A 53222-nucleotide genomic window follows, 5' to 3' on the forward strand; every position below is an offset into this window, starting at 1 on the left:
TAAATTTTTAAATGTTAATTATTCATAGAAAAGCATTACACCGATTAAAGAAAGAAGTCAGAGCTGCAAAGTAGGATGAAATGAGATAATATTAGTATTTATGAGATCTTAGGATTGATACAATAATTTTCCGGTCATGATCTGATGTAATGTAATGAGATGAATATAAGCGAATAGCAATAGTTATGCTTATGGTTTGTCAATTGATCAAGTGTATCAGAAAAGATACATTTGCAAATCGTTACATATTAGAGCATGGTAGTATATGTTTATTTCTACCTTGATGTGACCATTTTATTAGTTACTTTGTTGATAGTGAATTGGTGCTGTTTAGGGCTCCAATTGGCACCTTCAAATTTGGTAAGCAAGTCTAGAAGGATGTCCTTTAGGCAACTAGACCTTATAAAGCGTTTGGACTAAACACATACCATTGTAGATGTAGCTTAGATTTTTTAAGCTTCATATACGATGCTTGTCATGGTACAACATTAATAGTCAGAGATGGAAAATATTTTTGTACTATTCGATAATAGATTTCTTAGTCGTCCATTTGATTGTTTATAAGTCGAAATCTCCTACTGCACCCACTATGCACTCGTATTATGCACTTTGCTGCAGGTCCAGAAATCAATTGTAAAAACTACTTCCACCCGACTTGATATATGCCAATTTGTTGTGATGTTATAAAGGCACAGTTGTGAGATTCCGTGCAGTGGCTCGATTATGCTATACTTAGTGTGGACATCAGTAGGTATAGCACGCAACGATAGCACGCACAAGGAGGTGGAGGGCTCGATGGGCGGGAATCGTCGTTGGAACGGACGTCTGACAGAGGCGGGTGGGTCGAAGACAGCATGAGGGTGCTCGGTAGTGGGAGAGTGGAGGATGAGAGGGAGGGGGATGAAAGGGACACTGACCCGCGAATCTTGAGAGGTTTTGTCGGGTACTGAACAAATTAAGCCTTTTAATCCGTACTATCCAGCTTCGCTACTATGCCACTTTTGCTCGTCAGATATGCATATAGGGATTCTGTAAATCGCCTATGAACAGTACTTTCTAATTTAAGAAATCTAGTGCTTATTTTTATGATTTATTTAGCTATTATATTTCCAAAGCTTCGATGTCTTTTTGTATACTGCTATTAATTTCCAAATCATACCATAGCTGGTGAAACATGAAGTTACATCCAAGAATAGATTGAGCTGTAACCTCAACATGGATGTAATTTTTTACTTTTTAATCACAATTGGCAGTTCTTTATTATTAATCCATATTCTTTTTGTGTATTTAAATCAATGTGTAAGAGTTTATTGTTAAATTATTTTAATTGTATAATAATTATAATTTCATATTTCAGCTCTCACAGTTTCACTTTACAATAATTTTATCAGTTTGTGCGCTTCGCATTCTTATACAGGCATGTTATTGTTGATTGACAATACTTTCTTAGTGCATAAAGGAATTGCCAGCAAAAGTGAGACTGAAATTAGTTTTTTGTCTTTTTGTGAAGTTTTGGCAATTTAGTTCCTGACTCGTGTGTTCACTTTCTTATTATTGTGTACCCTTTAGCTAATTTGTACAGACAGGGCTTCTGTTTTTTGTGCATATCCAAGGATTTTAATTTTTCCGGCTGATGAATATTACATCAAAAATGTTAAATTTATGCCAAATTGATTCTTGATAACCAGTGAAGTAATTCTAATTTGTTTGTCTTATTACTCATCTAATATTTCCACTAGTGTCACCATTTTGACGTAGTTGTTTTGTGTATTGTTTTTATGATCTTATGCCTAGTTTAGCCCATAACCAAGTTATGCCTGTCCCATCCGTTGCTTGTTGCCTTTATGTTTAAAGCGTTATCTGGTATGATGGCAGAAAGTCAAAAGCGTTATTAAAACTAATTGTTCTAAATTACATCAAATGGAATTTTCAGTTGACTTCCTGTTCAGTAATGATTTTTCAGAAGGCATTGCAGTAGCTATAAGCAGAACAATGCTTACCCATACTGTTGTATGGTTGAACTGGTTGTGGAATGGATAGCATTTGAGCCTGGTGATACGTCTTCAAGTGATATGTTGTAGGAATTATTTCAGTTACATTTTTATATGTGGCATTTGATAGACAATATATATTGCATTTTGATAGCTGTGGTCCATGATATGTTTTGTTGTGTTGAATCATGGTTTGCCAAAGCTTAGATATGTGTATGTTGAATTTACTTATTATTTATGAGTATTAGCACAATCTTTATATAGCTTACATGCCAGTTGTTCCAAGAGCCATTTTGTGTGATTGTTGTAACATAAATGCAAGTAATTCATTTCTTGGCACCGTACATGGATGCATCTAAGTTAAGCATAAAGTTGCTTTGGCGTTTGCTACCCAGTTCATAGAAATTGAATAATTTGCAGAACAATCAGTTTGGCTAAATGATATAATTCGTTGATATTACAAATTGACCAGAAAATTTATAAAGCCAGAATCGAAATACTTATAAGTGTTAACATTGTGAATGCTTGGATGCATAATAGTAATAAAAAAATTATCTGCATATTGTCGACTTTCTGCTAATCAAATATTGGCTCAGTAAATGATTGCGTTGAGGATATTGGTGATGATCTCTATTGCATCTAACAGCAGATTGTAAATGTGCTTAATAATCTAGTCAAATAATGTATGGTATATATGTAGTAGTTGCTGTTCCTTTCACTTGTTTTAAATTTGTATTAATAGATTCGTTCATTGTTAAAATTCTTCTTATGTGTAAAACATTTCATGGATATAAAAGTGTTATTCGTTCGAAGAATATGCATTATGTCTTTTGCTCGGATGTTGAAGTGTCTAAAGTATTGTAACAAAAGTATGGTTGTGATAGGAGAGCGTATCTGTACTTTTAAAACCGATTAGTCCCCTTCCCTCATGCCCTTCCTCATATTTTGCATTGTAAGTCTTTTGATGAAAAAAAAAACAGTTTAAGATTTGATGTCAACTAGGTTGATTTAAAGAAAGAGAGCAGCGCTGACAAAAGATAATTCACAGCTGACACAAAATGAAACCTTATTTACACTATTTCGTAAAAGGAGGCAAGACAAAGGGAGCATGTCAAAGAACATAGAACTATGATGTAGATGACAGATGCTTTTTTCTAACGCGCTTGACGATATAACAGTATCCAATACAAGATAGAAAGTAAAAATTTAGAAAAAAAATATAAGGATGTGCATAGCGAATTGAGCAACATGAATAGCTTTTAAATACTAGGTCTATAATCCTTGGGGAATTACACTTGACATTTCCTAAGCAAAATGCGCTTTGTCTCTAATTATACGAAACAGTCAAATGAACACGTGTATAAAAGAACGACGTTGGACACATTGACAGACGTACAGAAACACTAAATATCCGATTTACAAAGTAACGGATTCCGACGTTTAGTCTATCATGTGAAATATCAGAACATAAGAGGCCGAAAAACAAAATCAGCTCGACCGTTGGAAGCCATGCATCCATTTGGGTTCAATGTGGTCCATATCCTTGTTATACACTTAGCTATTTCTGGTTCAAAGCTCATCTATTTGCAGGGTTCCTCAAGGATGCTTGGCAATAGGTCAGTGGTTTGGCATGTGTGTCCTGTATAAGACCATTACGTTTTGATTCTGACAACTTATTCAACCATAACCAAACGTGCGCGTAAGTGCTTTGGATAACGGTTTCCCAGAACCCATACACGAAAAGCCAGCCCCCACCACCACCAAGATACACAGGCACCTCAAACATCAACCAATTATTATTGAAGAAAGCGTCTCAATGCGAGGAGATGTGGACGGACGCATAGCGTTGAATATAAATAGCCAACGATCGAGCCAACCGCAGCTGATCATGTGCTTTATTCTATATTCTCGTTAACACTTGTAGTTATGCTGGGGGTTTCCGCTAAGAAGCATGACCACTAATATGCTATAGACAAGTCTTGACAAAATGTATACGATGATAATGATAATAAAGGATGATCTGGCCGTTTTGATGTACAGCCGTTCCAAGCTTCTACAATGCTCCTCAGATGTTCGGAAACAAAGTCTGTTTTCCGTGTTTCTCCTTTGAAGATTGATTTAGAGTATGCTATGTTGTGAATTTCATCCTTCGGTTCTCTTCTTACTGCGACTAAGCAGTCAGAGCCAAGACACATCGAAGTTCATAACTCTTCGATTTTCACCGGTCTGAATGAATAAAAGCATGTCGAGATCCAGAATAGAGGAAAACCAGATTCACCAACCAAAAAAACAAAATTTACTCTTATTCATCACAAGATCGAATGACCGTATTTAGGCAATCGATGACCCGATGGGCCACGAGGAAACCCTTCTGGCGGCGGGAAAATGTTTTTGTCTGGCCTGTACTCACACTTTATGAAAGAATCTTGAAACGTTGAGTGAGCAAAGCAATGAGTTTGAGGAGACCAACATAAAATATAGGCTAACGAACTGAATACGTAGCTGATAACAGACTTGATGCCAAACAACTGTCTCAATGCCACATATCAAGAGTAGTGTGTAAAAGAAGATATAAATGAATAATAATTGAATTCCAATGAAACAAATGCGACGATGGTTACCAAGTCGAAATAACGATTTAATAACGTACAAAAAAAATAGAAAATCGCGGGCCACATACTATGCTTGGCACTATTTCGTCGCACGGGAGTTTGTGCGTGCCATCGATAGATAGGAAGGGATAGATGGACAATTCAGTGCTTTGGTCGTGTGAGAGATGAGAGTAATGTAAATTAATCTGATCTTAAACCTAAGTTTACCTGTGGTGAACAGGCAGATACGAAGAAGGTAGTTGCTTGGAATTTATTTGTCAGACGAATGAGTGACCGTTGATTCACGTGTGAACGAGTTCGGGTCGTAGTTGTGAAAGCAGAATAGACAAAAAAACAAGACTTTTGTGGTACAGCGCCCCTCATTGAGATTAAGGTGCTTAATGCGGGTGCTGCAGTGTATGAGAAAAAAAAAAAAAAAAAACAACACAAAATGCTAGTCATTTTAACCACCCGCAGATAAAAAGATTTCTCCATTACTCCAGAAAAAATTGCTTACAGGTTGTCCTCCCTGTAAGTTAGTGTATCTTATACTGACTCATTCATCGTTGTTTGCTACCTTAATTTGTGGCACAAATTTTTTAGTTTACGCTGGATCTCGTCCGCTTGGACTATTATCATCTCACCGCGGGGCACGAAGACGTACTCCACCCGGGTAAAAATAGGGAAAGAAACCCAACCAAGAATAACATTAAGGAGTTATTATACGGAAGTGTCTATATCATATTCAGCAATCGTTAAACGTAAAATAAGTCACGACTAGCCAAGAACCCTCATGGTTGAAACTTTTAGAAGAGCTGACCTTTGTATAATTTGCATTATGAGGTTTATTGTGGCGTATTCTGTATATATCTACTCCTGGTTTGACCCTTTTCTTGTCTGCTTGTTCTCTTACATCAGGTGTCATTACATTTTGTATAAACTTCATTTTGATAAACAGCAAACGCAGATTCGGCAGGCATGGAAAAAGTTATGTAACATATTTGACCATTGCGATAAGTCCCAAAACCAAGCCGCCAGCGATTACGGTCGCCAGCAACACAACTATCCATAGCAAAGTGTGCATCCTAACTTTAAACTCCAATATCTGCATACCAGACATATTAAACAACTGTCCGACCAACTGTTAGCCACTGTAATTTCGGCATGTGGTTTTACAAGTTATGTAAAGGAAAAGTGCCTGTATAGTAGAACACACGTGCTGTGGTGTTGAGTGTCGTATTTTTGCGCGTGATTTTGAACGAACCCCATTGTAGTGTGAAATCATATAGGTTTAACTTTTGCATGTCGCTATATCTTTATTCTCTGAACTGATGCTTGAATTCCCTTGAAGATTTCCTATCTCACCAACTATCTCGCAGTTTTGCAACTGTCCGAATGTTGTGTCGTTTAAGTCGGGTGTGTTATTCAGATAAGCGGGCTGTGAAGTACAACATAGACTATATACATCACATCGTGATTGACCCGTCATGTCGAAAGCAGTTCACCGGACACACTCACGATCAAAACAAGTGGTTCGGCAATGCAATCCATCGTGGAGATTAAATCATTTGTATAGTTTGCACCGATACACACGGGAACCTACCTTCCGATCAGATAACATCCTGAATGCAGACCAGATAGCAGCCCATATATTCTTGATACGTTGATAAAACAACCGCAGACACCGCAGCGCACATTATTGTCTTCTCATCTAAACAAATACCACCTTAGATTTTCAGCCCTCTTTCAGTTTATGACATAACTTAATGAAGTACAGAATAAAATACTAATCGTGATTTGGTACAAGCGGTGGATTGGATTTTACAGTCGATAGTTCTGAACCACAGAAGTCTCCTAGTATGGCAAAATACGGAAAAAAACAATTTTTGATTACGACATAAGGAAAGCCCGATATCAGCGATAACATACACTTACATGACAATGGCAAAACTACTCATATCTAGAGATTTCTAGAACTGTGTAAACGAGTCAAATATAATCAGTATTAGCTACTACATTACTTAACTCAACTTGTGTACTTGTCTACCAGGTCAGGACTGGAGCAATGATGGTATACTCGTTACATTTCATTCTCATAACTGTTAGTCTATTTTCTCTAAGATGGTATTACAATTAATAAAAGCTACAAAGACATGACAGTATCTTCAATTCCACTTAAATATCACAAATGCACGAAATGTAAAAAACATGGAATGTGGTGATGAAACATTCCAAAAAACATAAGTATTCAATGACCTTTTTGGGGCACTCAAAAAGCCACAAAGCATCAAACAAAAGATAGTCTTGTTGAAATCAATCAATCTAGATTATTACATATTTTACATTTGACAGGGTGTCCTTATTACATGTTGCTTCTCTCTTGACAGGCACAACACCTTCAGAGCACAATTAGATGTAAGATTTATACAAGCTACCTGTTTATATAATCATTGAATAAGAATAGTTGTAATAAATCAAAAGTATACGATGTAAATGTTTACTTAATTTTCCAAAGCAAAAAACTGGTTTGTTCCCTGTTTTATTTATACTGAATTGCACTTCAACTTTTAGCGAGAATTATTACGGGGTGTTATAATTTTAATTTTTCCATGAGAGTTCGTATACATATTTTGCCCAGATAACTTAAGGAGAATAAGCTACCTTGCTGTCCAGAGTGGATATAAGATATGTTAAGCTTTTTTGTGAGGTGAAAAATTGGATGCACGACTGGAATGTCGTCTTGTATGCTATACTATTAAAAAAAAAAAATAATTGCTTAAAAGTAAGATTACACCGTGTTGTGTCAAAATGTAGCAATGAATTATAAAAGCTTAGTTGATGTGTAGCATCTTCTAAAACAAATAAACTGCTATCCCTTATACAACTTACCTTTCATAAACATATCATGTCCTGAGCTTGACTAAAGAAATTATAGTCACAACTTTTATTATTTATTTGTTATTTATTTTAAACTTTATGCTCACAAATGATCATAAATAGTGAATACGAGCATTCATATATACAAGACATACATAAGTGGTAACATCGATCGGTTCCAGAAATTGAAAAAGAAAGTGCCCAGGCAGTCGATTGTACGTACAGTATTTGCTGTGAATACGAGATGATAATGACATAATTGATTATTTCTGGAAGGGCTGCAAAACAAGTATTAGATTATGATATGCTCATATACAACCTCTATGGAGAAAGAAGTGTGTTCTTCCTTCATCGTCTGTCACCGATTTTCTGAACTTCATATCTGATGAGATCATATACATCTATAATTCTACTATGAATAGAGATGTATTTAAGACATGCAAATTGCATAGATTATTAATGTTGAAAATTTTTATATCAAAAAATGAAGACTGTTGCACAGATTAGGCATTTTTCAAAAACTTAATTGAACCATGTGCATATAAGTATGTACAAATGTCCAAGTTTAAAGACTTTTGTGGGTGTTTTGGAATACGGCAATTTTAATATTTCTTAAGATGCCTAATGCCTTAACATAACATTAGACTACTATTTCTGGCACTTTTGCCCACGAGTCATTGGGATGAGCGTCAAGGACATATCACCTTTGCATGCATGGGAATCTGTTATCGTGTTACCTCATAAACAATTAAAAACAATAATAAGTACCATTTCACCCACGTATTTCTAGTTCCAAATTAATTAAATTAATTATGGTTAGTAATCTTATAATTTGAATTATACTCCATCAATGAAATGATGCATACTTGACTAGTCTAGTGCATTGTACAGTTCTTTGGAGTAGTAAGCAATAATCTGAGGAGTCTTGAAATAGACTTGGATCTAAATAGATATGTTTTAGCAATCCTTGTAAGATGTGCTGTATCATTGTTGTGAATAGTGCTGTTTACCTTGCCTTTACATGTTTGTAGCCTGTGCTCGCATTTTGAAAAGTGTCTGCTCCAAGCGATGCATTCTGAAATTTCTTCTAACTGTAGCATCGCATGCATCAGTATTGCATGCAAAATCGGTATGGCTTCTTGTGTTGCTGGCAAAGCCCATTTCTTTTCAGCTGTTACTGCTGTCTGCTCAATCAGAACTTACTTTCATGATGTTGATCTCTGTATATATAAAGAAGAATATAAAATCGTGCTTTTACGAATTTTTGATATGTTCTACCTTTACAGAAATATTATGAACATTCTTATCATTGTTGAATATGCGACCATTTTCTTCCCATTACATTTAAAGTCCACTAATCAGTAAAGTATATTTTACCTTTGATTGTAAAATAAAGTAGTTAGAGTTCGTTCAAATTGTATTTTACTTCTTTGACTATTTATAACTTATTTTTGTCTAGAATCACATTAGTTGCAAATTAAAAGTTAAGATAGGAAAACATAATAATCAGTTAAATCAAAAGAGTGCCAAGTAGGTTAGTAATAATATAAAGTGCAAGCAGACGCCTTACAATGCAGCATGCGAAGAAAAGAAGGTGCTGCACGAGACGAAACCAAAACCAGGACAGCATAACCCTCAATTGGTGAGAATCGGGCTTCCGAACATTATACAGTTAGATATCATTAATTAAACATTTTATTCACAAGCTTGTTTGTTGTTGGTAAGACATGGTCTCTTCCAATAAAGTTTATATTTTGATGCATGAAGTAAAATGTGAAAAAATTGAGAAGAATATGTTGGTTAAATCTGTTTTCTAGAAACAAATATCTTGCATAGTACTTCGTCATCAAAAGACTCCATCTGACGTAGTAGAGTTGTCAATGGTGCTCAGACAAATTGTGCTCTCTTTTACAGGGTAGACACAATGATCGGTTCCTGACAAAAATAATTTTGAAATAGGAGCATTTCAAGTCGTATACAATATGCCATAATCAATAGGGAATTATTTTAAGTTTAAACTCATTCGTAAAAAGAGAATATGATATGTATGCACAACTGTGATATCTATCTTATAACTAAGTCTGTACACATTTCTCCGATTACCTGTCAGTGATTTTTTGAGAAACGACAATTGCTAATATATATATCATACGAGGAGAGATTATATATGAGAATTATTTTAGATTGCCGATGCCATTAGGATATTTACATTTACATAAACAGCTAAAGATTATAAAAATATGTTACTCACTAAATGTTATCATATTTACTTTACTCTTTTCCAACTGTATGTTGATATACATCACCAAACAGTATGTCTTTTATCACATGATTTGCAATAGTCTTACAGGCCACAATCAGGACACATAACAATTTGGGTGCACACCACAGAAGCTGAATTTTAATGTGGGAGGTCTAATTCTTCAAGGGCAAAAGAACCTGCTTAGCAGATTTCCAGCGTAGACTCGACGCTTTTTTTGTGATTTGCTGACTCCAGTTTCACTGCGCGTAGAATTGGAATAAACTAACTTTATTCATCTAGAATCTCGAAGAATATTCTGAAGTGTACTTTCCTCTGTGTTAGGTGCCGACCGTCGTTTTGCCCTCTGAGAGTTTCTCTTTCCATTTTCCTCACAATCCACGCGGAAACGTTCCTTCGTTTACAACCTGCCCGAATGTTGAACCGTATATCAGACTGGATACCATTCTGCCATGGCATCCTTCATTAGTACACCGGCTTCACCAAAATAAAAAAGAGAGAAAAAGCCACCGAGCTTGGAGAGCTCACACTAAGAGAGACGAATTAGTGGGGCGTTCTCTTTTTCATAGCTTTGACATTAAATTTTCTTAGGGTATATTATAAATGTTTAATATGTTATCATTTATTTATTCTTTTACTTCGGAAATAACCAAGATTGGTGTTTGTTTTTTTGTTGTTTGTTTTTTTTTAAGGAAAAAACATCGAAAGGACTACTCCTTCAATTTAAAATGCACTAGTCTTAAAAAAAAATCTGACTTACTTTTACCAGAAAAAACAAACCTATAAAGCTAGATAAATATAGATCATAGTGATACAATATTATTTTCCCCTTTTTCTTCAGTTCTGCGACCCGCTCTATACTTTTAGAAAGCATTCGGACTGGATTTGTATTTGGAACTCTTTGAAAGGAAAACAAAATGACACTGACTACGGTCCCTCCCGTATTCTCATCAAAAATGGTAATCAAACACGACTTTCAATTATTAAATTTCATCAAAGCTCTTAGTAAATTTTTTCTTATTGAATCATAAAGCATTTTCCGATATATAGCCATGTTGTGACTTCTGTAAACCATGCAAGACGAATATAGGATTCTGTCCATTTATAGATGGTGCGATGTTTAATCTTTTGCTGATTAATTCTTGCTTTGTTTAAACGTCTGCTGCATTTTTAAAAAGAATATGAATAATCTTTGTCTTCGGTTAATCTGACTAGTCGGTTTGCAAAGAAGAATCGACACGACGCCGAATTAATTCCATATAAGGGTATATCAAGTATACAATCTATTAAAATCCTTCATATACAACACATCCACAAGCCGATTTATTAATCTACGTAATTTCTTTTCACAAGGAAGAAAATATGTAGGCCGAAATCTGCCAGTGTCAGAAAATTTGTCGACAACTAATATATTAACAATGAAGATTGCAAAGGTTACAAAAACGTATACAAAAAATAATTTTAATTATTCAATTTAATAAATAATTTATAAACTTATTTAAATTATTATTTTATTAATTTATATATAAATTAATCCATGTAAATTATAATTTAATTTAGTTTATACTTATTTAAATGAATTTATAAATAATTCCATTTTTAAAATTATTTTTATTTAGTTAAAATTATTTAAATTTATTTAAATTAATAACTGAGGATAAAAGACAATACCCAAATACAACACATTTCGAAGAGCAAACAAAGAAGCCGGTTCCGAATTAGTTATGACGTAGACCATGAGTGGTGGGCACTTCTGAAGCTTTCAGAAACAGGCCTTGTGGACAGGTACTGGGTAACGCGAGAGTGGAGAATGTGATATAGATGGCCGAAGTGGGTTGTTTAGGTGATGATGATGATGATAGATATGGATGTGAGTTGTATTAGTGATGATATATATGATGTGCACTAAACGCACATTGAAGAATATTCAGACGCCACAAAAAGAAATCAGCTCTGGGCTGTTTACAGTCCAGAGATTTTTGGTCCTGTTGTGACGTGGTAGCGACTTGGAATCATGTGTGAAAGAATTTATGTTGGTGTTATATGGACATACATGGCAAGAAGTAGTACAATTACTGAACATTTGTGATATCATATATTTTTATATGCTTTTGGATTGTTATGGAAATGTAAATATACATAGGCATCAGGATCTGAAGAAATTCTTATATTATTCTCTTCTGGATATATATATAAGCACCATGCTTCGAAATCAAGAAGGAATCAGAAATGTGGGTAAGAAGTAGTTAATGTAAAAGAACTGATGACCAATTGGCATTACAATGCCATGGATTCTCTTTTATGAGGTTTAAACTAAATAGATTCCGTATCTTGATTTGCATAATTTTAATGAGTGCATCAAACTTATGTGTATAAACTTGTATTTTGTCAGGAATCATGTGTTACCTAGTGAAAAGATAAGGCACCATTTGTCTGGAACAGTGTTGTGACAAATGCACTACGTCAGATTGGTTTTTGTGCACGCAACATAATATGCGAGAATTATTATTTTTCTAGAAAAAAGAATTTACCGAAGCTTTTCTCAATTTCTTCATTAGTCATGATTCATCAATTATGGAGATTGTCTTAACCAAACAAAAAGCTTTGTGATAATGTTAATTAATAATACTTTACTGTGAATATGTTCAGAAAGCAGGACTTCACCAGTAGAGGTTAGTTCCTGGGTTTCTGTTGGTGGCAATCTTATTCTCGAGTGGATTGCTGTAAGGCTGTCTGCTTGCCAAGCTTCATATTTATTTATACCTATTGGCAATTTTTTGATTTAATTATACTTAGTCTTCTATTACTTTTAATTTGCACTAATATGAAAATGTCAAGAACAAATAATATATTAAATCAAGATAAAGACATGGAACTAATAAATTTATAACACGCTTAAGTAGCTTTAATTTTCAATTCCAGGTGCAAGAATAATTCTATTTACTTGGAAACTTAGTTCGGACTTAATTGTGCTGTGGAAAGAATAAAGTAGCTGCATGTTTCAACAATGAGATGTTGCTAATTTTCTGTAAGGCAGAACATTATCAATTTCTAAGAAGCATATATATTATTTCTTTCTTTATTATTAGCAGAGATCAGATCATAAAGTACAGTCTGTGAGTAAGCCAGAAGCGAATTAACGAATAAGAATGTTAATGCCAGAACACCAAGACAGGACGCCCATTTGCAGACTGAAATGTGATGTTCTAATGCAGAAGCTACAGTTGAAGGAGCAAGTTCCCAACAATTTTGCATGGCTTGGAGCGGAGGGCAACTTTCAAAATAGTCGGCAGGGACTACAGAAAACGTACAAACACTGGGAAACTGCTAGGTCTATTTGTCAGTAGTGACTCAGAACGAATGTAAAATACGTTGCTTAAAATAATCGGGCGTGTTTCGATTTGGTTTGGGGGGGGTTAGCCAATAAGTTCTAACATTTCAAGAAACTTCCTCAGGTATATTGCTTAATGACCCATGAGAGAACTGTATCAGTGCCACTAGACTGTATCAAGTAGTGCGACAGTTTCATTTTGATGGATGTAAATATAGTTTATTATAAGGGATTATAAGCCAATAATTCATTTACATTATTGGAAAACTATGGAATAGAATGACGTGGATTGTGAAAATGTATTTTATGTGTTTGTTTAAATTGCTTATTCGTAGGTAACCACAATTATAGAATTTCACATCAATCAGGTGTTATGTTTGAGACAGCTCAATGCCCATGACTTCCTGGGCAGAAGTGACCAATATGTAGTCTGGTATGTTGTATGGTTAAGGATTAGGCTTTAAGAAATATTTAAACACAGTTGCTGTATCTGCAAACAACAAACATCCCACAAAGAGTTTATTAACTTGATTGTACATAATATCTTTCACAATCGGTATGCAATTCAGTTTTTGAAATTATGCCAGAATCTGTGCACATCAGTTCCCGACGTTTTTTTTAAAGTAAGAATTTATCAACATTGTCTTAAATGCTAGCTAAATTTGGAGTTCAGTGTCTTTCAAAACATTATCTGTCTATTTTCATGAGGTATCGTCCGTAGAATATCCAATCATTTTCACAATAAATCGATGTTGAATAATACGATGATAGTGGAAGAACACTTTTTTTATCCATAATGCTATAATCACTTTTCTTGTCTTTTGCTTTTGTAGCCCTTCACATAAATCAATCATTCATCATTTCAGTTCATTCATATATCATCCTCGTAAATCATCTCTATCACTTTATTACTATGTAAGTGTAATAACTACTGCTGCTGCAGCCATTGTGGAGCCGTATACACGAAGACTGTTCGAATCTGGTGAAGTATATCTTTGTATTATATGCTTTAAGGAAAGAACCTTTCCACTTTTTCGTATTTTGTGACAAGGATCAAAGTTAAAAAATAACTAAAATAAATAATAAAGTTCTAAATTGAATGTTAAATAAATAAATAAAATAAATAAATAAAAGTATTGAGCTATTAACTTTCTTTAGTCAGTTTACTAGGGACAATTGATATGTTATTGAAATGTAAAGGTATTTAAGGGATGATAGCATGTTTATTTTGTTTTAAAGCATTAGCTACAAACAACATCAACAAAGGTTTATGAATTCATTGCTACATTTTGAACCAAGAACGTGTACCTTCTAATTCTGTTTTTAGCAATGTACTTTTTTTTTATAGTATACATAACAAGACACATTCCACACCGTAGTGCAGCAGTTCTTTCACCCAGAGAAACAAGCCTTTTAATATATTTATATGCACTCTGGAGCAAGCATGAGCTTATTCTTAAGTATATTGCTGTGGCACATATATGTCTAGAGATATCATATTTGAGAAAAGATGTGTAACTAACAGGTATACTGCCTTCTCGTAGCTCATTCTCCTAAAAGTTTGAAAGTGATGGTAGTAAAATAAAACGGGAAAGCAAACACATTTTTTGCTTTGAGGAAAATTAAGTGAAAAGAATTTTCACTCGTATATCATGTTATTTACTTACAATACATATTCTTTACTAAGGATGTTATATAAACAGGTATGCTTTGTTATAAATCTTGAGAAACTCTATTTTGTGTTCTGCAATGGTGGTTACCTGTCAAAGAGGGAGAATGGCACATAGAAAAGGACATAGTCAAATGTATAAATATGTATAAAGTATCTAGATTTTGATTGCTTTCAACAAGACTATCTGTTTGTTGTGCTATTGTGGATGTTTCATGGAGTGCCCAAAAAAAGTGTCATTGGGATAACCATATGTTTTTGGCACATGGTGTGCATTCACCACTATTTTCATGTTTTTCACATTTCTTGCATTTTGTGATCATTCAAAGTGACATTGCTACTATCCTGTCATGTCCCTTTTGTCCAGGTGTTGTAGAGTCGGTAATACATGTTATGTTCTATGATAAAGATACAGGGTAGTGAGAAAGAAATGTAAACACTATTACCATCTGCTTTCCAGTTATCCATGCTGGTAGAAATACTGACAAGTTTGTAGTTAATAATGTAACTAATAACTGAATATTTGACTCTATACAGTTCGTCTAGAACTCTAGATTATGATGTATGTTTTTGCATTGTATTGTATTGTGTATTGTTTGGATTCGGCTTGAATATGCGGAAGGCCTTTTCCATAAATAAAATCATAAATTGTTTCTTTCCCCGTATTTTGCATCTAGCAGGAGAGACTTCTGAGGTCAGACAACACTATCACTGGTAAATCCACCGCTTGACCAAGCACGAATAGCTATTTTACTGTACTTCATTAAAGTGTATGTTCAATAAATTGAAAAGGCTGAAAAACGAGAGTGTGGTATTGTAAATGAGAGAACAAATGTTACGCACGCGCGTGTGTGTGTGTCTGCGCGCGTTTTGTTTACAACGTATCATAGAAAGTAGTAGGCTCTGGCTATGCTCGGGTTCGTGCATCTGGAGAGTATGTGTCGGGAAGGTAGCAGTTCCGTTGGTGTACGGTGCCAACTACAGTGTATACAAATCGATGAACCCACGATTGCGATTGCACCGTGAACGCAAACGTGTGTGTGTTGATCGTGAGTGTGTTCGCGTGAACTGCTTTTCGACATGATCGGGGTCAGTCACGATGGTGCGGACTGTCATCAGTAGTTGTATGTGTAGATCACTTCCAACAGCGCCCTCTTATTGCTGTACATAAACACACACCGACTACACGAGCACAACATTGACAAGTTTTCGCAAACTGGCAAGAGGGTTGTGCAGATTAGGGAAATCTTCAAAGGAGTGAGAATCAAGCAGGCAATGTTCGAGAAGAATTAAAGAAGTAGCACAATGCCACTAAAAGTTAAACCAGTTATATGTACTTTCACACTACAATGGGTGTTCGTCAGAAAAATCACGCCACAAAAGACGACCACCTAACACTACATGCATCTGTATCTTTCTATTGATTACAGCGGGCAACTTTCCACTTTCATAACTTGTAAAAACTCATCTGCAATCGAATATCAAAGGGGCGTACAGTTTCGACCTCAAAGTGGTATCACGGATTTAGATAGAGCAACAGCTGCGATAGTTGTGCGCGCACCGTGAACGTTGGCGCTTGTTTGGGGATGACTGGCAATGGGCAAACCAATGTTACAAGACTTTCCCTAGCTTGGCCGAATCTTGCGTTTGCCGGGAGTTATTCAGAAAAGAAAGGTTAAACAAAATGGTAAATTACACCTAATGAATAAGAGACAATGCAGACAGAGAAAAGGGGGCAAAGACAGAGTAGATGAGATACAGGAACAACAGACACACAATAAACCCTAAATGCAAACTTGATACAAGAGGTCAGCTTCCGTTCTAAAAGTAAGGTCAGACATGAAGGTCTTGGTTACCTCTGGGACTCTAACGTTTAACTTCTAATAATATAGAACTTTTTCGTAAATATATCATTTCTTAATATGTATTGGATGTGTCTTTTCCCGCTACGAGACGGGCGGTCCCCGCGGGAGGAGAGGATGGAATCAGTCCAAGCGACGAGAGCCGTCCCGTGACACTTAAGACACCTATGACCACAAAATAACAGTGTTAGCAAAACAGAAACTTATGTGAATGAGCAGCTAGTAGAGATAAGCAGCTTACTTTAAGTGGAGGACAACCTTGTAGCATTGGAGTAATTGTAGAAATTCTGGCTTTCCTTCGTCGCGTGCGTTATCTAATGTACCTAGCGTTGTGTTGGTGTGGGTTGTTTTGTTTTGTTTTTGTTTTTTTTTTCTCATCTACTGCACACCCGCACTTAGCCGACCTTAAATCTACAAAAGTCGCTGCATTGTACCCAACAAAAGTGTGTTTTCTTTGGTGCATTCTTCTGCTATGTCACAACTACGGACAACACGAATCTCGTTCACTACAGTGATCAACGTTCAGCTCATTCGCACGACCAGGACATAAAGTGCAACAAGCTAGCATTCTTGTGGACAGACATGTTCCCACAGGTAAATAGGTTTAAAGACAGATTTATTTACATTACTCTCTCTCTCTCTCACACACACACACACACGCAACTGCTATTTCGATTCTAATCCACCTACCTAGCCTACTGAATTCTAGCACCAAACTCCCGGGGCGGGTGAAGAGTTGCCACACATAAGTATGCCCGCGCGATTTTCTATTTTTATGTACCTATAAATCTGTTATTTGACTTGTGTTAAACAATCGTCGATTTGTTTTCATTGGAAGACTAATTGATTATTCATTCATATCTTCTTTTACACAATACTCTGGTATCGTCGGGGACATTGAGACAGTTCTTGCGCAAGTCTTGCATCATTCCTGCTGAGTGGCATGTTTAGCCCTATATTTTATGTTGGTTCTTCCTCAACCCTCATTGTCTTTGTCCTCACTCAAGGGTTTTCCAGAGGATGTTCTTCACTAAAGTCTTGTGGCTGGTTACGTGGCCAGACAATAGACGATTTTCCCGTCGCCAGAAGGGGTTCTCGTTGGCCCATCGTGATTCGCACATCTTCATTAGTCTTGTGATGAATAGAAGAAATTCGGAACTGTTTTCTCAAGGACTGGATCTCGAATGCTTTTATTCGCTTTACAGATCGGTGAAAATGGTAAAAGAGATTATGAATTTCGAGGATGTCTTTAGCATCCGTACTGGCTTCAAAGGTCAGCAGTAAGAAGACCGAAGTGATGAGAATCCACAACAAGCAGGAACTCCCAATCCAACTTCAATGAGAGAACATCCTGGAAACAGACTGCTTCACGTATCTGAGGAACATTGTCAACAGAGATGTTGGAACGGACGATGACATCAAAAAGGCCAGACATGCCTCTTTATTATTATCATCATCGTCATAATTATTGTAAACTTGTATAGCGCCATATTGTGGTCCTATGGCTCATGGCGCTTTGCGGGGGGAAAAAAACCCCAACATAACATACAAAATCGTTAACTACAGAATGACAGACGAGATTAAAGATATTTAGCCACAAGATGCGCCAGCGTGCGCATATCAACAGCCTACGCCCCATCCCGAGCATTCTCCTTCCGCAGTAAGACCCGCATCTTCAACACAATTGTGAAGGCAGTCCTACTGTATGGTTCTGAAACATGGAGAGCGACATAGGCCATCTACGCCATATAAAGGGAATAAGATGGACTGAAAAGATCTCCAACAGCATCCTGTGCAAAAGAACTAACCATAATGCCACTAGTCAAGACATCAAAAAGCGCAAATGGGGCTGAACAGGACACCCTGCAAACCACCTGACACCATTGCCAAGCAGGCACTTGACTGGAACCCTCAGGGAAAGAGGAGAGTTGGGAGACCGAAGCATACTTGGAAAAGAACAGTAGAAAGTGAGACAAAGGATATCGGAACCACATGAACCCAAATGAGGCATGCTGCCCCAAACCGGGTCCGATGGCAAGGTGTTGTTGCGGCACTATGTTCCTCGAGTAGTAACATGGACTAGACTAAACTTCGGCATCCGTACTATGTAGCAAACTGTATGATAGTGCTTCTGTAAGTCATGTTCAATGTGTCAATCGCTGCTGTCTGTTGTGATCCACGTGTTTCATTTGACGGTTTCGGTCAAGAAAAGACCAAATGCTCATATGTTGCGTAGGGAAAGTAAGCTGTATGATGTCACCGAGGGGGATATAGACGCCAAGTATGTAATTAAAGCCAAGTTCAGTTGCTAAATATTCCGTCGTTATGCAACACACCTATATATGTTTTACGAATTTGTGCTCTACTGTGTTATTGGATGCTGTATTATATACTGTCAAAGCGGCGCTAGAATAAAAGCTGGAGTCATAGCCACATAAGGTTCATGGTTCTTTATCATCCTCTGTTGTCTTGCCCGTCCTTCTTAAGCCGGAAATAGTGTAAGTATAACGGTTTTCAATTTTGTCAGCTGTTTGAATTATCTTTTTGTCAGCGCTGCTCGGTCTTTCTTTTAAATCACACCTTAAGATCTGACATCAAGATCAGTTCTAAAACTGTTTTTTTTTTCATCAGAAAGAAATTATCAATCAAAAAGATGAGGAAGAGAAGGAGGAGGAGGAGGGGGAAACTGAGTCTGTTTTAAAGTTACAGATAAAGGCTGCGACCTCTTTCCACCATCCATACTTTTTTGTTACACATTTACTTTGAGACACATTCAAAACAGGCAAAAGACATCAACTGCATATTTCTTCTGAAAACTGACATACACTTTTTAATCCCATGAAATGTTTTTATGTCCACATTGAAGAAGAAATTTTACAATGAGCGAAATATATTCATACAAATTTAAAACAAACGAAAAGAGAAAACAGCACACTTACTCCCATATATACATGACAGTATTGACTTGATGTATATGAATCACATTTTACAATCTGCTGTTAGACTGCAATGGAAATCATTCAGCACTACTCTGCTCCAAAGCCAATGCAGTTACTGAAGCGCCAATATTTGTATGTATAGCCAGAAGTCACAATATGCAAGATGATTCATTATGTCTTATCTGACTAAATTTAAAGTGCATCCTAAGCTATGCACAAATGTAAACCACAAATAATAAATGTTATTTTCTTTTCATTCTACTTTTATAAATTTTCTGGTCAATTTGATTCATATCAAAGAATTAATATCAAATTTAGCCAAAACTGGATTGTTCTGGCAAATTTATTCAATTTCTATTGAACTGGGTATGTGATCAACGGCCCCAAGAGGCCCCAAACTGTTTTCTTATGCTTTAACTGTCATTGCATCCCATGTGACTCGTGTTCCTGCACACAGAGGTAAACAATGATATGTAACCTTGCATTTTTATAGTTACAAACAATCACACAAATATGCTTTGGAACAGACTGCACTGTAAGATTCAATATGATAAAGATTGTGCTAATACTCATAAATAATAATAAATTCAAATAGCACCATATCCTAGCCTTTGGGCAAACTCATAATTGACACACACACACAAGCAGACATGGACGCACAGCATAAAATGCAAATTATATTGTCTACAAAATGCCACATGGGATAAAATGTAGCCAGAAATTATTCGCAGCATACATAATTCAGCTTGAGAAAGACTGTGATTCATCCAGGCTGCAAATGCTATGATCCACATTCCAAACCACAGTTTCAACCATAGCAAGATCTATGAGGTAAAGGCCATTGTTCTGCTTATAGGTCTGACTGCAAAATGCCTTCTTGAAAAATCATACTGAAATCCAGGAAGTCAATGCAAATTCATTGATGTAACAATTTTTAGGACACATTAGTTGTTAATAAGCACACTTATATAGCACCTTTCTCCATCATCAGCCAGACTTAAAGCGCTTTACATGCATAAAGGCACACAAGCACACGGATTTGGGACAGGCATAACTTTTCGTTTATTGGCTGTAAACCTAGGGGGCATAAGATCATATTAAAACAATCACACAATAACAATCTAACAGGTGCAACAAATGGTGACAATATGGCAAAATATATAGATGAGTACATAAGACAAAACAATATATGTATAGAATTTACTTCAACCGTGGTTATGCAATTTGAATCAATTTGCATAAATTTATAAGCATATTTTTGGATGTAATATTCATCAGCCGACGAAATTTAAATTCATTTGGATAATGCACAAAATAAACAGGAAGCAGCACTGTCTGTGACAAAGTTAGCAAAGGGTGAGCACAATAATAAGCATAAGTGAACACAACAAGAGGTCAAGAGCAAAACTAAAATCTGCCAAAAGCCTGTTCACAAGAAAGGACACAGAAAATACTAATTTTCAGTCTTACTTTTGGCCTTTGGCAATTCCTTTAATGCAACTTCCAGAGAATTAGTATTTGTCCAATCTGTAACAGATTAACCACTGCTTGTATAAGAACTGCGAAGGCAACAAACTGATGAAATTCAGTGTTGTAAAGTCTGAAACCTAGTGAAAGTCTGAAACCTAGTGAAATGTAGACTTAATTATTATACCCAAGTTCAAAATAATTTTACAATAACTCTTACACATTGATTGTATGACACAGAAAGAAGAGAATGAGTGGATTTAAATAATAAAAAACATGCCATGATCTGTGAGTTTAAAAGTATAAAAAATATTAAACATCTCAATATTGTATGGCAGGGTTACAGCTACTAATCAAATACTTGAATGTAATACATTTCATGTTTTCACCAGCTTTGGCTATGATTTGGAAATTAACATAGCAGTGATACAGAGAAAGCACTAATCTCAAGCTTTTGGAAAATATAATAGTAAATAAGAACTAATAAAAAAAATAAGAACTAGTATTCCTTACATTAGAAAAGGTACTTCCATTAGGGATTTACAGTCAAATCTCCCTACTATGCCACCTACCGGGACCGAGCAAAAGTGGCATAGTAGCGAGAGTGGTATAGTAGCGAGGGTTCGTAAAAATGGCTTTATTTGTTCAAGTTACCCGTCAGTCCAAAGCTCTCAAGAATCGTCTGCTGGCACTAGCTTTCTCCTCTCATTCTCCCCCTCACCTCTTCATCCTCCACCCCTCCCAACCATATCCGAGCACCTGCATCCTGTCGCTAGTCGACCCCCTCCCGCTCTCCCTCTGTCACGTGACTGTCACCCGGCCAGCGACCACCACCCCTATCGCCAGCCTCCACCCTCCCTGTGTGCGTGCTATGCGTGCGTGCTATCCACCTAACTGCGATGTCCCACACTACCATAGAGTATAATAATCGAGCACTGCGCGGAATTTCACAACTTGTGCCTTTTAACAGTCACAAAAAAGTGGCATAGTAGCGAGAGTCTGGGGTGGCATAGTAAATTTTTTTTTACATTGAATTTATAGTGGGGACCGAGCAAAAGTGGCATAATACCGAGAGTGGCATAGTAGCGGGGTGGCATAGTAGGGAGATTTGACTGTATATAACTAATCAATGGCACTGACTAAAGAAAATCTATTACCCGAATAGTGAGCACAAATATTTTCCATCATCGTGGACTGCTCATTACTTGTTGGTACCATGAAAATACATCGATTCATAAGGATATCTAAAAATTAATCTCAAGGCCTACACATTACAATGGGTATGTGTTTTAGTATCCCCAAAAGCGCTTTTATAGGACGTCATTAGCTCTGCCCTAAGGACCATCCTTCTAGCTACATCTTGCTTTTACCCTTTGAGGTGCCCAGCATTGGTAGCCCTAAACAGCACAATTCCATAGGTCACTAGACACAGGTAAGCTACATAAAATGGTGTCAACCATAGGGGTAGAATAAACATATAAACTACTGACCATTGCTCTAATACTGTACTTTCATATTGTAATACTTCTTGCATTTGGATCAACATTTTTGCTCAATTGACACCAACCATAAAGCATACTATTTGGCTGATTCTGCTTATCTGTCATCATCATACAATACATTCAGGCATCACCTGACTCGGGAATAATCTAAGATTATTGTATCAATCCCTGAAGATTCTCATAACACTTTACTAACAAGTTATTATCTTTCTCATTCTTTCATGCCTACTTTAGCAGCTTGTACTTCTTTTTCTTTAATCAGTGGTAATGCATCCTTTCTATGAACTATATACATCTTAATATAGAATTATGTCATTAATACGCCAAAAACTTTAAAGAGTAGGATGTAAGATAAGTAGAATAGAAAAGTGCTTCAACGCATGCAATTAATGTAGTATAATAGCTGCTGTACATGCTTGAGATAAAATAAACCTACCCTTCAGCCTTTTGCTGCAGAACACATTAAAAGCCGTGGTTCTTTTGAAAACTGGTTCCATTGTCTACACAAAAAAGAAATATTTGTCTGAAATGTATAGCTATGTATATCTCAATGTTACAAGGTATTGTCATTTTTGTTTTATTGGAATGAGTTAAACCTGATATGATGATAGCTCTTAATCATACCTCATCAGTCTAACACTTTAGAACACAGGTTTTTGCTTGGCACATTACTATTACTATTACACATTACTATATATTTGTAGTGAATTTAGCATGACAATCACATTCACTACAGTTATAATGTATAGCAGTCCTGTCAAAAGGTCTCGCAAGAATTGAATAAAACTAACTTTCTAATACATACTGCTATCTCGAAGAATATCCTGGAAGGTGTCACGTTCCTCCTGTGTCTGGGTGCTTACACGTCCATTTTGCCCCTGTCGAAGAGTTCTCTTTACCGCATCCAACTTCTCACATCCACCGCGAAAAATCGTTCCTTACGTTTACGAACCTGCCCGAGTTTACGCACAAGGAGGGTATATCCAGCTGGATACCACTTTCTTGGCCGTGGCATGCTTCATTAAGTGCACACGTCTTCACAAAATTAAAAAAACAAAAAGAAAAAAAGCACCGAGACTAATGGAGGAGCTCACAATAGGGAGACACGAATTAGTGGGGTTCTCGTTTTCATTAGCTTTGACATTAATTCTTCTTGGTGATATTATAAATGTTTTATCTATTTGTATCATTTTATTTCTTAATTTTACTTTTCGAAATAATCAGTTTTTGGTTTTGCTTATTTTTCTTTTGTTATAAGGAGAGAACATCGAAATGACTCCTCCCTTCAATAAAATGACTAGTTAAAAAAAATACTTGCTAACTTTGTACCAGGAAAAAAAATCACGCCTTAAAAGACTAAGGATAAAAATATAGTATTATAGTGCATACAATATATAATTTTCCCCCTTTTCCTTCTGCTTTTGTGATCCGTCTCTATACTTTAAAGAAAGCATTCTGGACTTGTTTTGGAACTCTTTGGAAAAGGAAAACAAATGACACTGACTGACGTCCCCCCACCCCTACTCCTCATCAAAATGATAACAACACAGACTTTCACATATTAAAAAAGTCCACAAAGCTCTTTAGACAATTTTTTTTCTCTTTATTGTAAATATAACCACTTTTCCCAGTGCTATAGCATGTGTTGTTGACCCTTCGTTAAACCATGCAAACACGTATAGGAATTCTGTCAATTTCGTGTTTGCCGATGTGTTTAATCCTTTTGCTGATTAATTCTGCTTTTGTAAAACGTCTGATGCATTTTTAAAAAGAATTAAAAATCGTATCTTTTGTCGTTCGGTCCTTGAATACCAACACATTTCAGCAAGAGCAACAAAGAAGCCGTTTGTTCCGATTAGTTGATGACGTCAGACCATGATGTCGTGGCTCACTTCTGAAAGCTTTCAGACAAGGGTCTGTGACAGGTACTGGGTAACTGCCGAGAGCTGGAGGATGAGTATAGCACTGAGCGCGGGAACGGCTGGGTGTATTAGGTGCATCATCATCATCATCATCATCATCATCATCATCATCATCATCATCATCATCATCATCATCATCATCAACAGCAGCAGCAGCAGCAGCAGCAGCAGCAGCAGCAGCAGCAATCCCTTCACTGTCACTAGCCGTACCAGGAAGAGACTCATCACACCGTAGGACACACCTGACGATACCTTTATGGTGGACCTACCTCTGGTGGCATCTGTCGCATACCGCATGAGACAACAGCGGCGACTACCGACCATCCAGGCCGACCGTGTGTCTAATGGAGCAACTCTCTCAGAATGCGAAGTTTCCAGTGTTTCACGTCTTTCTGGCATGTTTGTTTGTTTGTTTGTTTGTTTGTTTGTTTGTTTGTTTGTTTGTTTGTTTGTTTGTTTGTTTCTCTGTTTGTTTGTTTGTTTCTTATCATCGTTCTTCTTCTACATATCCTTGGGAGAAGTTTTTTGTGGGGGGAAAGGGGTTTTGTGTCTGAGGACCTGGCCAAACGATGCTAATTTTTGTTGTTTCTAACGATGGCGAGTAGTGTTTTGCGGGAACACACAAGGTGGACACAAGGTGGACACTGGGACCTCGGTGAGAGCTCCAGAGCACACTCCTTGAGCGCTTAGCTTGGACTTGCTGCATCCATCTCTCTGTGTCGGCGAGCAGTGTCCCCTCTGATCATCTAGCACGACTAGGATGACAAAGGACTGTAAGCTTGCATCAGGTGTTTCTGTTCCATGTTGTATTCAGTCTGGCCATCGCTGCTGTCGTCGCTGCTGTCGTAGCTGTGATTCTGGGACAAGTGTCCATGGTACAGAGGTCATCTCTAGAGATCGCAGTGCATGAAGTTTTTAACATTTTCCAGGTGCCAATGTACAAGTTCAGGTAACGGAAGTGGGGAAATGTGCTACTGTCTACTTTATTACACAAAACAATATTTCTTATTAAATGACAGGAAATTTTTCTTCTTTAAATGCATTAGTGTGCAAGTTGAGGGATATACTCAACACAAACATTTCAAAATACAAAATGCGCCTTGCTTACACGTTGTTTATCTCAGTCTGACATCACCTTGATGACGACACAGCATCACAACTGTCTTCTCCTCGTCACACACTTATCTGACTCAACGACATCCCAGTAGTCGAGTGTTCATAGCAAGGCACCGCCACGTGCACAACCCTGTACATCGTCAATCGTCAAGTATGAAGCTGGAGTTAAGGCTACAATCTTGGGGTCTAGCTGTCCTCTTAGTACTGGTGCTGAGGCTTCCACCAGGTAAGACCACAGACAGACGACTAGAAATAGAGAAACAGTCGTTAGATACCGCCTGTTCCAACACATAAACTGCAACTATTCAGCCTCTCACCTAAGGTTCATTTTGTTAAACTAGTCACATAATGAAACATTTAATATTTGTGAAGATTATCCTTCGACTTTAGTGACTTAGTAACTCACAGCAACGGAGATGTTGATGGGATATGCATTAAACCACATAAAGGTGAACTACTAGAGAGAAAACTAAGATGTGATGACGGGACATCAGTAGGTCCTGCTGTGGCTTTGTTCATGTCCGACATCAGACAGGATTTAATAATACGATGTACGACAAAATATGATTTTTTCTCGTCAACTGAATCAAGAACTACTTTGATGTCGTTGTTCTTAATTTCGCATTATTTATTTATTGCATATTTAACAAACTGGTTTGACACTGTTTGCATGAAATTTGTTTTTCATCACAAAAGCTGTATAAAGTACTTTCCAAAATTCGTAAATTTATTTCCAGAAGAAATTTCTTTTTTGGTATTTTACCGAGGTACAGATTAAAAGGTAATAAATTAATGTTTTAGTAGTTGATATATTTGTTTGCTTATAATTTGGTATTCTCATTATCTAGATTCTAGAGAATTTTTTAGAAGTGTAAATTTTCTAGCATTTACTATATTTATATCAAATGTGAGAAGTTCAAACAGACTTTGTATGTACTTTTGCTGCTAGAGGTGGACGCAGTCTGCGAGGTGGGGTGGACAGAGTTCGACCACAACTGCTACAACTACGTGTCGACTAAAGCAACCTTCCCCGAGGCTATGGTGATGCACATGCTTCATGTTGTGACTGATTGTGTTGAGCAACAGGAGCGAGAAAGATACAAACTTTATTGAAACAACCTGTAATTAATCGTCAAAAGAACGGAAGATAAAACTAGAATTCATTACTTTCTTGCTGAACCAATATTGTAGCTGCTCTCATTCAGTATGAACTAATAGTCTCGTTATAATAAATATCTTAATTTATGTCTCGAGCTGTCGACTTTCTCACAATATAACAAAAATTGCCCATTGCTACCTCCACTACCACTACGGTTACACAATCGTTGAAGAGAATAATATTTCTTTTTCGATAAGAGATGCAGTCATCTGACATTTTGAGATAATAGATGTTCATGTCACAGGTGAACAAATCTTGGTACAAAGATGTTTGCGGACTGTGTAGCACACAGGACTGTCCTGTCGGTCTCTGTAACAGACTCACATTGCCAGGTTCGGGCTTGGGTATTCGGGGTGTGGGGTGCGGGGACAGAAGCTCGGGTACGATAGGTGTCAAGCCTCCTGTACACTTTGATGAAACCTGTACTCTTCACATCTTTATAGTGACTTCGGAGAAACACTGTTGTCTTACAGGCATGACTTTTCAGACAATAAATCATAATGTTTAAAGTGTTGAAACCTGTTTATTTGAATAGAGTATGACAACATATTATTGGTGCAGGGTCTCTGCATTCGAGAAGGATATGATCTTCTTGAAATCAACTCTGCTTCGGAAGCTTCGTTCATTCAGAAATTTGTTAAGGCCAACAACAGTAAGCAAAATAATGTCTCAGCAGTAAATGAATAAGTACAAGAAAGAGTCTTAAAGCTGTTAGAAAACTCATAACTCGTCTTTATGCCTTTTCACTATTCAGTCCATCCTTTAAGTCTAGTACTGCGTTGTGTGAGAAGCTTCGTGATGTGTTGTGAGTTTACTGACATCTTGTGCTGTCTTCACGACAGTCCTCAGTAGTTAGTCTGACATCCCAGGCCTTCCCTCCTCTGTGGCCCGGTGTCACTCGAGCTGATGAACCCCATGTCTGGATACAAACTCAACTTCTTTGTAACTGGAAGCTGCTGCAGGTTTTCTTTTCTTTGTTTTTCCTTTGAGCACTCTTTTGATACAGAGATATAGAAGATCCTTCGTGACTGAGACCTGCTATAGGTGTTGTTACAAGTCCTTCTAAACCAATTTATTTACACCAGCTGAGAACATTCTAAAGTAGCTAAACTAAAATATTGTTTAGGGAAAATTTAACGACAGTTATCAAAAGCATTTTTGCAATAAGCATAAACTGATAATAAAGAAAATGTTTCACAGGTACCAGTGCGTGGATCGGAGTGAATGACCTGGTTGTAGAGGGTCAGTGGGTATCCAGCTCTGAACTCACACCACTGAAATACAATAATTGGGGACCTAATCAGCCTGATAATTATGAAAATGAGGAGGACTGTGCAGAATTTTATCCAAACCTAGATTGGAACGACTACAGTTGTCGAAAAAGAAATGACTTTATCTGTGAAGGACAGTAAGTATTTTAATTAAAACGTTTAAGCTTGGTTACTTTACCAAACCTAACTTTTAATTATAAAATGTTACTAAGACTCTTCACTCAGCTGTCCATGCATGATAGTTTCTAATGAACACTATCTTCATTAGCATCGGTAATGTAAACATAAAATGGTTCTAAATCAAACTCAGATGTACTTGTCTTCTTTTACAGCGAACTGGAGTACTAGAGTTGAAGTGAAGAATTAATGTAAGTTTCTTTGTACACAGGAAACTGTGCCTGTCTTTGTCCAGAATGAATCAGTCTCACACCTTCTTCATTAAAAGCTGCTCTGCATTCTTCCTACAAGAAACTCATTTGCCGTAGACTGCACAGGTCTTCTGTAACGACTAACTGAGCAACGACTTTCACACGACAATCATAGAGAACTGACACACTGTCTATAGGGTGACGACACACACCTGTCTATAGTGTGGCGACACACACCTGTCTATAGGGTGACGACACACACCTGTCTATAGGGTGAGGACACACACCTGTCTATAGGAAGGCGACACACACCTGTCTACACGGTGACGACACACCTGTCTATAGGGTGACGACACACACCTGTCTATAGGGTGACGACACACACCTGTCTACAGGGTGGAGACATGCACCTGTCTATAGGGTGACGACACACACCTGTCTATAGGAGGGTGACACACACCTGTCTATAGGAGGGCGACACACCTGTCTATAGGGTGGCGACACCTGTCTACAGGGTGACGACACACACCTGTCTATAGGGTGACGACACACACCTGTCTATAGGGTGACGACACACACCTGTCTACAGGGTGGAGACATGCACCTGTCTATAGGGTGACGACACACACCTAGCTATAGGGTGGCGACACACACCTGTCTATAGGGTGGCGACACACCTGTCTATAGGGTGACGACACACACCTGTCTACAGGGTGGAGACATGTACCAGTCTATAGGGTGACGACACACACCTGTCTATTTGGTGGCGACACACCTTTCTATAGGGTGACGACACACCTGTCTATAGGGTGACGACACACCTGTCTATAGGGTGACGACACACCTGTCTCTAGGGTGAAGACACACACCTGTCTCTAGGGTGACGACACACACCTGTCTATAGGATGACGACACACACCTGTCTATAGGATGACGACACACACCTGTCTATAGGGTAACGACACACACCTGTCTATAGGGTGACGACACACACCTGTCTATAGGATGACGACACACCTGTCTATAGGGTAACGACACACACCTGTCTATAGGGTGGCGACATAGAGCTGACAGATTATCAGTTATCACCACAATAAATAAAAGATCCCATCAGCCACTCCCTTTCTCTCTCTTGACTATTGCTGAAGTCTATCAAAGTGTCAGACCATTTTACCAATTACAGCAAATTTGATTAAACGTTTGAACAAACAGGTTCTCATTTGAGTTTTACTTTCTGTTTAACGATGTTCACTTCAGACGTTGGCATGGAATGCTCCTGTCAATTCATCTACAAACATCAAACTTTTACAAATATTACGACAATGAACATGTAGCATGTTATCATACTAAAAACCACGAACCAAAATTAAATTAAAATAATAAAAGTAGCAAACAGTTCGACAAACCAAACATCGTTTATGTAATTGCACTTTTCTCTTTTCTACAGACACGTTTGACAGGAGATATGGAAACACTGACTGCAAATAGTCTTCTGAAACAGATTGGTAGAAGTGAGTCATTCATTACCTGTTAGAATCTGACACTTGATGTGAAAAATAAAAGTTTGAAAACATTATCAAAGGACTGTTTATTTACGATCTTCACAAGGGTGTGAACAGGGTGTCTGTAAGATGACAGGCCACAGCACCAGCTGCACCCCACTGGCCCTGACATTCAGTATTACACACTAACCACAGGTACATGTGACGAATGGTCATCAGTGATGACGACCTGGGGGACCTTTCCACCACTGCCTGTCCTCCACACTCGAGATCACAGTAGTGGTCAGGTATACAAGCACGTGCATGAAAACTAAAGGAGAAGAAGGAGAAGAAGGAGAAACCCGTTCATTATTGAGCTTTCCAGCGAAGTTTAATACCAGACTTGTATAATAGTCTTTTCTCAAACTTCTTCCTTCAAATGATCCACAAGAATTCGATAGACAATGACAATGACAACGACAACGACAACGACAATGACAATGACAATGACAATGACAATGACAATGACAATGACAATGACAATGACAATGACAATGACAATGACAATGACAATGACAATGACAACGACAATGACAATTCTTTATTTACGAGGGGTAAAATAAGCAACAGAGCGCTTTTTTCCATTTAGCCCTCGCCCTTTACAGGAAAGGAAATTAACTACATAAATGAAGTAATAAATCATTATATAAGAAAAATTGTAGTAAACGTAAAGAATGGTGGATATGTACAAGGTGACGGTTAACAAAATATATGCATATATTTGCAAGGGAGCTGTTGCAATCCTAAAAACAAAACACTCCCTTTATCCTCGGACTGTCTGGCTCGTGAATTATGTGAAACTGAGTCTTTTCTGCTTAAAGCAACATTGTATTCGTTTAAAACTCTTCTGTGGCCGTAATGCTTCCTTTTACCAGTCCTAGTCTCTGTTGCTAATTCATTCTCACTGTTTCACATTTACTCTGTCATAAAATAATCTTCACAGGCTTGAATAGTTCTCCCGATATATTTTCTCATCTGAAAGTAAAGAGATTTTATGTTAATCAGCTTGTCCCTGTCGTCTGCAACATTACAGTGACACAAAAAAGTGAAACAGCGAAAAATATTAATTTAAGAAAGAAATGTAATTATAGTGAACTTCAGACAGCACCTCCCCCAAGAAACCTCCCAGGTAGTCTGTCGGTCTCAAGACGGGATGAAGGAGGAGAGTTGGGTGTGGTGGCAGTAACCCCATCCTGTAAAACAACCCCTGCTACAGAAACTACAACTACAACACTACCTCGCCAGATGTAGATGTGGTCCCATGCTCCACTGGGGGCTGAAAGGAATACTAAGAAGAAGAACCTCCGACAAAGAGCCGATTACTCTCTCCATGCCCGGAAGAGGGGCTTGCTATTCCCTCCCTTTGTCCGGCCTGCTGGCAACAAAATCGAATTGTTTCCGCTACGTACACTGCAGCCTCACAATCTGAGGGCAAAGGTCAGCGGAAGTCCCCGGTTCTCAACCTCTGACCGATCTCCAGTGGAGATGGCAGCGAGACATTCTGGCCCCTGTCCCTCCCGACAGCCTAGCGCCACCAGAGGGCGACCGCTGTGCGATGACGTCACCCACCCCACGGCTACCCCTTCTCGTCCGCCGCTCGACAGGTGTAGCAGGCACCAAGGTGATAGACCTCCTCGTACTTGTGATAAGAATATCAGAAAATGATTGAAGGAACAAAGTGATTAATCTCTGTTCCAAGCGAGCATTGCGACACATACAACTACAAGAACTTGCTCAAGATAAAAGCTGTTTTGTTATTGTCACTGTCTTAAAAATAATTCTAAATCTTCAGCCGTCAAGGTAGGGGATCCAACATTAAAATAACAGTTTTCTTCCTGACTGCCTCTCCTCTGAAAGCCCCTCAAGATTTAGTGCAGAAATGTATCACAGGTAAAACAAAAACAAACTAAAATAAAACCTGAACAAAAACACATTCGTTTCTTAAAATCTACCAATCCTTTATGCTTTCAAATGTACATTAGTACAATTTTTATATTCCCTTCTAACAGTTTACATACAGCTAAATCATTACTCTTGCTTGTAAGTTCGAGTCTTTTTGAGTTTCACTATAGCAACTATTTGATGATTCTGTTCCTTCAAAGACAAAAAGCAGTTATAAGACCCACACATCTACACTTTCGTCCACATTATCCCATTTCCTATTTAAGTTATTAAAAGAATAACAGATGTTGACACTGATACATAGTCTTTGAGGAAATAACAGGTTTGTGACATTAATACATAGCTTGAACGAAACTGAGCAGCAGGATGCTGCAGACAGTCAGACCAACTCACTGTGGTGGTAAACTAGAGGTAAGACAGGAAAGACCAGAACCTGGAAGTTTCCTGTAAGAAAGAACTGCTTTCTTGCCAGATGATTGGATGGTGATCGGACTGATCCCCCCAACACTGTAATCACCACATCACCACCCGCTCCACGCCTGCTCAACTGAACGATCCCGTGGTTTGGAGGTGTAGCTCAGCACGGTACCCCGGGTGCATCACCAGTGGGCTGTCAGTCACGTGATGTCACCAAAACATTTACATAAGCCCAGGCACACTAACTGCACAGTAGCTCCACCTATCTTATGTTTCATTCGTGATTTGAACTTTGTTGTCCACGTCAGTGATTGCGTGAACGATTGCTGCAGATAAAGTCACGTGAGCGTCACACGTAGTCGTTGTTATCGTCGTCATCAGACGCAGCAGACATCTTTCTGCACCCAACAGTCGAGACGCCGCTGTAGTACAACTACTCGCAATGAAGTCCTCTACACTCGTTGTCATCATCATCGCTGGCATGGTGCTGACAGGTGAGACTGGCGGTGTGGATGTCTTCAGTTCAACTATTCTTGACTAACAAACTTCTTGTTGTTGTTGCTGCTCTTGGCTTTCGGAGAAAGAAGTCAACTGCCTGAAGGCGATTCCTTGTGGTGTGGGGGTTGGTTGGGAATCGAGGGGAGTATGGAGGATCAAGGATGAGAGGGACTAGGGGAGGTGAGGAAGAAGGTTCGCCGTTGTTTACTGTTGCCGATGTTGTTTACTATTGCTGGTGTTGTTTACTGCTGCTGCCCTCTTTTCGTGTTGTGACTGGTAGTTCTAGGTTGCCAACAGGCCTGCCACGTGTGAAGTGATGGTGAGCTGCACTGACTGTCCCCTCCCTTGTGCTGCCTCCTTGCAGACCTCTTTAGGTTTAGTGAATATATTAGTTTCTATGGTTGAATGACCTTCCGTTTGTTGTAGTTCCTTTTACTGTTTTTTTTCCTTCCTTAATGCCTGTGTGACCTCCTCTCGCTAATTGTATACTACTCTGATGATCTTATGTTTATGTTTGCTACCCGTTTCCCTCTGCGGGCTGACGCCGACCTCCTCACCAAGTGAGACAACATCCAGAGTCATTCAGCTAGTGGCCCCCTTGATCATCAACATGTAGTCGTAGTCGTTGTTTTAATTAAGTAAAGTCTTCTAGTGATGTTCATTGCAGGAGGTGTACTTGTAGAGAAAATGTAGTGACCACTAGCTGGGGGCAGCTCTAGACCACTGAGCTATCGGGGGATAGGACAATGTACCCTACTTACCATCCTTATCATCCTCATACTTACCATCCTCGTAAGATGTGCATCGATTCCATCCCTCTTCACTTAACACTGGCTTTTGACAACCTGTAAAGCTCTCTTAACTATCTGGAATGTGAGAAGATGTCATGTAGACATACTGGAGGCACCACGTCAGCTGTAGTGTGTATTAACAACGTCTTCTACCACGTGACGTCAGCGTTGGTGGCAGTCGTTGATTGATAACCGGATGAACTACTCTCCATAATGTGTCCTCAGTGTCAAGAAGCTGCTTTGTATCCCATCAAACGACACCGGAGCTCATTTCACATACCTTAGCATCCTTCATCAGGAAGCTTACTGACAAAGACAGAAGAGTTAAGTGGTGATGGTCGTCTCTGTTCTTGTTTTCTCTGTCATGCCTGCTGCGTGTACACTCGTTATAAGCGAGTTCTGCCACAAGAATAAATGTCACGGGTTAATAATTGTGCCGCTAGTATTTATACATATTGACTAGAATTTGTGATTAAATGGAATGTTTTGGGGCGTTTGAAGTGATCCCTGGACCTGTCTCCTCCACAGTGGCTGCCGATTGCAAGCGTGGCTGGGAGAGCTTCCAGGGCAGCTGCTACATCTTCATTACAGAGGACCTCTCTTACTATGATGCTTTGGTGATGTTCACATTGCCAATCATACAATCATACAATCATACAATCACACACCATAATGTTTATATCTTCCACTGTCATACCAGCTTGTAAGTTATTGCAGATTAATATTTTTGTGGATGGCAGTTTATAATGTGTCTGCTGTTGTGCCTCAATTCATAGCTTTGTGTTCTAATTAACACCACTGGGTATACTCTACACTTTCCTCCAATACCACTTTTCAATATTTCAATATTTTTATATCAAATTGTCGCCATACCCTTTGTAGACAATCTGCAATGCGGAGGGATATGACCTTCTTGAAGTCACATCTGAGGCAGAAAACACGCACATGAAGAACTTGGTTACAGCACGTAAGGGTAAGAAAATAACTTTATATTGAAATTTTATTTCGTAGAACATTATTTTATAATTTTCTTTTAAATAGACAGAAATTAAGTTCTGAAATAAGCCTTTTGATTCTAAAGTAGCACTTTCTGCTGTGTTTAAAATGACAATACTTTCTCATTTTCTCATAAAGCCAACACACACATATCACACACTCACAACATACAGGTGCAGGAACACACACACACACACACATACACACTTATATCATACACGTACAAACGATATTTAAGGCCTCTACTTTCTAGTGTATAACTAACCTCTCTACAGTAATTTATCTACTTCATCTCGTACGGTGAATTTGCCAGTGATAATACATTTCTTCCACGCCCAATTTCATCCTTTTCCTTCTATCCTTTATTAGCCTGTATATCAGACATTAAAACCTGAGTGATTGAGTACAAGGTACAGTAAAACACCGACATAATTATGCTTATTATCGCCACAGGTCTGCTCATTCTAAGCAATCTTTTAAACAGCTTAAAATATCTTTATTGTTAGCTGAATATTTTTTCAATTAAATAATAAAATATAGTGGCATTGTTTATCTCATAAATTTGAAAAATATAAATTTTTTACAAACTTATTAGAAAGATATGAGACTCCATGTAGTCCCTCGACAGCATCTTGTGATGTCCACCCGGGATGCTCTTTACCCGAGTGTCGACCAGTCTCCGCGTACACCGTTCTCAGAGCAAAGCCAGTTATTTGTCCCTTAGACTCCATACCCACAGACATTCTCCTTGAAATAGTAGAATGGATGAAATAAAACTTGTCACTTTAATCCTTCACAGCTGTAAGATCAAGACAAAGAAGTCGTCATTGCCCTCCCACCGATGTGTTACAGTTGCCGCAGTGTGGCTAGGAATGAACAACCTTTTCAACCAGGGTCAGTGGGTGTATTCCAGCAATGGGTCGCCCCTCACCTACACCAAGCTGACCAAACCCAAGACGCAACAGGAGCGCTGCATGCAGCTTGCCGCAGACGGCACCTGGAGCAACGAATTCTGTGGAAAGGCCAACTTCTTCATCTGCGAAGTGCAGTAAGTAACTGACGAACGTTGACATGGCGGCGGTGACGTAGTACGAGGGCTTCACGGTGACAGTGAAGAGGTCAGGTAACGGTGAAGAGGTCAGGTGACGGTGAAGAGGTCAGGTGACAGTGAAGAGGTCAGGTAACGGTGAAGAGGTCAGGTGACAGTGAAGAGGTCAGGTGACGGTGAAGAGGTCAGGTGACGGTGAAGAGGTCAGGGGACCACGTCTGGTTGTGCTTCGTGGCTTTATTTATGTCTTGTCAAAACTGACATTCTTCCAACTTGACTCACCTGCTCACCTGTGGAGCCTGAGTAGTGGAAGTCTCCATTGTAATGCCTTAAACGTTCTGTTCACCTTTTATAATTTTGATAAAATGTTAACTTACAAAAATAGAATTTATGACTTAGATGGTAAGACATTGTCACTGTTTATGAAGTCAAACACTAATGATTGCATGATAATTATTTCGTATAAGGTAGTACACCTACCATAGCTTGGGCCATACGATTGTAAGACATTGTGTTTATGTTTACGGTGTGAGGTTGTGATTATCATTGTGTGTGATCCAGTATTGTAAGACAGTCGCTGCTAATGTCATAAAATTGTCCTACAGTATTGTTCATATAATGCTTATAATGCAACAATGTGAGAAAATCTTTGTTTATGGTGTAAGCCTACAGAAAATGAATATTTATGAAGACTACAAACATGAAGTCAACTAAAAGATGTTTTGTTCTCTCCTACAATAGGGAATAGGGCCACCATGGAGTGATCTGAGTGGTCTACAGGCACAGTGTGTATATTTTAATATATCTGCTACTTTCTTCTTTAGGTTTTATCTACACTAAAAGTATTTTTTTCTAGCTCAACAGCTTTTACCACGAACCTTGTTAACTGTACAAATTTTATCCAGGCTACATACAGGTTTTTTTAATCCACGATATGAAAGACGGAAACAAAATAGTATAATACAGAGTGGCATTGGACTAGCGCATAGATACGAATATACATTAGCATATTCTTCATATGATATTTCCAATACACCAACTAGCTTCAGTGCCATTTAGCTAAAATACCGCACACACGGGGATGGATGCTGGTCTAGTCTTCAGAAGGACTGAATCTTCTGAGTTCCTGTGTTGTCTGCACTATAGTCTTTGTGAGTGATGTGCCGATATCATTCTCCAGTCTAATGAGGCCCCCCCCCCCAGGTCCCAACTACTTGTAATATCTAATTGCAGATGTGATGTAAGTAATAATAAACACAGTCCCAAGTAGTCGCCCGTTGGTTCACTCGCGATGTGATGACCGCAGTGAACCAAGTGTCCACAAGTCTCCCAACTTCTCCCACATTTGCTTACAATATTTTTCTTTCGAGTTCTTGGTCTCTCTGGAAATTTGAATCTCCACATCTATCCATAGGGTAGAACCTGACTCGTAGTTTGAATTCACTATCCATGTTCTTATGCCGCGGTTGTTGAGTTGTGAAGGGGAAAATATTGTTCTTCTTCTAAGGCTAAAAAGATTTCCTGCCTGGAGTAAAATAAAGGATTAAAATACGAACTTAATCGCAGGTCAAAAGATAAAAATAGGTAAAGACAGAATATGTTTGTTAAATAGCAGACAAAATAATTTATGGATAAATCTTAGTTAGATGGTAGGAAACCTGTAAAACTAAGTTTTTCTGTAGAATCCGAAAAGAACATCTCAGCAGTTGGCCACAGACCTTCCGGAGTAAGTGGACCTAAGAAGACAAAGTCTCCCTGGATGAAGCTTTAACTCGCCTTCCTGATGAACATTTAAAATGGAAGTTCCATTAGCAACTAATTTACTGTTCTTAACAGTTCAAATATTCAATTCTTTGACCCAAACTAATATTTGTTGGGTGGTAACTTCACAAGTAGAAGTAGCTTTCCAGGACAATGAGCTGGCAATAATGATATATTTACATTGATGTATGATAATGTAGGTGTGTCTGGGATGGTCATGGTGTAAGAATGCATGATTTGTGCTTTAATTTTTCTATGAAGACTTTTTTCCATAGTCATTTTGTAAGTAGCAGCTTTTTGTTTACTTGTTACTAATGTTTATTTTTTATCTGAGATGATTTTCCAAGTATAATTGACCCCTGGGGTGAATAATCATTGTCATGGTATACTTTAGTTTATTTCTCTCAATTTGGCAAAACTTTTGTTTGAAATCTTATTCACAACAGTTGTGTGTCGTTTCAGATTGGATCTTCCACGAAAATGTACACAGAAAACAGTATTAATTAGAAATACACGCGTTGTTGATGTGAATGTTTTGAAATAAATGTTTTAAAATAAACTTCTTTGCGAAATTTCTTTTAGTGAATCTTTTAACTGTCACTGGAAATGCGCCTCATCCTTAAACATCACTCGTAACAACAGTTCTCATAATGTTTGTCCTTTTTCACACCTTCCCCCCTTGTCCCATAATTTCTACTTCACTCCTCGTCTTTTTTTTTTTAACATAATCACGATATTCTTAGTCCTTGTTTCTTGGTTTTTCTTTGTATTTTTTATATTTTCAAATTATTCATCGCTGCTGTTGTTTATTTTCCATAGTTTATATTATTTTTGGTTCTTCTGTCATTCTTCTGTTGTCCATGTCTCGTTCCTGTTGATGCGCACTAAGAGCAGACTTTATAGGATTGTATGTGCTATAAAACATTTTGCGATTATTATTCTTATCCTCCTCCTCCTCCTCCTGCTCCTCCTGCTCCTGCTCCTCCTCCTCCTCCTCCTGCTCCTCCTCCTCCTCCTCCTCCTCCTCCTCCTCCTCATCATCATCATCATCATCATCATCATCATCCAGCTACAAACAACCAGACACATTTAATGCAGATAGTGTTTATTTTAGCGAGAAAATGTAGTTTCAAGTTGACAGTCGGGTTCACACCACTACCTGTACTTTCTGTCATCACAACCAATCATCCTGTGTGTGGACTGGGGTCAGTGGCACCAGCTAAACGCACCTGCAAGACGAACATTTGTGTCAGGCTGATGTTGTTTGCTTTAACACAACTGCAGCCAACAGTCATACACTAAAAATACAGAACATTACAATGATGAGTGTTACAGTAACAACTATTAAAATAATAAATAAATGGTGGTAGGTCTCGGTGCGCGCACATACAGAGAGAGAAAGTGCAGAAGGCGACTCACCAGGAGAAAAGTACCAGGTGAACACCACAAACAGGTGTGACATCCAGAGACAGGTGTCTGAACAGAGATTCTGACCCATGGGGAGTACCACCATCAATGGTACAGAGGATGATTACAATGATAATTACTTTGATATCCTTGTGGGTCGTTTGTACAGGCGGCTGAGCAGATTTTACAGGTGGTCATAGGACTTTGATTTCTTTCCCCTCATTCAATTAATTTAATTCTAGCATACTTATTTATTTGCTGAGGTGGATACACAAGAACTTTACTAGAAAATCTACTTATTGTCATTCACATGGCTTAGTGATGCTGACCTCTGAGAAAAGACTCTAACATCATGCTACTCAAACTACTGAAATACCATCTTGCTAACAGCTGTTAGGAATAAAATGGCTGGCACCAAGAAAGACTTACTCCTCTCGCAGACTGACGGTATCCTGTGGGAGCTTCTGTGGTCATTCCAGCGACCGTTAGAGTACATCTGACCACAGGTCTCGCGCCCTCGGTAGTTGTTGGGTTCTCCACGCGCCCAGTTGGCGTAGGGCAAGGGTCTGCCACTGGACGTCAGCACCCAGCGTCCATTGCGCAACTTGTTGATTCCCATCCAGACTGCGGCCATCGACAGGTCAAATAGTGGACAGCTGTTAGTAGTTTTATGAATATTTAATGTATAACAGATAGTTTTATATTCCAAGCCGACAACACAGTTATTTATACAACAAAATATGTGTAAAGTAATGTTTAAGCCATCAAAACTAATTTTACAATGAAGTAAAAGATTGAAACTGTTCCGTAGCGAGCTGAGACATCTTAGTGTCAGGTTCAGATTGTATTTGTTGTGCCGGGGCCTTATCAATAAAGTCCTTTCCCCAAGGCATATTCTGGACCTCAAGAACTGTTTCACAAGTTATAAAGGTTTGCTCAGAGCTCTCTATCACTGCTTCATGTTTGTTCATCCCTAGAACACCTTCGCCACCGTTTTAACTATTGTTTTAAAGGTAAGACAACATCTGTTTGTCCTGACACTGATTCAGAACTCCAGAAAGAAGACCCTTGTCCCTGAGTTCCCCAAGCAGCCCCGAGAAACTCCTTACTAACGACTTACAACTGTACAACTACGGCCTCTAGCAAGATTGTTCTCTGTGTTATGTCACTCACCACTGCTTCTTCCTATCAAACTCTGCACAAAATTATTTTCCGAACGAGATGTGATTTCAACGAGGTAGCCTCCAATAGCCCTGCAGCGGTTCTGAAAAAGAACAATGAGAAATAGAGTGTATATAGTTTGTGACATTCTATACAATCCGATTGTATCATAGTTTATGGAAAAATGATATTTTATAGACTGCAAGTGACGTGCACGTCCCGCTGTGACAATGGCTTCCTGCTACCTAGTGACACGTCAGCCAACTGCGACCAGACGACTGTTCAGTGTTGTCTGCTGTCACACAAACATCAACCCCATTCAAACTATCCCAGCCTTCAGTGCGCTCCACCTTCCAGCAGAAGGTTAAAGGTTAAGCGCTCGAGACTTATTCAACCTGTAAACTCCTTCACCAGCCACCGGATGGACCTGGTTGAGCAGCCAAGGTAAACACAACAGAAATACAGTTATAATCCGACTTTCACACTGTATCCTAACCACGGCGAACCGCTTACATTCACTGCCGCTACGTCACTAGGGGGAGGATACTACCCGTGCGTCACTGGATTGTGGAGACTAGACCCGTGCGTCACTGGGTTGTGGAGACTAGAACGTGCGTCACTAGGCTGTGAGGGGCTTTACTCTACGTCACTAGGAGAGCAACCGTTCTACCTCAGTAGAATATTTCTAGAATTAAAAACGTTCCGTTACAGCAATAATAACTCTTTGATGATGTCAACACTGTAAACACACTTTGTTTAAACACAATTTGACTGTGGCGCCACCTTCCCATTTACTGGATTTTGAAAACTCTCTCGCGCAGCTAGGAACATTCAAACAGCAAACTTACGGCTGCGTCTGGCCAGGTGAGTGATTGTGAAATGTAGGTGTAGCAAGAATTGCCATAAGGAACCCATGAGGGGGGACACCGAAAACAATCTGCAGATATCAACAAGATAGATATTTTATAATCCCAGTCTAACTTCAGTTTAATATATCAGATCCTTCTTGTTTTTGGATTTTTTGTTTGTTTTTGCTATGTGTGAGAACAGTAAGACGATGTCTTGGACAATATACTTAATACAGGGAAAAAAAGGAAACGAAATGTAAAAAAATAAGAAAAGTAAGAAAAAGAGTGAAAGTCAGAAGAATGTCATTAGACAATGTTACAAAATGTCACGTGATGAGAGATGTAGTACAGATGTAGTTCGGTCCTTGAAACACCAACAGAGAGAGAGGGGAGACAACTACTCACGGCACACGCCCCCAAGAGCCAGCAGCAGGAGGAGTGTTGCTGAAGACATGTTTACCTGTGTAGGTGCTGACAGGTGTGTCACCCACATTTATACTCTTTCCTCACAGTGAACCTTCACACTTCCATGGTCAGTGAAAGCTAATCCGTGCAGTATAGCTGACGTCAGCAGCACACCAACAGGTAGGGGAGATAACAGGAGAAGCACCAGCTCATGTTACTACAGTTGTCCTCTACTCCCCACGACGTCCACTTGGCAGAGCGGGCACTCGTGATAGTCACGTGACACCACATCACGTGCTTCTCGCCCACTGCAGGCTGCTACTGGAGGCCATCACAGTTACATGCTGTTGCTGAACAATCGTTGTCGCCCTTATCCTCATCACTTCACACTTAATTCAATACATTTCACACTGTAAAGACTTTAGAAAATGCACTCATTGAACTAACATGTTATGCCCTCCCAAAGGTAAACTGTAAAGCGGGAGGACTTTTACTTTCAACAGAACCTCACAGCTTTATCTGTCGCCTCCCGTGGCGGGTATTGTTGTTTACTTGTCTGTCTCTCAGGATGACAACACTTTACAGTTACAGACATCGGCTTGGTATATGAAATGTAAGCATTAAAATAAACTACATGAGGGAGGGTATAATTACACTGCAACAATGGGGGCAAGAGGTCAGTCGTGGTCACCACCGGCGTCGCAGTCAGAACCCACCCACTCCCACAGTTAGAAGTGAAGGTCGTCCCAAGAAACTTTTTTATAGTCTTAGAGGGCCGAACATGTGGCTTCAGATCATTTTCTAAAGATTCAAAGATTAAATTTACAGGACATTGATGAAGAGGAAGACGATGATAAATTTCAGCAAAGGGAGTGAGTGGGACAATCAAATACTTTACTGAGGTCTGTAAGTTGAGTGGAAGATACAGAAGGAAAGTGTGTACTCAGTCCTTTCTGTCGTCTGTGGCTGGCCCTGTGGTCTTCTCCCACTCGTGCTGCTCTCTTTTTCATTTACTATAGTGTTTTTACTGGGACGAAACCATCTAAGATTTCATAAACTTGCATCACAGGACATCGTTTGAAGGTCGCTGATGCTGAAGATGTTTCGCTAGTAAGTGTTGTGAGGAACCCTGGTTGTTAGAGGGCGCTCCAGATCATAAAACTTATTACTTCGGACAAAGCAGGGCGCCATTCTCAGAAGACACAAGTTTTCGTTTTTCCCTAGAGTTCAGTGGCCCAGGGTGGTTTGTTTTGTTCACAAAGACACTTTGTCGAAGAGTTCAAAAACAAAGTGCAAAAAAATAACTTATTAATGAAGATACAGCTACGGGCTGGGGTTACAAGTAAAAGTCTTCTGGCAAGAGACTGTTTTTTATCGCTGAAATTGTCTCAGGAGGCCGAAAATGTTGTTTGAGTACATTGTCTAAAGATTCCAAGGAGCCTGAAATACATGAAAGTCAGTATAAGTTGGTGACGACGACGACGACGACTGCTCAGCAAAGGTTACGTGGCGATGTGACGTCACCTAGCAGCAGCCTACAGTGGGTGAGCAGATGTCCAGCAGCTGCCACGTCCACAAATCGTAATGACCCTCATCAATGCTCATCCTTGTGTAAGGACAGCATGGTGAGTAGAGGACAAGTGTAGTAACATGAGCTGGGGCCACGTGACATTGTACTATCGTGACGTGTACACCCACCAGCTATACTGCACGGATTAGCTTTCACTGACCATGGAAGTGTGAAGGTTCACTGTGAGGAAAGAGTATAAATGTGGGTGATTCCACCTGTCAGCACCTACACAGGTAAACATGTCTTCAGCAACACTCCTCCTGCTGCTGGCTCTTGGGGGCGTGTGCCGTGAGTAGTTGTCTCCCCTCTCTCTCTGTTGGGTTCTCTTCCCAATAGCATTGTTCTGACGTTTCATTACTTATCTCACTTTTATTATTTATCAACTTCCTGTTTTATTTTCTGTATTTTTGTAAATTATGTAAATCTTAGAATCAGACATCATGTTCCTGTTCTCAAGCATAAGAAAAACAAAAACATAGAAGGCAACAGAAAATAAAACAAGAAGGTTCTGACATTGAGAACAGAAATAGCATTGGGATATTAAAATGTTCAACTATCTTGTTGATGTCTGCAGATTGTTTTCGGTGTCCCACCTCATGGGTTCAGTATGGCGATTCTTGCTACACCTACATTTCACAGCCACTCACCTGGGTAGACGCAGCTGTAAGTTTGTTTGAATGTTCCTAGCTGCGCGAGAGGATCTTTGTATGAGAGCGTGCGTGGTATCTTATATAGGAATATGTTTAAACAAAGTGTGTACACACCGTTAATATTCTCAAAAATTATTATAACTGTGAAGGAACTTTTCTCGTATTATAAATAGTTTATTATATTTGTAGCATAAAGTGTGTCAACAAATAATTTTAAAAAGCTACTTGTCTTATAGCTGTGTAGCAAGGTAAAGCAGTTTTCAACTCCTAGTGACGTGTCGGTGGTCTCCACATCCTAGTGACGTGTGGGTGGTCTCCACAGTTTAGTGACGTGTGGGTCTCCACAGTTTAGTGACGTGTGGTGGTCTCCACATCCTAGTGATGTGTGGGTGGTCTCCACAGTTTAGTGACGTGTGGGTGGTCTCCACATCCTAGTGACGTGTCGGTGGTCTCCACAGCTTAGTGACGTGTGGGTAGTCTCCACAGTTTAGTGACGTGTGGGTAGTCTCCACATCCTAGTGACGTGTCGATGGTCTCCACAGTTAAGTGACGTGCGGGTAACTCCTTATTTTACAGAGTCTCTGCAGGGCTCTGGGAGGCTACCTCACTGAAATCACCTCCGCTGCTGAAAACAATTTTGTGCGGAATTTGATTGGAAGGAACAGTGGTGAGTGACACAAGGCGGTGCTGTGAGTGTCTAAACCACTCCCCTACCCTCACACATGTGGAGAACTCGTCTCCATGGCAACACAAGCAGCTTGACTTTCACACCAATTTTTGCATAAAGTTGTTATCTTAACACTGATGTGTACAGAAATAAATGACAATATCACACATCAAAACATTTTTAACGGCGGCTTTATTGGCTTCTCGATGACATCATCAATGATAACTTGAAAAGCCGACAAAGTTACTTCCGCTAGATTTTGATCATCTGACACGTACTGTACCCATGTAAAAATTATGAACCTTTCGCCCTGACCTCTGACCTGTTGATGCCCGCAGCCTGGATGGGAATCAACGACATCTTGCGCAATGGACGCTGGGTGCTGACGTCCAGTGGCAGACCCTTGCCCTACGCCAACTGGGCGCGTGGAGAACCCAACAACCACGGAGGGTCCGAGACCTGTGGTCAGATGTTCCCCAACGGTCGCTGGAATGACCACAGAATGTCTCACGCGATCCCGTCAGTCTGCGAGAGGAGTAAGTCTTTCTTGGTGCCAGCCATTTTATTTCTAACAGCTGTTAGCAAGATGATATTTCAGTAGTATGAGTAGCACATGACTGTAATATAGGCGTGAGACGAGAGTTGAGATGGCAGTCAGCGAGACTGAGACACATGAGTGGTTCTTCTCTGTTTGTCTCTGACCTCGGCTGTCAGCTGCTTGGTGATTCATGTGACTGTGATGCCAGGAAACTGTGAATAAAGTGTGTTGCTGTCTTGTAATACTAGCAAAGACACTGATGTCGTCAGACATTAAAGACACAGTAAACAGCAGTTTGCTCGCTGTATGATATCTCAAACATTTTAGAGGAGTTTAAACATCACATGTCAGAAAACTTGTAGAAAGTGAGTTGCAAATATTTTCTGTGTTAAAATGTCCGTCAGAACTACACTGGGGTCTGCACGACTGACCCCCAGTTACATGTCTGTAGAAAAGATATCATCATCGTTATTATCCTTGGTGCCATGGTGGCAGTCATCATGACAGTCGTAGTCCAGTGAGAGAGGTTGGGATCTCAGTTCCACACGTCTGTCTCTGTTGTGGTCTCTTTACCTGTCTCTCATCGCTCGTAGCTTTGTCCTCATCACTAAACATTTTACATGTTATGTCTTTGTGTGCGTGCGTGCGTGAGTGTGTCTGTGTGTGTGCGTGCGTGTGTGCGTGTGTTGGTGCAACGCGCTGTAAGACCACCTTAATGATAACTTTAAAAAAACTTATTATTGTTATGTTTATTGATGCCACTAGGTTTTCTTTATTTGATTGTATCAACTTCAATTCAATTGCAGGAACGTTCCGCTGGTTCTAAAGACCCGGATGTAACACTCGGCGCTAGAGAGGCTCCCTGGTTGCCTCTGCTGACATCGGCAATAAATACAATGAGCTAAACCGTTTTAGATGAACTGGAAAATATATGTTTGGGACAAAATAAATCCTATGTGCATCAAATTTGTGTTTCTTTGTAGTTGGATGATGATAATAACGTATAATGATTGTGATAATGAGCTGATAATGATTGGATAATGAATGGCTGCCATATTGATCAGAGGAGATCGCTACGGTAAAAATGTGTTTGGATAATATTATCGTTATTGCTATCGCCACTATGGAGGTTGTAAAGGGAGAAGCTGACGAACCCATGATGGCTCCTATACAAGTTTAACAAGTTACCTGTTGCCCAGACACACCTGTCTACTATTGTTGTACAAACTTCATAATCAAATTGTAAAGCAGCGAAATAATCAAAGAAGCCTTAAAACATTCCTAAACATAAGATCGATCAGATATCAACTCGTAAATATGCTACGTAGTTAATTCTCCATTACACATATGTTCAGACTTCCAGTGGGGAACAGCAACTGGTGACAAGGACTCAGCCTGGTGTTCAAACAGAATAACAAAAGATCACACATACGGTGAAGCCGAGTCCGCATCCGAACACACACACACACACACACACACACACACACACACACACACACACACACACACACACACACACACACACACACACACACACACACACACACACACACACACACACACACACACACACACACACACACACACACACACACACACACACACACACACACACACACACACACACACACACACACACACACACACACACACACAAACGCACACACACACACACACACACACACACACACACAAACGCACACACATTCCCTCGAATCACCTCCCTTTCTTCTATCCTCAATGCTGTCCACCCGATGATCCACCAGAATTTGACAGCAGAATAAAGAAAGCGATTTCTAAACATTTTTAACTGTACGAGAAGACATACACATTGTATACATCCCACTCGTGTATGTTATTGTCAAGTATTCTCCGTTGGTGTTTATGTTTGTGTTTACGGAGGTTCCCACTGTGTGTGTAGTGTGTCCGTTGCATACAGATAACTCTAGAATAAAGTGGATAATATAACACAATAATACAACACTTCTAACAGCAACACTCAATGACCAGACCTTGAGGTCAGGTGGCTGCAAGGTGCACGGAAGTGAGGCTGTGCCGCGATGATGAGTGATGATGAGCTCTGTTCATCGTCGGTCAGATGCAGGCTGTGGTGCCCACAAGTGTTTTATTACCGGATGCCACGCCCTTTGAGCTTTGGATTCTCAGAAAACACTAAATTGTGTTATGCCGAGTAGAAAAAAACACACGAGAGTACATGTATGTGTAAATGTCTGGTAAGGAAACTCTCTCTGAACCATTTAATGACAACGACTTTGTGTAACTAGCTGTTGATGACAACCGTCATGTCTCTCACAGTTGTTTGGTTTTTACAGAGACACACACATCCTAAAAATTACAGTAGTAATAATAATAGTAACAATAATAATAATAAGAACAACAACAACAACAACAACAACAACAAACGCATTATAAAAGCCCTTTAACTCCTTACGACGGCCTCAAGGGAGGATAAGTCAGGTCAAGCTGAGGGAAGGGACATGAGGACCTGGGATGTTCACGCACCAGTGTGGCAGTCACAACACGCACCCAGGAGCTCATACAATACCATCGGACATTATGGGATAGGCATCTGTCAGCTGATCAGCTGATCAGAATAAGAGTAGACAGCAAGAGGGAGGACAGACTCTGGTACAGTAGGCAGGTGAGGAATCACAGTCTGCAGACATCGTCGAAGCTGTTATCTGCTCTTTGTGAATTTCCAGAAGGCTCGTCGTCATTTTCTGTCTGCCAGGACCCACAATGCCATCTTTGCCTGCCAGGACCCACAATGCCATCTTTGTCTGCCAGGACCCACAATGCCATCTTTGCCTGCCAGGACCCACAATGCCATCTTTGTCTGCCAGGACCCACAATGCCATCTTTGTCCGACTCGTGACAGTGATGGCGGCAGAAGCAGGTTGGACAGGGTGTGGCTCAGCAACAGCACGAGGTTGACTACCGACTACAGACTATACAGCTTCTCTGTAGTTCTAGCCTGCTGTACTCCTGTGACACATGGTTGTGCATGTTGATACAGAGAGGAAACTAATACATCGTCCTCGATATTGTGGCGGTGGTAGGGATGGTGCTGGTGGTCGGGATGGAGGTCTCTCCGGAACATAATTTTTGTGCAACAGCTGGTGCTGGCGATAACAAAGCGGAAGATTCTAAATGAAGGATCGGAAGGATTTACCGGTCTTCGCCAGCATCACGTGACGCTTGAGCTGCAACGGAGGGTTGTGTCGGCGGTGTAGACTACAAACGGTCACGACGACGACAGGCGGTGGTACTGAGGACCATGTCTCGACTATCATTGCTTCTTCTTCTGTCGCTCTGCGCCACGTCATGTAAGTACTCGTATTCCTTCTTTTAGTGGCAGTGGACATCCCACAATCCTATTGACAACAGTATCAGTATTGTCAATCTTTGTTTACACCAACATACTACCATCAGCAGCATCTCTCCAGGCAACTCACTAACAACTGATTGTATGAGGATTCTAGAAACCACATTCATGATGCTAAAGTTGTTATTTAGATAACCGTGCACTCAAGATGTTGTAGATAGGATGCTGTCTGGCAGTAGTGGGTTGTCCTTCTCCCGAGTGCTAATGTTTCTCTGCCTGCAGCCTGTACATGTCCGCCCTCGTGGACTGCGTGGAGATCCTCCTGCTACGTCTTCATCAGCCAACGTCTGCAGTGGCTGGAGGCAGCAGTAAGTCCAGCTTTTAGCCAAAGTAAATTTTGTTAAATGTTTTTTTATGCATAAGGTAATGTTTGTCACATTTAAATAAATTGTTAAAGCGTGTTTAAGTGACAACATGTGTTAATAAATAATTTCAATAAAATGTATTCAAGTGGCAGTAATTAGTATGAAAAATAACAATACAAGCAGAAGCTTGTTTCAGCTGTTTGACAAGCGTCCATCGTGTTGTCGATGTTTTCATTGCTGTTATTCTTCAGAGCCTGTGCATGGTGTTTGGCGGTCATCTTGCGGAAATCAACTCGAGAGACGAAAACATCTTTGTCAGAAACATGATCAGTTCCCATAACGGTGAGGAATCACCTCATTGCTCACACCTCACATTGTAGTTGCTCGTTGCTCACAAGATTTTGGTCATGAAAAGTAAAAATATGATATTGCTGTGAAAATTGACATGAATAAGACAGCTTTTACAGGAAAATTCTATAAAAATTATTTGATTATCCGATACAAAGTCTTCTTCTCGTGGCTCGGAATCAACGACATCGCCCGGGACGGCCAGTGGGTGCTGTCGTCGTCAGGTCAGCCGCTGACGTACTGGAACTGGGTGGCGGGGGAGCCCAACAACGCCCACGGCGTGACGGAGGCGTGCGGCGGCATGTACCGAGATGGACGATGGAACGACGATGAGTGCGTGCGGTCTCGAACCTTCACGTCCGTCTGCGAGCGACGTAAGTCACGTGACACCAGTCTCCTTAGAACGAAGTCAGTTCTCGTCGCTGTGAATGTCATCGCATGTCAGCATATGTTCATAATTAGTACACGTCGTTGTCTGCAATTTCAACTTTTCATCATCTTGCAATTTATATATATATGAATTTTATTTTACTTTTTTCAATCCCTTCCATGTCTATGTACGCCCTTTTCAGCAGCTGTAGATTAAAGGAGAACTCGAGTTTGTGAAGACCTTCAGGTCATAATACTCTAAAAGGTTTCTAGATGGAGGGATGCACGGTAGGGGGCGCAGTTTATTAGTGCATTGGGGAGTGTGTTTTCTACATTATTATAATGAGCTTTACCCCCTACAGCCAATAATTATGTTTGCATGTGATAAGTCTGATGGTGTATGTTATATTCACTCTCTACCACCATGAAATTGTAATCCCTTGAGCTCATTTCCCAAAATGACTTTTTACAGCCCAAGAAAGCACTGACACCCAGTGATGCCAGACTCCTGAACACAGACAGTGGTACTCGAGTTGGATAGTTGAGATAAAAACCAATCTCTCTCTACCCTAGAGTGAGGAGGAGTTGGTGTTGATGCCCAGCCAGCCACTGTATCATGGCAAGACAGCCATTAGTCCTCGAGTAACACTTCTGAAGCAAAATAAAATATTATTATTGGCCTACAGTTGTCTCCTCTCTTACCTCGTGGTGTGTGATTATTGTGATGTGTCACGTGTCTCAGTAACTTGACGATAAGTTTTATCTCTTTCTAATGGTGTATGTCCATACACCACCAACACTTGACACGTATATACAACTGAAAAGACGGAAGGAAAATACAGATTAAATGAAGAGAGATCTCAGAAAATCTACGACACAACAATAAATACTTCCGTAGTGCGGCTGACTGTCAGAACTATGAGCACTGCGTCCTTGAGAGAGAGAGAGAGAAAGAAAAGAAAGAACCTTTATTTGAGCTCGTGGACCTGTCCAATGATATAACTCCATAACATGATATAACAGACTACAATTAACATTACATCATGTGACATAACAAGCTTTATACACGCACCTAGTCACGTCACGTAGTCCTTCCAGACCATGGCCTCGTCTTGAACTCTTGCTCCAAGTGTTGTAGTTTCCTCTTTTCATTAGGATAACAAAAACTAATTAAAAATATTATACCTTTAAACTAAATGTCAGAAAATATCACACATTCATGATGTACACTTTGTGTGGGAGGGAAAAAACTCGGACTATCACGAATGAAAGAAGTGAGTTTGTGCTCAATACACTCCACACACATCTACTTCTACTCATCCACTCTAAGTATTGTTCATTCTATGTTGTCTACATTTGTCAGTCACTCTGTGCCACCTGTACACCCGTGTAGTCAGTCCACAGACACAGCGGCCACAGTGAGCATCAGCAGGGAAAACACACAACACTGAATCTTGTGTCTATACACAGGACACAAACTGTAAAACTGATGTTAATGTAGCGAGGGTCGTTTGTCATCTACAAAACGATAAAAAATAGTCGACAGATGTTTCCGTTAGGAAGCTGTGAGAGTGTGAAACACAGACATGGTGATGACACGTACGTGGCTACACACAGCTGTAAACACACTTGTTCCTCTCACCGGATCACCACGTGTGACAGTGAAAGAGTGTGTGAGAGTATGAGAGTGAGTGTGTGAGAGTGAGTGTGTGAGAGTGAGTGAGAGTGTATGAGAGTGAGTGAGAGTGGGTGAGAGTGTGAGAGTGAGTGTGAGAGTGATTGAGAGTGGGTGAGATTGAGTGAGAGTGTGTGAAAGTGTGTGAGAGTGAGTGAGAGTGTGTGAGTGTGTGTGAGAGTGAGTGAGAGTGAGTGTGTGACTGTGTGAGAGTGAGTGAGTGTGTGAGTGAGAGTGAGTGAGAGTGTGTGAGAGTGTGTGAAAGTGTGTGAGAGTGAGTGAGAGTGAGTGAGAGTGTGTCAGAGTGAGTGAGAGTGAGTGAGTGTCTGTGAGTGTGTGAGTGTGTGTGAGAGTGTGAGACACGACCCTCGTCAGGCCCCGAGTCTGAGAAGTTCCCACAGACAACTACTACAGTAAGAGATGGTCATCTACCAGTGACAGTCACGCCATAAATAAAGGAGCAAGAAGCTAGCACAGACCTCGACCCTACGACCTTAAGCTGCACAGTCGAACAAAGACAGAATATAATACAATGTTGATGAGAAAGTTGTAGAATATCTAGTCTACCTTCCATTGTAACGGTGACAGTCAACAATCTTCAAGTAGGATAACATATGCACATCAAAGTGTAAACATCGTCCACTTGATGATCAGCTTGTCAAGGACAGATCATTCTCACCTGCGAAGCAGAAGGACGCCAACAAAGGGAGGAGTTCTCGGCCCATGGTGTGAAAGAGGCGAAGGTGACAATTATTATTTCTCGCGCTCCTGGATCAATGACAGATGGATATGACATAACAGGAAACATAAAACGGAAAAAATATGTCACTGCTCTTAAGCCGCTCATTATCGTCAAGTGACCGTGTACAAGGAACCTGGTAGAAGATCTTTACAAATATTTTACAACTAACAAAAAAAAAAATAAAAAAGCTGAAATCAGTAAATGTTCAAATACAACAAACACAGCAAATTTCGTAATGAGAAATTTCGAAATAAAAAAGTCGATGCCAGGTATGTTCACCAAAGTCTGGTACCATCTAGGACTGAACACACCATACAGCAGTGAACTAACATCTTCAAAAATACGATCCACAGAGACTGAAGTCAAGCCCTGCCCTAGACACCCTGGCAACTACCAGACAACAGTCACGTGATGCCACCATCAGTGGCACTACATCCAGCAGTGGCCGTGGTAGGAAGTCGCCATGGGTAGAGTTGTAGTCGTCCTTCATCTAACACGATGATGTCTAACGATGTTACAGACCTTCACCCTGTGGCAGGCGCTACACCAGCAGGCCACTCAGCCCTCCACCACTGCTGATTGATCGTTGAGAGAACACGTGACACGACATCTATGTGAATGTTTATTGCACGATACCAGCCTCACATCTTTTAAACGGCGAGCTCTGTACTCGTGGATGGACAAGCTGTGTGAGTGTGTATGTGACTAAAACTAATCATACTCACGAGAGTGAATAATATATTTCATTATCTAAATATTTCATTATCTAAATATTTCATTATTTTAACTAAAATAATACCCCGACTCTCATTTCTTCTATCTCTGTTTAAGTGCTGTGTGTTTGTGTTACTGTATTTCCAGAAGGGATGAATGGATTTTGTTTGTGTTCTTTAAATCTTTGTGTTTTCACCTGTTTCTGCCTGACAAATAAAATCCTTTGCACACAGAGCTACATGAGACACTCCATTAAGCAATTCACTAAGAGACAAACAAAGGTAATCTTTCACTTCCTTCCCAGTCCGAGCCAACTCCTGATCCTAGTCCACGGCACTAACCACGTGACCACGAGAATGGCAGACACGACAAACAACATCCTTCTGTAGTAAGAACTGCGGGTAGAACTACAGTCGGTGAGATGTCATCACCGTGGACATCTTTACAGATGTCACCTCACCTGCCACGACTTAACATGTTGAGACCGCAGGATTAGTATTTACACCAACAACAACTTCTCTCTTTCCCTCCATCATTTTTATCTTGCCTTTTTTAAAACAAACTTCTAGCATTGTATGTCAGCCGTGGCAAAGGCCTTTCGCTCAAGATAACCTCCTTTCCACACCATGCGTCACTGCGATTGAAATCTTTCTTGGCCGCTGGCCACATTCACCGGTCACAAGGCTGCGGCGGGAGGTGAAGGGATGAAAGATCGCTATTTTCACGTCCACCACTTCAGTGCAATAAATTTAGCCTCCAGCTATTGATTGCACGGCAAACAGATAATAGTCTCGGCCAAACGGCTAATACCAAGCACAGAAAAAAGAAAAAAAAACAAATAATCAAGTTTAAGGTGGAAAGTTCGCAGATGGCACATTTCGTTTTGCTAAGTGAAGACCGAGTCATTATCTTATTATCAGTTCTACAATTATTGACTCACTTCAGCCCTGACCTGGTGTCCTTGACCAGGTAAGAAAGATATGAACCTCCTGTACATCTTGAGCTGGTCATCATCTGTTTACTCCCTGCTTCCAGCAAATAAATGATGTGACCTTCTGCTACTAATATCTTGAAATCAGAGCTGTAAACTTTGACTTGGCTTATTGACTATGAAGTGACACCCAGGTACACAACTCTA

The 53222-nt window shown here is 39.6% G+C and overlaps 5 protein-coding genes and 1 long non-coding RNA gene across 7 annotated transcripts; 4 read left to right on the plus strand and 2 right to left on the minus strand.

The window, feature by feature from the left end:
• Window positions 1-19598: 19598 nt before the first annotated feature.
• On the minus strand, window positions 19599-23550 carry LOC112567165. The gene is made up of 4 exons (XR_003099765.1): window positions 23295-23550; window positions 22926-22989; window positions 20991-21047; window positions 19599-19967 (listed from the first exon to the last, which is right to left on the minus strand). It is a non-coding gene; the product is annotated as an uncharacterized LOC112567165 (long non-coding RNA).
• A 2040-nt stretch (window positions 23551-25590) lies between these two features.
• Window positions 25591-29901, plus strand: LOC112567346 (perlucin-like). The gene is made up of 6 exons (XM_025244021.1): window positions 25591-25753; window positions 26477-26568; window positions 27248-27338; window positions 27887-28094; window positions 28290-28325; window positions 29773-29901. The coding sequence occupies exons 1-5, from the start codon at window positions 25681-25683 to the stop codon at window positions 28303-28305; spliced, it is 480 nt and encodes a 159-aa protein (XP_025099806.1). The 5' UTR covers window positions 25591-25680; the 3' UTR covers window positions 28306-28325; window positions 29773-29901.
• A 2625-nt stretch (window positions 29902-32526) lies between these two features.
• LOC112567370 (CD209 antigen-like protein A) lies at window positions 32527-37838 on the plus strand. 2 transcript variants are annotated; one of them, XM_025244068.1, is made up of 6 exons: window positions 32527-32679; window positions 34003-34091; window positions 34357-34447; window positions 35323-35518; window positions 36260-36303; window positions 37726-37838. In XM_025244068.1, the coding sequence occupies exons 1-5, from the start codon at window positions 32628-32630 to the stop codon at window positions 36264-36266; spliced, it is 435 nt and encodes a 144-aa protein (XP_025099853.1). In that variant the 5' UTR covers window positions 32527-32627; the 3' UTR covers window positions 36267-36303; window positions 37726-37838. The 2 variants fall into 2 exon arrangements, with proteins under 2 accessions (XP_025099853.1, XP_025099852.1); XM_025244067.1 differs by having other exon boundaries at window positions 37742-37838.
• A 537-nt stretch (window positions 37839-38375) lies between these two features.
• LOC112566894 (perlucin-like protein) lies at window positions 38376-41812 on the minus strand. Its single transcript, XM_025243315.1, has 5 exons — window positions 41101-41812; window positions 40696-40784; window positions 39860-39950; window positions 39116-39310; window positions 38376-38508 (listed from the first exon to the last, which is right to left on the minus strand). Exons 1-5 carry the CDS (start codon window positions 41186-41188, stop codon window positions 38486-38488), a joined length of 486 nt encoding a protein of 161 aa, XP_025099100.1. The 5' UTR covers window positions 41189-41812; the 3' UTR covers window positions 38376-38485.
• Window positions 41813-42267: 455 nt separating this feature from the next.
• On the plus strand, window positions 42268-45481 carry LOC112566664 (perlucin-like protein). The gene is made up of 5 exons (XM_025242961.1): window positions 42268-42958; window positions 43245-43333; window positions 43897-43987; window positions 44326-44523; window positions 45332-45481. The coding sequence occupies exons 1-5, from the start codon at window positions 42910-42912 to the stop codon at window positions 45349-45351; spliced, it is 447 nt and encodes a 148-aa protein (XP_025098746.1). The 5' UTR covers window positions 42268-42909; the 3' UTR covers window positions 45352-45481.
• Window positions 45482-47713: 2232 nt separating this feature from the next.
• On the plus strand, window positions 47714-49636 carry LOC112567255 (perlucin-like protein). Its single transcript, XM_025243878.1, has 5 exons — window positions 47714-47872; window positions 48154-48239; window positions 48488-48578; window positions 48743-48958; window positions 49426-49636. The coding sequence occupies exons 1-5, from the start codon at window positions 47824-47826 to the stop codon at window positions 49449-49451; spliced, it is 468 nt and encodes a 155-aa protein (XP_025099663.1). The 5' UTR covers window positions 47714-47823; the 3' UTR covers window positions 49452-49636.
• Window positions 49637-53222: the final 3586 nt, after the last annotated feature.

The sequence above is a fragment of the Pomacea canaliculata genome, linkage group LG6 (assembly GCF_003073045.1).
Source record: "Pomacea canaliculata isolate SZHN2017 linkage group LG6, ASM307304v1, whole genome shotgun sequence".
In the NCBI taxonomy this organism is placed as follows: Eukaryota; Metazoa; Mollusca; class Gastropoda; order Architaenioglossa; family Ampullariidae; genus Pomacea; species Pomacea canaliculata.

Excerpts from the sequence above, each read along its gene's own strand:
- LOC112567346 (XM_025244021.1), top strand. The coding sequence starts at position 25,681 with ATGAAGCTGGAGTTAAGGCTACAATCTTGGGGTCTAGCTGTCCTCTTA. Across the intron at positions 26,569-27,247 it reads CAACCTTCCCCGAGGCTATG|GGTCTCTGCATTCGAGAAGG; the intron begins GTGATGCACATG and ends TTATTGGTGCAG. Across the intron at positions 27,339-27,886 it reads ATTTGTTAAGGCCAACAACA|GTACCAGTGCGTGGATCGGA; the intron begins GTAAGCAAAATA and ends AATGTTTCACAG.
- LOC112567370 (XM_025244068.1), top strand. The coding sequence starts at position 32,628 with ATGAAGTCCTCTACACTCGTTGTCATCATCATCGCTGGCATGGTGCTG. Across the intron at positions 32,680-34,002 it reads CGCTGGCATGGTGCTGACAG|TGGCTGCCGATTGCAAGCGT; the intron begins GTGAGACTGGCG and ends TCTCCTCCACAG. Across the intron at positions 34,092-34,356 it reads TCTCTTACTATGATGCTTTG|ACAATCTGCAATGCGGAGGG; the intron begins GTGATGTTCACA and ends TACCCTTTGTAG.
- LOC112566894 (XM_025243315.1), bottom strand. The coding sequence starts at position 41,188 with ATGTGGGTGACACACCTGTCAGCACCTACACAGGTAAACATGTCTTCA. Across the intron at positions 39,951-40,695 it reads TCACCTGGCCAGACGCAGCC|AACCGCTGCAGGGCTATTGG; the intron begins GTAAGTTTGCTG and ends GTTCTTTTTCAG. Across the intron at positions 39,311-39,859 it reads TTTGATAGGAAGAAGCAGTG|TCTGGATGGGAATCAACAAG; the intron begins GTGAGTGACATA and ends CGATGGCCGCAG.
- LOC112566664 (XM_025242961.1), top strand. The coding sequence starts at position 42,910 with ATGTCTTCAGCAACACTCCTCCTGCTGCTGGCTCTTGGGGGCGTGTGC. Across the intron at positions 43,988-44,325 it reads TTTGATTGGAAGGAACAGTG|CCTGGATGGGAATCAACGAC; the intron begins GTGAGTGACACA and ends TGATGCCCGCAG. Across the intron at positions 44,524-45,331 it reads CCCGTCAGTCTGCGAGAGGA|GAACGTTCCGCTGGTTCTAA; the intron begins GTAAGTCTTTCT and ends ATTCAATTGCAG.
- LOC112567255 (XM_025243878.1), top strand. The coding sequence starts at position 47,824 with ATGTCTCGACTATCATTGCTTCTTCTTCTGTCGCTCTGCGCCACGTCA. Across the intron at positions 47,873-48,153 it reads GTCGCTCTGCGCCACGTCAT|CCTGTACATGTCCGCCCTCG; the intron begins GTAAGTACTCGT and ends CTCTGCCTGCAG. Across the intron at positions 48,240-48,487 it reads TGCAGTGGCTGGAGGCAGCA|AGCCTGTGCATGGTGTTTGG; the intron begins GTAAGTCCAGCT and ends GTTATTCTTCAG.